A 72,089-nucleotide genomic window follows, 5' to 3' on the forward strand; every position below is an offset into this window, starting at 1 on the left:
CTGAAATTACTGGAGCGTGAGCCACCCAGGCTGGTGGCTCAGCATAGTATTTTATTAACAGAAGGTTTTCTCAAATTCATTTCCTAATGAAGAGTGTAACAGGTATTGGCTGCTTGTTTTAATTTTGACATATTTGTCTTTATTTAGGATATACAGGGGTGAACACAACTGGTACCTTAATTCTTTGGCTTACTGTAGTGGTTTCAGAATTGGTAATTGTTGGATGTTTGACTTACCTTTCTGTGTTTACACTTAGTTGCTTCTCCTAATGTCGTTCAGCTTTCCCATTTATTGTCTCTTTATTTGCTATGTTTCAATTCTAATAAGAAGTGATGGGATTTTGGAAATGCAGAGCAGAATTTCAAATATTCATCGCCCGTTGTGCCTAATATAAATTTTACACGACCAGTTTGGATTAAAAACTAGTCTGATATAAGCACTTGTACAAGAAAATAAGTCCGCAAAATTTCCGCTCTAGCTGTTTTCAATGCATATCGTGTTCCTTTGAGTTTTATGTTACTCATCCAGTATCTTGCTTATTCAATATTTATTCAGTTCAGCTCTTGGAATGAGGTGTTCAAACAGAGTTGCGTCTGCTTTACATGGCTGCGTGCATTATTTAAAAAGGATCATACTAATATTGCGGAAGCACTTCAGTCGTGCACCGAGTTAACAGACGAATCTTCTATGACAGGGCGTGTATTGGCAAAGTGTTGTGCGGTCGTGCATTCCACCATTAATTTTATAAACCTATTCCATGCACGAGGTACAAGTCTATAGCTGATTCATGCCAATGAAATTATTCTCTATTTTATCAACGATTTTTATGAAACTGAGACTTTATGAAACGAAATGCACCTTGACAAAAACGACTTATTCAATGCTCTCCCGTAAAGAATGTGCTTTATAACTTCTACTAAATGGTTATGATTAAAAAATGTTTCTAGGCTTTAAATATAGTGCAAACACTTTATGATACTCCACACATTGTTTCTCGAATACATTGGGCATTGACGGCGGAACCGATGGCCAGGGGGGGCGGGGGTGGTGGTAGGGGGGGCTAATGGTCCCCACTTTTTCGACCGGGAGATGGCCCCCACTTTAACCAAACACACAATATGCTGTGTGTCACATGTCTGGATTAGCATAAATAATCAATTCTCTATTCTAGACGCTGAAAGAAAGTGTTAAAATGATTAATATTAAATGGCTTCAATACGCACCTTTAGGGTTTCATTACCGGATGTCGATTTGTACCGAAATTCCTTTCCACAATACCTAATGCGTATTGCATATCAAAGGAGATAGATTAACCTCTAAACTGTATCCATTTAGATACAAATCCACATCCGGTAGAGAAACCCTAAATATGCGTATTGGATCTTCATTTGCACAATTGTCCAACCCCCGGCCTGTGTATGGATAAACGAATTCCCTTTTTGCTTCTTCTGTTGACACTCAACACTATATATGTGTAAAACAATAAACAATAAATAGTGAAATCTTGTCCACGAATGACTTCAATTTGGACCTTTATTTAACAGATTTTTCGATTTGTCAATGGTCCACCAAATGGCTTCAATTTGAAAACATTTTCTGGCATCTCAAGGGGAACATTCCCAGCAGACACCCCCACGTATGCATAAACAAGGCGCCCATTTTATTACTTGTTTGGACACCCGACACGTAACGTTTAAAGCAATAGGTTATGCAATTAATAATAGTGAGAACTAATAATAGTCGGACTTCATTTCGGCCTTATCAAACTAAAATTGTACACAATAATAGTAGTAGTACCAATGGTCCACAAAATGGCTTCCGTTCGGCCTTCATTTTGCAAAGTTCTTCACTTCTAACACCCCATGCGTCGCGCAAGCGCCACGCGAAGGTCGCGAATTGACATTATTTACATTTTCTACATCCGCCAATAACTGCAACATTTCTGTGGGTTGATTAAATGAAATTAAAGTGCGCACTCAGTCTTAATTGTTAGGGCGTTTTAATGGGGGTTTAATAACTGGTGCATACTTTTGTGCACTTCGATAAATATTATTTCAAACTGGTGCATATTTTTGTGTACCTTGATCAATATTATTTTAAACTGGTGCATATTTTCTGTGTACTTAAATAAATATTATTTTAATATCGGGTATAACGTGAGCAAATGTTAAATAAACATAATTAAAACCCGTACAGATCTCCTTAGGTCTCATCGATGAATATTCAATACATATCAATGTGTGCGTACAGCCTTTTAAGCCTCCTGATAAAACAAATATATATTCTATTGTGTTTATTGAAAGCGTGGTAGAAACATAATATGGTTTTGAAAACAAAACCAAATTAATCAATAAGAGAGCTTTTTATATCACATCCCCACATCCACAAAGTAGCTGCCAATAACTGTTTACATTGCAGTTAAAAGCTGTATTCATATGTCTAGTTCGATTTAAATGAAAGTGCAGGTCTTTTCCGAGTCGTTTAACAGGTGAAGCTCGATTAATTTGTTCCACTCCTTCAGGCAGCTTACATGTAAAGACGCTTTTTATCCGTCCTTTGGAAGGACCTCTTACATTTAAGCCTGAAGAATATCACGGCTAAGTAGTGAGCTGTTAGCGCCATACTTGTTTCAAGTGTTTTGCCGATAGTTACTTGTACATTACGAGTGCCATCATAACCAGGCCGCCCGTAATTCTCATGACACACGCCAGGCATTCTAATATGCTAACAGACCCAATTATACCCATTCTGCCATAAAAACAGTCTGATTCATCATAGACCCTAGAAAGGAGGACACCCATCCCTATCATGTATTTCCGTACTCTAATTAAGGGCAAGGTTCCTCATAATTTCTCCCTGACAACTTGAACTGGAACTCCTCATAAGGTTTTCAAGAGTTTGTTCAATCTGTTAAAAACAAAACACATGTTTAATTGTTCACATCTACTGACAACTTCAGCAAACTAAAGATTAATTTGAAAGTCAATTTTAAAAATGGCATACGACCTACATTTTTAAATTCTTACATAACACTATAGGCAGCCGCAAGTGCATTACAGTCATCAGACCTACACCCATTAGGTTTATTTCACTGCTGGCAAATATGAAACAAGGCAACGCACACTTGCACAATCTATAAAATGAAGGAAAGCAAAACCCATGCACACTTTACTTGTATAGGTTTATTAATGGGATTCGTGTAATATGGACTAAACTATATGAGGAGTATTCCGACGGGGCGCATTTTATTGATAAAGCTGAATGGTAGTCAGTCATTTAGGTGATTTAGGATATGAAGAACATATCGAACAACAACGTGATCCGGTCAGCAATAATGAAATGCCAGACAAGCACGAAATTGACTAGCAGAATATTGGTAGTTTACAATGTCTACTATTATATATAGCTGTCTAGAAAGAACCTTAATTAAAAAGGTCGGTTTCTTACAATTCAGTAAACTTCAATTGAAATACTCGTATGTAAAAATTGGTAGCTGCTTAAAAGAACACTGAGTTTGTCATTTGGAAAGTTGACCAAATGTTACTCGCAGACGAGCAATTGATTCATATAATCATCCTTTTTCTGAAATACCTGCGTGTTGTGATATATAAAAGTATGTGTATAACATTCAAAGGCGGCACTAAAAATTAAAAAAATGTTTAGATATTTAAACAACAATTCATGGTATATATACTTTTTTAAGCATTTTAAATCGCCATACTTGTTTCAAGTGTTTTGCCGATAGTTACTTGTACAGGGTGGTCCAAAAAGAACTTTACCCAATTAAAAAGGTTCATATCTCAACATTGAAAAGTCTGCCTTACATTATTTTCACATATTCGTAAAGAACATTGTCTTAAGAGTATTTGGTGAAAAAACTATTCAAAAATGTATTAAATTAAAAACGTGACGCTAATTTTAAATCAAAGGGTCAAAATTTATTTTGTCCACGCGAAGGCCTACTGGCTGTCGCGTCGCATCACTTGCAATAGCGAGTTCGATATTGAATGAGAACCACTCAGTATACGCACACATTTGTTCATGAATTTTATATAACACAGTCAAATAAATTTAAATTTCAAGCTACGATATTTCGTCATGATATGCAGCTTTCATGCTGCAAAATATATATAAAAACAATTCTCTTCAAATATGCGTAAAGCAATTGTAAACTCATTTTTTGTCATTACAAAATGTTATGTACAAGCAAGTTTAAGTGATTGCACTAATTGCGTTCGTGGTATGCTCGGCAAATTGTTGCGTCGAGAACTGACTCTGGGGTTAGCTGCAAGTTCCCTTTGAACCGCTGTAATATTTGCAGATGAACGGCCAGTTCTGGGACGTCCGCTTCGTGCTTTGCATCTATTCAGCACACTTACGAAGTTGTGAAAGTTGTCCATATAGATTTATGGTAGGTTTCGGCGGGACTCTTACGTTCGGGAAACAAATCTGAAATTGACGCTGCACTTCAAAAAAGCTTTCTGTTCTTAAATATACCTCTGCCATAAAAGTCCTCTCTTGTGTTGGGAATTGCCTCATCTTGCTAACCTATTCCGAAATGAGCCACGTAAGTCACAAAATGCACGAAGGCCTATTTACAATTAAAAAAAATTGCTCCAGGTGAAACCTTTGTAATTGTTATGCTAATTGTAGGTCAATGACAGGGTTGAAGTACGAGTACATGACAAGTAAATGGGGATTAGAATCGATTGTATTCCGTTCATGCATGTAAAACAATTATCACTTTTCAAAGACAAGCCAAACGTGATTTTCGATTACCAATTACATGTATGCCCAATGCATGCCTTACTCTTAGCAATTGGACACATCCCATTGAATTACGTGTGGACAAAGTGATTTTTGACCTTCGGACGTAAAACTAGCACCATTTTGTTAATTTAGCTTCTTTTACTTTCATGTCTTCATCAAATACTCTTAGAAAGATATACATTTGGAATATGTAACAATATCATGAATTATAGCTCTACCACAATTCGAGCAACCACCCTCTGAAATTGGGTAAAGTTGTTTTTGGACCACATTGTACATTACGAGTGCCATCATAACCAGGCCGCCCGTAATTCTCATGACACACGCCAGGTTTTCTAATATGCTAACAGACCCAATTATACCCATTCTGCCATAAAACAGTCCGATTCATTGTGAACATTTAGACTCCCGTCCCTATCATGTATTCCACATCTACTGACAACTTCAGCAAACTAAAGATTAATTTGAAAGCCAATTTTTAAAAATGGTATACGACCTACATTTTGAAATTTTTACATAACACTATAGGCAGCCGCAAGTGCATTACAGTCATCAGACCTACACCCATTAGGTTTCTTTTACTGCTAGCAAATATGAAACAAGGCAACGCACACTTGAACAATCTATAAAATGAAGGAAAGCAAAACCCATGCACACTTTACTTGTATAGGTATATTATATGGGATTCGTGTAATATAGACTAAACTAAAGTCTGCACAAAAAGAAACTCAGCTGTTATAAATACGCCTATAGATTCAGAACTAAAAATTGTTTTCACAATATTTCAACATAGAGAGAAGGATGATTTATTTACACGCATTTTGATACCCCATTCGTCAAATGTCGTTCAATATTAACAACACAGTAGTGCTTTTACAGAAAAATACCCGAATTTAAAAGTTGCAGTTTACAGCGATCAATGGTTATACCAGCACTGTAAACACGTAAAGCCCGCCATTATCTTCGCGCTTACTTCAAATCAATACAAATAACTGCAACTTTTAAATTGGGGTATTTTTCTTTCCAAACACTGCTGCATTGTCAATTTTGAACAGAATTGGGCAAATTGGGTATCAAAATGCGCGTAAATAAATCATCCTTCTTTTTATGTTAAAATATTGTGAAAACAATTATTCGTTCTGAATCTATAGGCGTGTTTCTTTTTGTGCAGACTTTAAATGAGGAGTATTACGATAGGAGCGCGTTTTATTGATAAAACTAAATGGTAGTCATTCATTTAAGTGATTTAGAATGCGAAGAACATATCGAACAACAACGTGATCCGGTCAGCAATAATGAATCGTCAGACAAGCACGAAATTGACTAGCAGAATATTGGTAGTTTTAAATGTCTACTATTATATATAGCTGTCTGGAAAGAACCTTAATTAAAATGGTCGGTTTTTTACTGCTGGTTTACAATTTAGTAAACTTCAATTGAAATACTTGTCAAAATTGGTAGCTGTTTAAATGAAAACTGAGTGTGTCATTTGGCATGTTGCTATAGCTAAATAATAATTCTCGATCATGAGAGGATGTACCTTCTGCGTCAGCGTATTTTTCATAGAATAACACGATCGCGCGACCTGCATGACCGAACCTTGACCTTGCCTAGCAACGACCGTGTGATTGGTCAATTCTCAAAAGCTATGTTTGCGCCGTAAGCGCCGGTATTTGCGTAGTACGCTCGGCGCAAATAACTGTGCGTACCCATGTTGGCTCTCATGATCGAGAATTTAATATTTTGGCTATAGCAATTATTGATTCAAATAATCATCCTTTTCTGAAATACTTGTATGTTTTGATATATAAAAGTATATGTATAACATCCAAAGACACTAAAAATAAAAATGTTCAGATATTTAAACAAAAATGTATGGTATATATCTTTTTAAAGCATTTATTACAAAAGCACATCTGTGTTTTACTTTAATCTTATATGTGATTGGACACCACGAATCAGCCGTAAACTCGGCTCCCGGTCAATTTTGTTTTATTTCGTGTTTAGAAAATATATGTCATAAGCTTTAAAATGGTATATCATTTAACTTCAGATGATATCCAGAAGCGGGGTTATGGTTTGTTTAACTCTGTTCCTTCAACAAAATTGTACGTTTTTTCGGTTCTACGTGTGTCTCTTTTTCCACATTTCTGGTAATAAATATCAAACAATCATAATTGGCGGTCATTTCAAATCATCCCCAAGTCATCGAGGTTCAGGAATGTCCTCTCATTGTTAATTGTTGGTTATACATACCTAGACAAAATACAATGCTTTGTTATCCACCACTTGAACAGGATTTAGCCAAAGCAAACAAAGACAAGATCTATTTCGATCGAAATGGGTAGAAGCTTATTATCCTCTTCAGCAATAGGATTATTGATTGGTTTAAACAGTGTTTGATAAGATACTTGTCGCACCAAATTGAGATACCTATGAATACGAACTTCACGTACATTTTACACTGTAACGCAGAATACAATTTGCTGAGTTTACGGCTCATTCGTAGTGTCCAATCACATATACGCCAGAATAATTTTTGAATTTAATGAAAATTAGGACTGAAAAGATGATGAATTGGGTACAGTTTCGTTTTCATGGGAATCTAATCTTTTAAATTTGAAAGAAAGTTTGGTGACTTATATGGATTTTTTATATAAATTGCAAAAACCTAGACCGTCTTATAAGAAAAAATGGTAGGCTTACTAGGCTCCTTACTATACCTTGACAACCAATGAGCACGTGCAGCGAAGTCAAAATTGATAATGTATTGTGAATGTATAGAATTCAACAATAGTACTATTATAATTAAGGTAAATTAGCTAAATATGGTACGTTTTCTGTCTTTGCTTGTGATAATATTGTCAATTCTATACCTGGTATGTTGACGTTATACTTCAAATTTTCAAGATGGCTACTTAAATATCGGTGGGCGAGTGGTCTAGCGCATTGGTACTATACTAACGTTTTAGTTAGATAGCCATGAAAGCGGCAAGGCATGGGTTCGAGGCCCACCTCTTCCAGGGAAATGTGGCTAGGCGTTACCTAGCGGGCACCGATAGCGATATAGGAACAAACTAAACATGATGCCTTATTTCCCTGTTATACTTTCATATTTACACATTATCCAATCACGAGCCTTGATTGTACCCGTTTGTCTGTAATGCGTGTGCGTCACGCTGCTCGGCGGCAAGGGGCATGACATCATGAAACCAGCATAAGTTTTGTTGTAACGCGTAAAATATGCAATGATAGACTCGTATGAGACCTGTAAGTTGACACGTACAGGGTGTATCAAAATGATTGGTACCCATCAGCTTTGTTGTCTAATAAAACGCCTGTTTCTTCCAAATTCAACGTTAGATCCTCTTCAAATGGGTACAGTTTATAGTTTTATGACTGTTTACAACAGAAATCAATAAATAAGGTGGATGTTATGCTGCATTTTGATGTGGCAGTCTTGGTTATGCTCACTGGATATTGATGGGTATCAATCATTTTGATACACCCTGTATAATTAATGCGCATAGTTTGTTACATACAAAATGCTTGATTTACTACAACAAAATATAATTACACAAATCAGAATTTTGCTCTTTTATTTACAATAAAAATACATGAACTGACATCGATAATAAAACAGTCCTTTCACAAATATTCTAAAACACCCAGCATTTTTTTCTTTATTACGTAAAGATTACAATCTACGTATATTTTAATTGTCACATTAATTACATTAAGGATTACATTCCGAAAGGCAATCGAACTCCTCTAGTGAAAAGTTTGTAACATACAGCTGCCCGGCTTGCGTTTAATCAACTGAGTTTGTGGCTCAGTTTTCAATAGTTTTAAGGAGCGATTTCCATCGGGTAAACAAGAGATATTCAACACTTTCAACAACAAATATTGTTGTGTGATTCATACTAGTACCTCGCATTTTCCAGAAAATATGGCTAGTTATATACACATGGGTTTGACGCTCATTACTGCTTCGTAAAAAGCAAAGTATTATATTGCATAATTCCAGGAACTTAATGTATGCCTTGAGCTTACTTCCTGCGTTATAGTAATTGACTGGTACGATGTTATTAATGTAAATTCGTGGTATACATGTTTGTCAAGTTTTAAAAGCATATTAGGTTTGTATAATGGACTTTCAATGTGCTGGGCCGGGATACTAATACTTCAATTAAGTTAGTATGTATAAAAAATGTCATATATTATTCTGGGGGAGCATGAATACTGTAATATTTAAACTGATTTTAAACTGATCAACATTAAAATTTGTGATTTGTACACAAATAATATTAATCGAATTTTCGTACACATAACATGTTTCAACAGTATCTTTAGAACAAAGTAAATAAATCAAAGCTAAACCTGAATTTATGCTACATCGCTGAGCGACAGCAATAAGTCTTTAGCCAATCAGGTAGAGGGCTTTTTGTTGTGATGGGAAAAGCGCGCTACCTCTTTGGTCAAATTCCAATCGCTCTTCATAGAGCGATGAAGTATAAATTCAGCTTAAGACTATAAGGTTTGTATAGCCCTTTAAAGAATAAGGCATACCTAGGCGAAAATGAGTAGTTGAACACTGTGAATATTGAAGATGTTATTGCAGAAAGCTCTAATACAGTAGTTGGGACAGCTTAATCTATCATTTAATTAAATGTATTCGTATGAAATCAGGAAAAATACCAAATCTACTTTATGCCACAATACGGGCATATTTTCGTGTGTTTTATGACCAAACAGGGCAACGCACTTTATTTTACCTTAGTTGATTTGGTAAGCTTTCAAAAGCTATTGAACTAAATCTTATTCGACATTAAGGCGAGTCGAATGGCAACACCCATATTTATCCAGTTGTAAACATTTATCTAAAAAACTGAGGTGTACTTAATATTTCTTCATATGACCAGACTGACAATAAGTCAAGGAATAGAATGATTACATTTATATTTCCACAGATCTTGAGGTTCGTAATGATATCCCTGATATCAAGCCTTGGAATTTCCTAAATATAGCCCATACTATTCTTCTTATGTGTCAGCTTTATTTGACTAAATATTGTTTCAAAACTGCTAGGTCATGCCCCCATCCGGCTCGCCTTAATTTCATATGCTACTGTTGAAACAAATTCGATATGCTGTGTTATTTCCTCATATGTCTATATATATATTTATCTCACACTACTAAAGATATCTTACCTATACAACTGTATTATTGTATTCAAAACCGTTGCTTCAGGCCAAATAATACTTTTGTAATTCCGTTGTCAATTTAAAGTTCTTTCTTCTTGACCTAGATCATCATTGTTGTGGTACGTTTAAATATAATACGAAACTGCATCTCACGACGTCATTGTCACAAAAGGATAAATAATTGCACATTGCAGGCAGAACGTGAATTACATACAACACATTGAATTCAACACGCGGAGGTATGTAATGATATTGGTACATCGTTATTGTTATACGATATTACAGGATGCGTGTGCTCAACACCTTTAGTAATAATGATAATATGCTTTTCAACCACATAAAACTGTATTTTTAATTTAAATATTATATTAGAAATGCTACGGTATGCAATTATCTCTCATACTTAAAATGATCATGTGTTAGTCTCACATTTCCAACGATAATCGTTTAACAACTAAGTATATAATACTCTATTTAGTCTTTAATATCTACATACATTTCAAAGGCACGAAATTAGGAAAAATATATATCTGCTTTACGAGATTCTGTCTCGAAAGTTGTTCTGCAAAGTAATATTCAAATTAGAAAGCAAAGGATATTAAAATTATACATGAAAAAATGCCTTGCTCTATGCAGTTAAGATTCAAAATGGGGCCATTGATACATTTATTTTATTCGCACACAATTGCCATCCATCAACATTATTAAAACTCACATTGATATGGAAACAGTGAAAACCAATAAAGCAGCTGAATTCATGTTAAAGGAGCATACAAAAAATGTATTTTTATGACCGCGTTGTGATATGTTACCCAAGTGATTCGAGCTATCTCCGCAGGGTGTATGCAAACATGATTGTAAAATGAGTTGGAATCGGATGCTCTATTCGAATATACTTACTTCCACTATCCATTTTGTACCATCTATATCAGATACCCCTCTAAAATCTAATCAGGGATGATGATTATCATACCAACCAGTCGGTAGAAAATATAAATTAAAATGATACATCTAATCACATGGTGCCAAGTCGAGATAATGAAAGCTTACGGGTAAATATTCATGCTTAAAGCAAAATATGCAATAAGGCTGACTTAGTTGTACATTTTGAATATATCACTAGGTTAAAATACATCAAGATGCTTAATTATCAGAGAAAAAAATTAAGCTGATTGGTAGGTGATCTCTTTGCAACCAATATGGAATACCACACAGTTCTGTTAATTCAAAAGGTTGTTTTCATAGCACGCTTACATCGACTAATTAAGGCACATGCTTGCTGGCACACAATTTAATATCCGCAAATACAATGCTCATACACCACTGTCAAATTACACAATCACAGCCCTCACACTCCACAAAGATTAATACCACACCACCGTTTGGATATCTCAACTGGTTACGCTCATTAACACAAATACACACGGGAACGCGCAAACACGCGCACCCCACCCCACACATACGTCTTCTCAACAACGTCACTATTAGATTCGCACTCCCATAACAGCTGCCACTCCATTTATTTGATTCACACGCGCAGGTAAATTACACTCATGCACATCCTGACACACCCCTTCCAATTCAACTTTCAGATCCACAACATCCCCTACACCTGCACACATCCACACCCATCACAAACCTCTACAAGCACACACCCATCCACATTCTCCTGCCCTCTCACCCCTTTATCTACATGTACACACCCCTCTACGCACTCACATAGGCTATATTGCATTTTGATTGCGTTAGTTTTTTCCTAACATTAACGAGGCTTTCATATTATTACTAAATACAGTGAATAACTACTTTCGTACTACTAATAGACATATCAAAAGAGCCTTTTGCATACCCTGCACAAATTTACAATGTTTTTGAACAAGTGGACAACGACATTTTGAAACATTTCAGCTTGACATTTTACTAAGAGTAATAATTGGACTCAACAGATGCTGGAGATATCAGTGCAATAACTTTAGGGGGAACTGTAAAGTCAAGTATCTGACCTGTCCTAAAATACTTAACCGGACCGCGCGTGAAATTTTACAAGAGGTAAAGAATATGAACACCGCAAATGTGGTCGCTTTCTGCTCGGTAGTCGATCTGGTCTGCCCTGAAATGCTGCTGGATTTAGTTTGGTAACACATTTGCCAATTTATAGGTGTCAGATATATTAGCCACAGCATACGCCTTATATCCATGCTCTCGATCAAATTATTTCCACACATACAAACAATTTTACTTGAGACTAAAGAATTGTACTCTTGGTCAAAAGTAATACCTCTCTTCTCATCTCTGTTTTGCAGCAAAGTAATTTTCTGTAACTTGCAAAACTTGCTTTAATTCAAAAACAAACATTAACATTATTCTTTATCGAATTATGGAATATTACACACGCAAAAAAACCAACATGCACAGTTGTTCTCTAGTGTGTCTGCGACGAGTTGAGGGATTAACTTTGCCCAGGAGTATAAAACGCATAGTCCTATATCTCTGACTTCGACTTCAAAAGCTGGGGAAAAGCAACATAATAATTAGGAAATTGTAATCGCAGAAATGGTTTGCCCAACAGCAAGTTCACAAAAAAAGAAGCTTTTTTAAAAATAATTTCCACTGTTTATATAAATAAAGTCTCGCCATTACCAAAGGCCAATTTTGGTATGATTCAGTAATATTGCAAAGAAAGTCAATCAGTACATTAACTTATGTTACATTCGTACTGGTGCGTTTTTGCCTTTGGTTACCTTAGGTGGTGCGGTGTACTGAGTTTCCATAGTAGTTTGTGTTTCATTTCCAGATTGCCGTTTTTTCATTTTCTTGCAGGCGTTGAAATATAAAAAAACAAATGGGTTTGTTGCACTATTACAGGTCACAAATACTGAGAACACAGAGTAAGCATACGGGTTGACGCTGGTCCTTCCGGCGTACGCTATGATCAGTTCAGTAACGAAGAAGGGCGTATTACATACTAAGTAGGAGACAATAATAACAAAGGTCATCTTCAAAGTTCTCCATCGAGCGCTTTTCTTCCAACTGCTTTGGAACATTGATTGATCACTGAACAGTTTGAATACAATCAAGAAGTATGTGAAACATATCATGATAAATGGGACAATGAACACTACAATTGTCACGTATGTCATGTATATCTGTTGATGAAATATAGGTTTGGAACGGAAAATGGATCGGCATTTCTCTGTTCCATTTTGTCTGTCGTTGTCAAAAGTACGAAAGACGTAAAGATTAGGAACGGACAGAAGCAGAGCTAGAACCCAGGATATAGTAATAACATGGCGCTCATTTAGAGCTTTCTTCAGTGGAAACATAACGGCGTAAAATCTATCTACAGCGATAGCTACTACTATGTTACTAGAAGCCATTAAAGCTACACTTTCCATTAGCATGCGAAGGCGACAAGCCGCATCGCCCCCGACCCATATGTTATCACGAAAACTCATGACAATGTTGAATAGAAGTGGAAACAAAGCTACAAGTAGATCAGCTGTAGCTAAAGCCCAAACGTAACTATTGATTCGAGCTTTATCCGTACGATGTAACCAAAGATATGCATAGACAAGAAAATTACCGATAATGGTGATTACAAAATAACGGCGAGTGCGATCAGTTGTGTCAACTGGTCTGTCGGTATAGACCCCTTACTTGGATCGTCCCCATCAGGAGTACCCGTTGTACTGTATGAATCGTTTAATGGAAAATCAGACATGGTGTCGTTTTCAATATCGTAGAAGAACTGAACAAATATCGGCTGTAACGTAAGATGACCCTTATTCAACAAACGTCTTCAATTTCTCCACAGTATGCCTATAATAGTGTGTCAGCTTTCTGCTACTCGTATACAATAACGAACGATCAAGATGAATATTCAAGTTTTATGGTTCTATCCTAGTGTCACGACTGGTAAAGTAAACTGTTTAATATACAGGTAATACGATGTCAGAGACTTTCACCAGATGAGAAATGTCAACCGTCTCTGTCAATACCAGTACTGTTTGTGTTTCGATGAACTTACAATATATGTAGTCTGTATATTAACTCGATGGAGCTTCACAATTAGAAGCAATGATAAGTTCGACCGGTTTTAATGGCAACTTGCCTTAACATTGAAATACCTATTGATTGTTGACACCCATGGAATGACACGCAGTTAGCTATTGACGCCAACCGAACAGAGTCATCGAGATATTTACACTATAACGCTGTGGTGAAACCCTTGATGGAACCCCAAACTGGCCATATGGTGCGATCCAACCACGCGATATTGTATCTTCACATTCTTACTTCTTCAGCTAAAGTGTACATCTGTTTGAAAGAGTCTGTAGAAAAATAAAACCAAAGAATAACATTGTTAACAACGGGCCTTTCTGAGGTCTTTAGACTTGCGTAACAATATTTTCAATTTCTTGATTTGTTATTGTAACTGGCATGTTTGGTTGACACTTTCTAAAGTGTGTATGATTTGAGAAACCGATTAGTTTAGACTGATCGGAGTTTTTTTTTTGATTCAATACATCAATAGATATAAACATCTCACTAACCCCCCTTGAATAATGGCCATTATTCCAAAACGGGCTATTATATTACAAATCTGTAAAATGCGTTGGAAGCAGAATTTATTTCTGCGCATTTAGACACCTCATTTGATACGATAGCTCAGAAAACAATAAAACATCTGTCAATTCAATGTAGTGAGGTCCAGATTTCCTTCCATTATACTGAATACAAATCAATAGAAATTTATTTGCAACTTTCAAATATTGGGTTGCATTTCAAGATTTTAATGTACGCTGTGACATTAATATTTAGATAATTGCTACAAATAAGGTGTCAAAATGCGCAAAAATAAATTCTGCTTCCAACGCATTTTACAGATTTGTAATACAATCACCCGTTTTTGAATAATGGCCATTATTATTTTAAGGGGGGTAGTTACTTTTTTAAAGATGTTTGTAAGCAGTACGTAATACAATAGGGATATAATCAATACGTAGAGATAGAGAGATATCGATAGAGATGTCGATACAGTACAAAAATCCAAACAGTTTAATTTACTGAAACATAAAACGGCCCCATGCACGGACAGGTTCGTTTAAGGTTTGACACTATTTTAAAGTTTTGCGATTTGGTAGTTCACAGCATCTTGCGAATGGTAGTCAGCTTTGGCAAAAATCGCATTGCTCATTTCATAGCGAGTGTGTAGAAGAATTCAAATATCACAGATATAGTTTTCTAGGTTATGTTGTAGGAGGGCTGAAACACCTGCAACACTTACATAAACGTACAGAACTCATTAAAAACGATAAATCAAGCAAGGTTTGAAAGTATATGGTTTGTAGAATGAACTTTTGCAAAACATCTAAGTGTTATTTTTCAATAATATATTGATTTACATAATGGAAATCGATATTTTTTGTCTGCTTCGACCAACAGTAACTTGTCTACCCTTAACATCCAAGTATATGAACATCATTTCGTAAGATGTGGTAGTGTTAAATGAGATTGACATTACTTCCTCTATATTATGCTCCTTTAAATCACAGTTTCATCAGCACATTTAGCTAATGTCAACAATGTTGGTATTTGATTTTGCAGCAGTCAGTCCTCTGATAAATGTGGTAAATATTGATGAGGTTTCAAGTTATTACAGCACCAGTCTAATGTATGCGATTGAAACACCATAATAAAGACGTGCATTTTTCCGTGGCTGGCAATTTCATCCGACAATCCAAGTTTTAGGTTGTCAAGCAGGAAAGCCATCATTTATCTTTTTATACTTTGATTGTGTTTTCCACCACTTTCTATATCGTGATTCTGACGATTAATTGATTACATTGGGAAACAGAACTAATAAAAACGTATCTGAAGCTCAGTGGTGTAATTTATTGAAGTGTCAAATGTACATTAAACCCTCAGAAATTAATTTATCAAGATATCGAAGACAATTTCTCAAAGAAACTTGTTGTCTCAGGTAGCGAAGGAATGTCACGAAACGATATTGCTCTATGACAATGTGTTATCCACATATGGATACGTGCATAAAATTATCACCTTAGGGAATCTTTATTCTTTTACATTTTTAAAATTTTCATACCTATGTACTAGTCTTGATACAAAGCCGGTTGGGACTGAGGCCAACGTTTCTGTTGGTCACATGTGGGCGACAAACAAGATATTTAGCGGTCTCTATAATAACACTTTTAATAAAGCCTGGTTTTGATTTTAATACGGAAACCAATAATCCGACAATCAAGAACATAAGGCAAAGATATCTTGTGAAATCTCAATGACTTGATAGAGGGAATAAGCTATAATTAAAAAGACTAGTTTGCGTATGACGTCCTGTCAACTGAACCAAAAATGCCGTACTGCGCAGGTCAGCAACCAATCACGGCGCGCCTTTGCCCTGACGTCAGACGCAAACTAGTCTTTTTTAATTCGGTCTTCAATTATAATAACGTTCCGGTTCTCTTAAATGACCGAACCTGGCAAACGGCCTGATATTACAATATACTAAGTAGTCACCAAGAGTAAGTAAGTAAGACCAAGTAAAAGCCTGTCAAAATTAACAAACATGACCCCCGATTACATGCCCATTTTAAATCTAAACAAGAATCTATATCAGTCTCAGATATTAGGATGATTTTTAACCATTACCATTACTTGTAAAATACTATGACCACTGCAGTTATATTATGATGTGAAGTAGATGAATGAGTACTTATTTTACCACATCCATACTTACGTAAAGAGGTCATATATATTGCATCTATTATATAAGACATATGTGTAATATTTTGTTTGTGTGCAATTTTGTTAAAGGAATATTTACTTTTTGATATTAATGTTATAGGCCGATATAACAACATACAATTATTGTAATATATATGTTATTGTTTCACATTAAGCGAATTAAAGTAGGTAATGGGGATACGCATCCTGCACAAGAACAAATAAGATTGGGGAACGATTGCTCGCTACAAGAGGAAACTGAATATATTAAATAAGAAAGAGTGAACAGTTTACCAACCCAAAGTGTTACAATTAAACATGACAACAAATTAAGCGAATTCTTTGTTTAGTTTTTTTGGTTGTAGTATTCACCTGATTATTCATTGATATGGCGATGTTAGATATCAATGCATTATTAAAGTTATACTATTATTATTGACAAATAGCAAGAAAGGTGACAACACAATTTTGTAGAGCCATTTCCCGTTATGATTATGTACGGTTACATGCATATTCACATGTAATAACATACATTTTCACACGCAAAATCGTTTACCTGAACTACTAAAATACCCCGAGAATAATAACATTTCAATAGTTCCCCTGATCTACGTGTACTTGTAAGGATTTTCAAGACGTAAGCATGTTCAAATGGACCCCGATGGAAATAAGCTTCAATATAGACTTTCTTGGGTTATCCAGGGTTGTCAAAACCTGAGCAAATCAAATCAAAGAAAGAAATTGCAAGTACTTTAACATGCTATCATTAAAAGAACCTTTCTTAATCTTTCTTATGTAAATTGTTCATTGAATTTTTACCTGAAACCGTATGGAATATATTCAAAAAAGTAGTTAGGTAATAATATGTTAAATAAAGGCCCTTTCAGTGATCCCAACGAAAGTGCAAAATAAAATTCAAATTGTTTATAAATTTCCTAAAAGTGAAAGATAAGTCATTAAAATTGTCATTAGGTATTTTTGAAATGGAAAACCTTGGCAAAAAATGAGGAAAACAGCAGTATTGTCAAAGTTGAGGGACCATTCAAAAACATGTAGCTGATGTATATCAGTGTACTTCCGTTATATCTATAATTGCGCTTTTATAAATACGCACGTGACCCATGGGCACGACATACCAAGACCAGCAAGCGTGACCAAATCCTCATGCATTGACCACTATACAGAAAGGGATAGTAACTCTGTAGATAAATATCATCAAATTTAAGTATTAATTGAATTGCAAAATTAATACACATTTTGCATTTCCGAATTTGTAATATGTTATCAACAACAACATTTTGAAAGTATTTGACGACGGAAAAAATATTCAACGACGGAAACGTTTACAATATAATCACAAAGTTGAACAAAATAGAACATTTTGTTACACAGCAGTCTCATGTTGTTCCGCCTTTGCATTCAAATGTATAGAAAGACCACTCGCTATGTATAAGGTCACTTCGAGACTTACTGTCTATAAGCTGTTATGGCAGCGCGGAGGTGGTCACGTGCGTATTTATAGAAGCGCATTTATATAATAACCGAAGTACACTGTATAATATACTGTCAGTATTCATGTTAATGCCTTATTTTGTCTTAAATACACACCTTTCGGCTGAACCACTAGCAGGCTATGTTAGCACATCTATAACAATGACAAAGGTACACAAATCTGAAATTTGATGCTTTTTACGATAGTCCGGATGAGAAAATCACTGAATGAGCCTTTAAATGTACACTAATACTGCAGATTGTTTGTTTGTTTTTCTGGAAAGAACACTATAGCGTAATCACACTGTCAATAGGATTGTCCCTCTTGTACAATGCATTCGCATGGGATGTTCTTGCCACTTCAAATAACGATCAAGTACCAGCCGGGTCAACTAGAGTGTACGTATGTATGTATGTATTTTCTCTTTAACGTTTTTTTGCTGGAATATAATTAGCGGTAACCTTAGAACAGTAGGCAATAATAAGTACGTAACCGTACATAATCCTAACGGTTATGCATGTAACTGGAAATGACTCTACAAAATTGTGCTGCCACCTTTCTTGCTAACCTTAGATAGAGCAGAAAGAGAAAGTCAATGCAAAATTAAAATTATGTTTCTTTGATTTAATATTAAGAACAAATATTTTCCTACACACACTGGCCAAAATTCTTTGATGGCAACATCCTTAAAATAAAATTCCGCACTACAAATAGTTTTTCTAATAGTTGAACATTCATCTAATATAATGTTAATTTCACATTACGAATTAGATTGCAATGTTCTTTGCATGAAATAAATAATGGGGTGGATGGTGTTCACTGCGTTGACATCACACACGTATTCCAGTGCTTACTGGGCTTAATATTCATAATGTGTATGCATCTTGTATGAAGCCTGTCAAACAGAAGGATAATACCAAGTTTATGATGCATACGTTGCCTCTACACACACTGGCCAAAATATTGCAACATCGCTGAAAAAGGAATTCCGCAAACTGTAAGTTGAACATTTATCCAATACCCTGTCGATTTCACATTACATGGCAATGTTCTTTGTACGAAATCCAAGGCTAATCTATGGGTTGGAAGGTGTCCACTGTGTTGACATTATGCTCGCATAATATCAGTGATTACAATGGCTGAAAGACAGAAATCCGTCTGAACGCAGAGACGAAGAATCTTTAGTCCACAAAATGTCAAAATGCCTTTGCAATAGTTGCTAAACCGTTTTATTGGTTTCTGCAAGGTATAAGAAAGATGTTGGTATTAATGGTTCATGAATGTGTCAGGTGGAAGAAATTAACATCCTTAAAAGACAACTGTCTTTCAAGGTCTGGGACACTCTCAAGCCACAAAGGTCAATCGCATGACCTTGAAGCACACTAAAATCATTGTCTTCCGCGTTTATTATGTGTTTAAATGTCATTACGTCCTTTATGCATGACCTTATTAGTGCAATAGAAATTCCTGAGTGGCCCAACTCTTGCAAGATGTCGGCATCTTTAGGTGTTATTTTATCCAAACACTACCTTCGTACAACCTCGTTCCGTAACCATTTCTCCGATACCTTGCAGAAACCAATTGAACCATTTGCATTTGTAGACTAAAGTTTCTTCGCCTCTGCCTTCAAACGGATTTCCGTCTTTTCGCCATTGTAATCACTGATATTATGCTCACATGATGTCGACACAGTGGACACCATGCACCCCGTAGATTAGCCTTTAATTTCGAACAAAGAACATTCCATGTAATGTGAAATCGACATGGTATTGGATAAATGTTCAACTTACAGTTTGCGGATTTTTTTTCAGCGATGTTGTAATATTTTTGGCGAGTGTGTGTAGATGCAATGTATCTTATCCATCATAAACTTGGTATTATCCTTCTGACAGGATTCATACTAGATGCATACACATTATGAATATTAAGCCAAATATATAAATATTAAGCACTGTCGGGTTTTTTTTAATTTTCCTTTTTATCAAATGCTTTTAAAATATCAAAGAACGGACAGAGTTAAATATTTTACATAGTTACGAATGACTGAAGGGTTCCACAAATTGTGGACCCTTCAATAGTCATTAAACAGGCACGGTCTTGTGCAGCAATACTTAACTACATTAATAATACGTTACGAAAAGTCTGATTGATTTAAAATGACACATATTGGTCAAACCCGTGCTAATATTACAAATCCATTAATAAGCAATGCGATGAACTGTATGATGGTTGTGCCTTTATTACACTCGGTTTGCTTCTTGCTTGTTTTATACAAAGTCAATTATCTGACATGTCCCTGAGGTAGAAGATTTATATTGCCAGTTCATTTGTATATTGCACATGGGTAATCATATAATTGGCTATAAATACATTTGATATGTAATCGAATTGACAAAATCAGTTGTAGGCAAATATACAATAAACGGATTAGGGACTTGTAAATTAAAGGATTCAATCATGTTTCACCGTTGTTCATCACCATTTAACAACGATGCGTCCGCCGGACAAGTTCAACAATAAAAACAAGGTAAATATCGTATATCGTATATTCCGTGGGAAATGTTAGTTAATCATTGAAACTCAGCCTTACAAAAAAAATCGGCGATTTCTCTGTCAGCAATAAAAGTTCAGAATAACACGGAAATGTTTAGCCGCTATCTCCAAAATATTGAATTCAAAACTTATTGTAAGCGTGTTGATTTATTTTCTTTGGTACTTAACCCTGGTGTTACCAATAATCGTCGTAATCTTAAGGGGGTACTACATCCCTGGCCAATTTTTTTCATATTTTTGCATTTTTCTCAAAAATTATACAACATTGGTGACAAGTAAGATATGTATATTATAGGGGCAAGGACTACAACTACTGCATTGAAAATTCAGCAACTCAAGGCAAGTAGTTATTGATTTATTGATCAAATATTGGTTTTCCCTCATTTTTGACTGTAACTCCACAACTGTTGTATGTGCTGAAATAAAATTTCCAGTGCAGTAGTTGTAGTCCTTGCCCCTATAATATACATATCTTACTTGTCACCAATGCGCCAAATTTTTGAGAAAAATGCAAAAATAGGCACAAAATTAGGCAGGGGTGTAGTACCCCCTTAAAGACCAAAAATTGTAATATACTCCTCTACTTCATGTACTAGAAATCATTAAGAAATGCAAAAGTTTGGATTTTTTTTTAAAACTGTCAACATCTAATTTGATTAATTTTGGTGTAAAAATGCATCAAGTAAAATTTCTTAAAATTTAGATAAACTTTGGAAGGTCCCCCCTAAATTGATGAGTCCAATTATTACTCTTAGTACAATGTCAAACTGAAATGCTTTAAAATGTCGTTATTAAATTTTTTAAGGAAATTTTTTGTGCAGGGTGTGTAAAAGCTGTTTTGATATAATCAATACGTGTAGCACGAAAATAATTACATATTTAGTAATCATATAAAGCCTCGTTAATGTTAAGAAAAAACTAATGCAATCCAAATGCAATATAGCCTATGTGAGTGTTTAAAAGGGTGTATAATTATTTGTAGGTGGGGGTGTGTGGGTAGGGGTGTGTGTGTGTGTGCTTTTAGATGTCCGTTTGGGTGATTGCGTGTTGATGGGTGTGGCTTGTTAGAGCTGGTAACTAAACAATACAGTCATGAGCTATCTTCGGATACCAAATCTTGATCTTGATGGGGTAAATTGAGCGAATGGGGTCAACGGGCCAAGCACCTTGAATAGATCAATCTCACGACTCACTGACCTTTCAAAAGAAGGTGAGAAAGAGAGTTTTGATATACAATTATGACGTTTTTAGTGTTGATCTAATTTTTCTGTCACCATTACGAAATACTAACAGGTGCCGATATTGTACTGTCAGGATTGCACTGTCAATAATGTAGACCTACGGGTGCTATATTACATGATTCTTAGTGATCAAGTGATGCTTTTTGATTCTATGACTCCGTTAGATCAGATCACATAGTGACACGAGAAAGCAGATGCCTGACTTAATATGAGACAGTGTTGGTAACACACAGGCGAAGTAGTCTAGTATTCGCTCCTTTATGATTGTATAAATATGACTTTAGTATCAGATCTCGTCAAATTGTGTTATTCAGCCCAGGGCACGAGTAAGCGATACTACAGAGTACGGCTACTTCCTATAAATACGACATGTGACGCGAATTACTTTTTAGATGCATCTTACAATGCATCTACATTTTTAAACAAACCAAGTAGGCGAAGGCGGTTTCGGTACCCGCAGTTTAATTGCTTGAATGGTTAATTCTGGTATGTAGACAATTAATGCAAATTATGTAGACGACAATACAATAATCGCATATACTTGCAACCCACATCAATATCAAAAATCACATTAAAAGTTAAATATCAGTGTCGCAGATATTGATTGATCAAAATTAGAGCTTAGACCTTCAGGCGGGTCGGAAGGGAGCTTGACTCTCACTCATTCAGACAAATAAAGTTGATACATAAAAGGAGATCTCAAGGTTTGATATAATGGGTATTATTGCCGCTCTCTCTGCATACGTCTCCTCGGGAAGGGAAAACACTAAACATTTTCTTTATGTTATATATTGGCCTTAAGAAGCACAAGACATATTATGGAAATATAAATGCAATTATTGGCCTCTTGACTTATTTCCTATAAGATAAATGTAAGAAGTACACCGCAGTATTTTAGTTCGCTAAACGTAATGTAAATAAGTTGTTTTCTGCCCGATTTGGTTTTCAAAGGTATGGTAGAGCTGATATATCAATTATCAGCGTTCAGTAATTTATTACTAACCCATAAAAATACAAGATCCAGATTTATTGACCAAAATTCAATCATTCATTGAAAGCAATACTACCACCATGATCACTGATGAATTGAAGTACATAGCCTACATATGCAAGTTCAGTCAATATGTTCAATAGAAGACTTGGTACTTGTAGTGACTGAGCTAATATACTTTGCAAATGCCATGCAGGTTCATGCACTTAGTAATTATTCATCTAAAGCCTTGTCCAATTTTCCTCCTTGTATAATCAGTAAATTAATGCATTTATAGAGTAAGACATCATTAGAGGCGATCTTATGAGTGGGTGAGCTAGATAGGTTGGGAGGTACCACGGGGTGGGGACAAAGCTGTACTTCCACATAGTGTTGTAAACAAAATACAAAAGAGCAAAGGGCAATTTCTTATAATCACTCAAAACCGATACATCCGAAATTGGTCAAACTATTTATTTTCTGAATCTTTATGACGAGGGAAATAAATTGGTATGGTTTTAACAGTTTGATTTCAATTGCGATTATGTTGTGTACCCGCGGATATCAATGCGGCTTTTGCCTATCCTAAGTGGTACCAACCACTACCGCCCCTTTTGAGGGGATGCAGTTCACCAACTAAGAGTCACCAGCGATGTAGAATACTATTTGAGCGTGAATTTAGAGATGTTACAAACGACTTTCCTACCAAAAGGGTTTAAATGAAACGAAGGTGCGATCAATTACGCCATATTCAAATCATACTTTCAGAAATCTTTATAAATTGTGCTAAATTTAACTAATGTATGTGATTATGCACATCAAATAAAGACATGCTTATTCTACCCAGAAAATGACTCTGAATTTGAAGAACCATCACCCTTAGAAAATTGAAAACCCCTATAAGGTCGCCAGAAATACTATTTACTTTCACGTATTTATACAGGCGAGATTAAACACACGCTGGATTTTGCAAACAATTCAACAAACAAATCCTTCAGGCAATTTAGCTACTTCATTACTGGCAGCGTTTAAAGAGCGCTAAACGTCATCCATCTATTTCAAAAAAATAAACCTTTTAGGGATGTAAGAGTCGCCGCCACATATTCGTTTCCCTGCCTACCAGTTACTTAACTGAGCAGTATATTCCCATCAAATCAGTTGTTCTATTTTCTACTTCTTGAACAAATGCATTTCATCTGATTAAATATAAGTAGAATAAGAGTTGTACTATCTAGATCCTTATCGTGTTGATATTAAACACCTACATACTACCTGGCATCTAATGCTTATAATTTGCTACTTTGCATGAAACAGTATGCTTTGACTATATTTATAAATACGTATTTATAAATACGCACTTGATCACCTCCGCGATGCCATAACAGCTTGTAGATAGGAAGTCTGGAAGTCACCTCCGACACAGCGGGTGGTCTTCCCGTACATTTGAATGCAAAAGCGGTAAACAACACCAGACTGTGCAGCAAAATCGTCTATTGTGTTTAATTTTGTGATATTATTGTAAACCTTTCCGTCCATGAATATTTTTTCCGTAGGCAAACACTTTCAAAATGTTGTTTTTGATAACATTATTACAATTCGGAATCCCCCATGTGTAATAATTTTACAAGTCAATTAATACCTAAATTTGATGATATTTATCTAAAGAGTTCCTATACATATCAATGGCATGAGGATTTGGTCACTCTTGCTGGTCTTGGTATGTCGTGTCCATGGGTCACGTGCGTATTTATAAATATAGTCAAAAGAGGAAATCATCAGTTCAATAGTTGCTGGACATTATAGTCTTCAACATTTGTTCACTAATAAGATTTAATACTATATATTTATTACTACTTTAGTTAAATACCATTATGTGTACTATTTTCAATATGTTTTCATTGAAAATGATAAACCAACGTCCAAATAATTTGTATTTTGTGTAACAAATGGAAATACCAAAATTGAAATACAAAAAAACAACGTAATGCCAACACGCACACATTAACTTGGATCTAAGAAAGTACGTTCTATAATTACATTTTGAGCTTGAATTGACTATATACGGTCAGAAGTTGTTTTGCATGACTTATCTGAATATTAGACTTGCTGGGTTTATTTTTCCATCCTTGGGTTCAGCTCAGTTACATTGTTGGAGTCATTCGTTTGTAAAGTACACCTGCCACTTACAACATTAGGCGATGTACAGGGTGCACAGGCAAACTTGAATTTTTGGGTATTTTAGTACCCAGACCACATATGACCGAATAATTATACTTCTAGAAATTTTGAACATTGACCATTTTACGAGCATTAATTAATCCATTCAATGGATGCAAATAGCAATTAACGATCTGCATTTTTTGAGTACAAGCATATTAAACATGAGGTATGTATTGTTCATAAAAAGGTTTTGTTTTAACTCATTGGAATGGATTAATGTGATTTTCAAATGTTTCTATTAAAAGTATGTAATAGCTGTTTTATATCTGGTTGGATCAAGCATGTCACATTTCAAGGTCACACTGCATTACTAACAATACTATAATTGTTGTTAAAGTAATCTAAAGTACACTATAAAAAACTTTCTCATTTTTTTATATTAAATTTCACTCATGTTTTGCTCTTTAAGACTCAATGCTTACAACCGAAATAACATATCACATTAAGTCATTCCTATTTGTGCTACTTTACTGATCATGCGCTGAAGTCCCTCTACTGGAGTGAATTTGCTTGTGGGGACACACCAACATTACGCTTCTCATTGAAATAAGTGAAAAAAAAGCCTCTCAGAAATCACTTGTAATTAATTCCCTGCAATAGTTAGAGCAATGAGACTGCGCATTATTGCTTTATTGTTTCTTCTATTATCCCAGCAAACACAAAACGTTTTCGACATCATTCGCAAAAGGTTATAAAAGGTTGTCAGAAAACGTTTAAATGTCGGGTTATATAAAGGGTATATTAAGAGTATAAAACGTTTACATAACCTTAAAAAACATTTTTTGATCATCTACTGCTCAGCAAATAAGAATGTTTTACAGAAAACGTTTAAATGTCGGGTTATATAAAGGGTACAAAAACGTTTTAATAACATTCCAAAAACATTCTTGAAAACTTGATACAAAACATTCTAAACAAAATGTTATTTTGGGGTTGAAAAAATATTTTTCGAAAAATGTTTGCCCAAAATATTTTCAATAACGTTTTAAAAACGTTTTCATGACCTTTATATAACCCGACATTTAAATGTTATTAAAAGGTTTTGAAAGAAACATATTAAGAACATTTCTGTGTTTACTGGGTTCAAATATTTTAACATAATGTTATTTAAGTATTGACACAATATTTGGCACAAATGTTTGCAAAAATAGTTTACAATAACATTTTTGAAAACATTTAAAAATATTGTTGTAGTGTGTTTTCATACAAAACGTTTTAAAACGTTATCATGACCTTTATATAACCCGACATTTTAATGTTATAACTTATTTAAAACGTTTTTAAAACGTTTTTGTGTTTACTAGGATGATTATATGGGGGGGGTCAGTGGAATGCATTATCCTGACTATCATGGCTAAATGATTTTCCGATTCTATACGAAACTTTCAAATAATAATGTCAACAAAGAGATACATCTTTGGCCTTTAATATCTAAACTTTCTTTCAATTCATATAATTTAGCGAGAGAATGTTTTCCCTGTCAACTTATGTAAACATCTCAATATTGATAGCGGAAATAGATGGAAGGATGCAAGACTATACGAATCGGACCGTCCTCATTTAATGAAAGAAGCATACGTTGCGAACGATGGAAGGTAACCTCTACTCAACCAAACGTATATATCGTTGATTGAATGGCCGGTCGAGGTAAAATCACACTTTGATGGCGTGGCGTCGTTACAATAATTAATTTAGAGGAGTATTTGATAAACGAGAAGGCAGTACATGGAAAAAATTCTTCACAAGCTAACCGTATTATGATAATTCCGCATTTTCTCCTTTCTTAAATCTTGTCGTGGTTCTGCTAAAGAGATTAAAACCAAATACATATCTTATTTGCGCAACGAGGTTTTTTGGAGTGATTTTTAACCAATTAACATTTGAGTCCAAACCAATTCTGATTAAACAACATTGTGTATCTGCCGATTTGTAAATAAGTTTTATGTATAAAAAACGTTAAGACTTAATGCTGAACCATATTCATAAACTCTTATCATAAAATATAAAAAAACCAATCTTATATTAAATTCACCTATTTGCCCCAATATAATACAACAAAAGCTAAGGAAACATCGTAAGGTTAGGACTTCCTTTGCCGAACAAATGACAAAATAATTAGTGCTCCGCAATTACTCGAAGTAGTAGCAGTGTTTGTATAGTATTAGAAAATTAGCGATTGACCAGACAGACGTTATCTTGTAAACATACCTGGTAATTATTTCTTTTTGCCCACCGCATCTCACCGAAGTGCGTGATCTTTTAAGGAAGTCATCAGTTGGTTCACATATTGTTCTTGTGGAAAGATCGGAAATCAGTATTCACTCGCGGCACTATGGAGGATGCGGCTTACACAATAATCTGAAACCAGGGGCCTATGGCATCATGCGATCAAAATTGGCTAATTCTACGCTACGGGCTAAGAAAACTCACGTGCAAGTCGCGCAATGTTTATTATGGCCATGAACATGTATTGTATTATACGAAGGATGGTCGCTCTTTTCATTACTTTTGGTTCAAGGGGAATCTGAAAATATTTTCCTTACATTTGAAGGTCACGTTTGGAGCTACAGCTACATCGTGCTAAATGCAGACATTTCAAGCCGAGGCATGGAAATTGCCATTTTTAATAATGAATATCATTCTTGAATAGATGGATGAATATAAAGTACAGTATTATCATTTCACACCTGGAAAGAATATTTCAAGGTGTGAAAAGATAAGGAACATTCCATTAAGAATTTAATTCCTTATCATTAATCAAATATCACATCTCTTCTAGATCACAAAAGATGCATGGCCATAGTAGATGCCATAACCTTTTAACTGGTCGGGCCTCTCCATAGGGACGCAAATAGACCATTACCTGTGCAAAGTGCTTGCGGAGTTATCACTTATAACGGTTAAGCGGTCATAACCTCGTTTCAGCAGCACATGTAAACATACATTTTTTCATTTTCCTAGCTGCCCTGCATATTAATATCTTTTAACTTGATCGATTTCTTGAGTGTAATATTATGCTCTAGATGACACTTGTAGGTGATAATACAAAATATGTAAAAACAAGTTTGGGCCTCACTCTTGAGTCTTGACCTGACATTTAAATCGGCAAGGATAATGCACACAGCCGTAAGCTACAATGTTTTCATCTGAAATTTACATTTTGAAGTCAACAGTTTCTTAAAGGCCATTTGAAATTTAATGTTTAATAAATTAGCTAAGGTATCAAACACTCACCACAAACCTTACTCAAAACAATCACATAACCCATGTTTATTTGCGTGATAGTAAATAAATATCGGTTTTCAGATACAATCGAACCAATGATGAGTTATATTCCTGTTATAGCTTTAGAGAGAAGACTTGCGTGTAAAACATTAGTTGCAAATGCCAAGGGGAGGAGTATAACAGCTTTAGTCAGTAACAAAAAACTTGCAAATGGACTACTGGAATTGACCTATATGTAAAGTTGTTTATTGGGACCATGTGGGCCCGCAGTTATTACCTCCGCAATAGCTACGACCAAGAAACAATCATTAGGGACTGTGCGATAATTATGAGCCCTGGGGAGGGTAAAATTGGGGGGGGCAATACATTTTAGGCCAACCGAGAGGGGGGGGCAAGCGATTTTTGGCACACATTCATGGGGCGCCTTTTAAATAAAACGCTCTAAAAAGGCTTAGGAAAACAGTACGGAAACGCTTTAATATGCAAAGTTTTCCTGTTCGCTACGCTCGCAACATAATTATATCTAGACCATTTAAGGTTTTAAAATTGGGATCCCAAAATTTTGGCATGTTTAAGGGGGGCAAAGATTTTATGGCGGGCCGAGAGGAAGGGGGCAAGCGATTTTTGGCAGGCCGAGAGGGGGTGGGCAAGCGATTTTTGGCGGGCCGCTCGAAATGTTACCCCGGGGAAATAATTATTGCACAGCCCCTTACTAGATAGTCGAATAACATGCAGAACATCAGAAACATGTTTGTCATACAGGTGCGCAAAAGTACATGCCTAAGGTTGGACGACATAAAATACGAGAGCAATCCAATAATTGCAACACAGATTTAAAGTTTTATTTGTACAAGTTTTATAATTTTACTTAATACCCAAACAAGGCCTTTGTATTCTAAATTTCTTCCGTTCGTCCAATTACCTCGTTAGAATCATGTTACAAGCTGTTAACACTAACATTTACATTTCTAAATATATTTGGTGGGCCTCACTCTCTACTCATAAATACTCTCTCGCAACTTTGCGTTACAAAACGACCCTTGGTTCCTACTTTGGCATCTTAACAAGACCCATTACGATGCTTGAATTCCTATTCGGTCAGTACATAGCAATACAACACCTTGTCTATGCTAAATTGATGTAATACTAGATGGCTTTACTTACAACCACAATATAAAGTGTACCATGATGTAACTACAACGTCGAAGGTTGTTTTTAAAACAATGGGTCATTTGAGACAAAGGCGAAAGGGGTAGGATAGGTAAGAACAAAAATTTGTAAATGGACTACCGAAATTAACCTATGTAAAACTATTACTTGTTGAGTACAATGTGGGAGTTTTAACCTCATCCACTAGCTAGGATCAAAACAGGCGATAAAACCAATCACTACCCGAAATTATCGCAGCTTAAACATATCCCATGTGGATTTGAGTCGGAGCAAAAAGTATCGGTTTTCAGATGTAATCAAGCTAATCATTTCTTTTATAGACCCAATCGATTAAACTCAACGGTGTAAGAATAGAAACGATAGACATTCTATGTTCTAAATGACAGCGGAACATGCAGGTCTCTAGTTCAATTCCTCAACCATTCATACATATCACCTGCTTTATTGTGTTATCATGCGAATTTGGCCCGTGGTACCTTACGGAGGGCAGAATCTTATGAGGGCGAGTGACGTACAACTGTATTCGATAGGGTCTATTAATGTTATTGCTTTAGATTTTCAAGAAGAAGACTCGCGTGTAAAAGATGGGTCATCAGTTGCAAACGACTTTAGCAATCACAAAAACTTGGACTACTTGAATCGACCTCTAGGTTTTTAATGCCGCAGTTCTTACCTCCGCAATAACTACGATCAAAAACCAATCACTACAGTAGACATGGTAGATGAATAATACCAGTACGTATGGGGCTTCAACATCAGAAACTACGCCTTTTGTTACACATGTGCGCAGGAGTAAAAATTATGTAATGCCTGCCTAAGGTTGTACGACATACAGTAAAATGCGAGATCAATCTGATAAACAGAATTAAAAATTTAGCTGTAGTCGCAGTTTCTTTTTGTACAAGTTTGACAACTTTCATAGTACCTAAAAAGGGCTTTGTATTATTTCTTCTGTTGGTCCTAGTACTAAGTTAGAATCATGTTTCAAGCTATTACTCAAGCTTATGCATTTCTAAATCTATTAATTTGGTGGGCCGCACTATCTCCTATCATAAACACACTTGCAACTTTGCGTTACAAAACAACCCTTGGTTCCTACATTGGCATCTTAACTAGACCCATTACGATGCTTGAATTCCTATTCGGTCAGAAGCATCGTAATGGGTCTTGTACATAGCAATACAACACCTTGTCTATGCCATCTCGATGTAATACTAGATGCATCTACTTACAAACATAACATAATGTACACTGTGATTAACATGTTCCGTATGTTCAGCTTGGATGCAAATACCGTAGACCTATTTCCAAATGTATATGAGTCATTTGACTCCGCCGACAACATGTATTTTGTAGCAGACATTGAACCACAGGCACTTGAAGTACAAATACTAATATCTTGCACTTAAAATATTTGATCAAAATATTGGACGTATACTGAGCTTAATGTACTGACTTACATCCGTACCCAATACGCATTATTTATGTTTATTTGAAAATATTTATTATGTCTGTGCACCTGCAACCGAACAAAATACCACCACATACCGTATTTCGTTTTCATCAACATATTGCCGTTCTTAATTGAAAAGTAGGTCATCCAATCAACCTTACAAATAAAACCACGATAGAAATATAAATACGACGACAACTTTTATTTTATCCTGATTAAAGGCACTGCAGATGATAAGAACGACCTTGAGGAAAATTAATCCTCTAGACACCGTTAATTAACAAACAACAACAAAAATCATTTTATAACCAACAAAGGTTAAGACATGTTTGTTATTTTTGTGTGTGGAATGCAATGGACATAATTATTAGAAATGCTATTAATTATAATAATAGATTTTATGGACAAATTGTCCTTAGAAGAAAAATTTATATTTGTGCATATAAAGAACAGCAGGAGAAACTATTCACGGATTGATTAACGCCATTCCACTGGCGCAGTTTTGCTATGAAAATGTCACTATCGTGACTCCCGTGACTAGGTTTTTATTGCAGAGTGGTAGACATGTTTTATGGGAATTGGTCATCCGAGAAAATGGTTATTGAAATCAAACAAAATGCAATCTCAAAATAAATCAGATGCAGGTTAATTGCTAAGACGAACTTATCCCGGGAAAAAATCACGCCTTTAAACATATCAGTTTTATGATACAATATTTCTGCAAACACTGCTCTATGTCACGATGTAATTTTTTCACGATTAATTTCTGACAAACACGGTCCATTTACGAGAATTTTGTTCAATTTTCGTGAACTGATTTTATAGATTTTAAACGTTTAATTACACCAAGGGAACGCATATATTTTGAAGTCCACGTTTTAAATTTCTCTGAAAAGGCTTATGTAGAGAAATTCTAGTGAATTAAAACCGTTCGGTTCTGTGTTGATTTTCATTTTGTTTCACGTGCTCAATTCATCACATTGTCTGCTCATTTACTTAACGGTATTAAGAGTATTCTAATATTTATCATCAAAATACATTACATTTCTTTCGGCTTGATTGGATTTCAACAATCGGTAATTATTGAGTGCATCTGAGAAATATAACACCGTCACATCAGGCGCAAGTATGAATTATATGTGTAATCCTACAGTGTACCATCTCGACCTTAAGTGTTATTTTATATTATATTCCATATGGTGATAATACCATTACATGGACATTACTCGTATCGTTTACATCAATGCTAAAGCAATCTGTAGTCACATTATTCCAGACTCTGTAAGCTATAGGCATCAAATTTATATGATGCCGCTGATTGAGTATCAACCATCTGTGTAAATAGGTCTCCACTGTCCATAAACATAATTAAAAGTACCTCGCTAAAAAGTTTTTGAGGACGATGTAGTAGTCCGACGACCAGGACCTTTTTTCTTAGTTACCAACTATGCTTAGCTCATGCTATGATCAGTATCTCACGTGGTGCAAGAAAGACAAATCGCGACCGCACCGCCCGATCGGGGTGCGGCGGTTAGTGGACTTTCGCAGTTAATCTCTCTTGAGCGATCAGAGTCTAGGGCGTAGTCCAACCTTCATGTAGAAAGAACAGGTCCTAGTCGTCGAACTAAGGTGTAGATGGTGATGTGCCGCACGTGGCAACAAATAACATTGTCATTCCTCTGCTCCGCTTATTAACCGGATTACATTTGACCTTCAATATGATTAGGATTAGGACAGCAGGGTTAGCATTAAGGCTGTAGGTTTAAGGGCAGCAGGGTTAGGATTATGGCAGCAGAGTTAGGATTAGGGCTGCGGGGTTAGGATTACGGCAGCAGGGATGGGATTAGGACGACAGGGTTATGATTAGGGCAGCAGGTTTATTATTAGGGCAGCAGGGTTAGGATTAGAGCTGCAGGGTTAGGATTAGGGCAGAAGGGTCTGGATTAGGTCAGAAGGGTTAGGATTAGGGGGACATGGTTAGGATTTGGGTGGCAGGGTTAGGATTAGGGCAGCAGGGTTAGGATTAGGGCTGCGGGCTAGGATTAAGGCAACAGGATTGGGATTAGGGTAGCAGGGTTAGGATTAGGGCGGCAGGGTTAAGATTAGGGCGGCAGGGTTAGGATTAGGGCGGCAGGGTTAGGATTAGGGCAGTAGGGTTAGGATTAAGGAACAAGGGTTAGGGTTAGGGTGGCAGGGTTATGATTAGGGCAGCAGAGTTAGGACTAGGGAACAAGGGTTAGGATTAGGGCAGTAGGGTTAGGATTAAGGAACAAGGGTTAGGGTTAGGGTGGCAGAGTTATGATTAGGGCAGCAGGGTTAGGACTAGGGAACAAGGGTTAGGATTAAAGGATGACTCCGGCAATCACAACATTATGCCTTATATGATAGAAAACAATTATCAAGCACGAATCACGTGCTTTGATTTGAAACAAACTTATAATGACCATAAAAACGAATAAACACAGCCGGCTCTGAACATGCGATATTCAAATTTCCCGGGCGCCGAAATTATCGAGTGCAATGACGTCCCAGTAATACAATGAAGACTGATGACAATTGAACACAAATAACCATTATGTCATTGCACTTAGACAATTTCGGCGCTTGAATTTTGAATATCGTGTGTTGGGAGCCGACTGTTTTTATGGTCAATATGAGTTTGTTTTAAATAAATCCATGTGATTTGTGGTTGGTAATTATTTTACTAACATATAAGGCATAATGTTATGATTGTCGGAGACCCCCTTTAAGGCAGCAGGGTTATGACAGCAGGATTGGAATTATGGTTAGGATTAGGGTTAGGGTATACCTTGTCGAACAAACGGAGGACTACCAGAAACTAAGAAACAAAACTAATGCCGTAGCCTTCATACGCAAATAATATGCCAGAGACAATACAAATGTAAACAATGGGTGTAAAGGATAAGGCAGTAAAACTAACATTTGTTTCTGTTCTTTTACAGCAAAATAGTGCGAGATATAGATAAAATGTCACTTTGTTTCCTAAATACTATCTGTTCTTTATATCAAGGTTCTTTACATCCATAGTCCAAGTGAATACCGAACAAAATATTAGCGTAACCTCGTGTAAATGCTCTGCGTAAAATTTGCATGCGTTACTGGTTGCAGATACAATCAGGGCATATTGTTTCAAATATAATAGGAAGCTTACATGCCGCGTTTGGACAAGCAGTGCGTGGTTTTGAATAAGGAATAAGGTGTCGATGTTTCACAGCAATTCATCACGTAATTCAACGAACCAATCAGAACTCTCCTTTTTTGCTGCTTACTGCAGCCGCCATCGTGCGTTCACAGTCATGAAGTCCTTAAAATCAAAATACTAACGCAGAATAATCAAGTTATCTTTATCTTGATTGATATTTTCAAGAAGCAATCTAAACATCAATTATATTCCTCCGAGAGAACAAGATACAATTTTCCGCGATGCTGAGTTGCAACTTCAGCATAATGAAGCATCACGCCGCTCAGCGTCAAGCGGCAAAAAGTATGAAACCAGCATTAGATTAATCTCATCCCGTACCTTTAACCATTACCCCGTATCCGTAACCCATCCATACCTTTTTGTCCTCAATTTCCGTGTGAATTTGACGACATTTGGATCAAAACTGATGAAGCCTTTCAATGTACATAAATACCCACATATACAATATTTCGCTATTTACAGTAAGACGATGTTGATGTAATATTTTAGTGCCTACCCCTAGCTCGGTGGCCCCGGTACCCCCTGATCATGTCCTGAACGTATCATCTATTAGTTTTGTTTTGGCTATGTGAAAGTTGGACGAACTAGCCTACCCTTGGTAAGGTGGTTGCTGGATCAACTAAAATGAGCACAAAAGATGGTCGGACAATACATTGAGCCGTTTGGCGATTTGTTTGAACGTTGGCGGCAGCAAAAACATCCAGCTGGGATCTACCTCGTCCGTTAGACGAGGGTTAAAGTAAACGTGTAAGTTCATATCGTGTTTTTAGGTGGTACTACACCCTTGATAAATTTGTGACTATTTTGCATTTTTCTCAAAAATAATAACACACTGGTAACAAAGTTATGTATATTATAGGGCTAGGAATCCACTTACTAAACTGGAACTTTCAGTGACAAGACAAGCATTACGTTATTTATGATAAGAAAAGAGGTACCACTAGAATGTACCTCATTTCTTAACATATATAATGAACCACTTGTTTTGAATCGCTGAAATTTCAGAGAAGTAATTGGATTCCTTTCCCCTATAATATGAATAACTTTTGTTACCAGTGTGTAGTTATTTTTTGAGAAAAATGCAAAATTAATCACAAAATTTATCAGGGGGTGTAGTACCACCTTAATGTCATAAAAATATCCCTCAGGTAGGTCTTATGTTCGTCTGCACCTATTTATTAAAATATAAACATCTCATTTGTATACAAGAAAATGATCCTAACCGATGATCCTAGTATTATGTTAAGAAACGAAGGGTTAGCTTCACAAAAGATGTCAGGGTATTTCGTTTCTATTTGTACATATGTTCCCGTGTATGATGAATTAATCTCATTCCACCTCTATATATTACGTGATCAATTTTTTCTATTGACGAAATTCTTTTGGCGCTTCCTTAGTATTTGCTCTTCACATTTGCCTGAAATTTATTGTTTGGTAAGCAATGTTGTTTATATTAAACGTGTTAAGGCATGCGGCATCTGGATCTTCTTATCTTATATATAAAAGGCAACCAATACATCTTGCCGTTTCACGAATAATTGATATCGTGCATGTGAAACCAGATTCAATATTATGGCAGAGCTGAATATACATATTTCATATGGGTCTGACACATTACGCTTACTCAAGCATTTAAAGTGAGCTGACAGATGTAGTATTCTTCCGATAACGTTAAACTAATACTGTCCTTCCAAATCAATCGAGTTACATTAGTCTGACAGATATTTACTGACAGATACAAAATATGTAAATACAAGGACAAGTTTTAAAGAGCTTTAATAACTGAAAGTACATGTGTAAACCATTTTGATTTTGATATAAGATTGATTTTGATTGAGTACTACTGTTTAGCATAAAGATAAATCGAAGGCACGAATTTAAAAGCGTCTCTTTGAAAGCTAATAGAGACGTTATAAAACAGGTTTTTTTTATTTCTCTTGCATGGCATGCAAACGCTTCTTCGTTCTGTGTTGGAAGGTCGGGTTTTTTATTAACAGTCGTGATGGATGAGATAATCTGGCATTGTAATGCTTGCTTCACAGAGCCAGTACGATGCCACGTGAATCGTAACATCTACATAGTTCTGAGAATATTACGTAATATATATATTTTTTCGGAGGAAAGGTCTACACCCACGAAAGGTTGTTATTACCACCGATCACACCCACATTGTCTTAACACAACCAAATGCTTGCTATGATTTCGACACAATAAAGACGCAGTATGCAAATTAAGTAAGCACAACGAACACGGCAATGTAGGCAAATTAAAATGATTCAATAATACAATTACGATTTATTGCTTTCTCAAATGCATTGCTGAGTCTCAGCATAATGTTAAAAGCAAAGCAAATATCTGAAAACCCTATCTTTCTCCTATACACTCTGTTACGCTTATAACGCTATGTACTCTGAAACACAAAAAGCACCTATATTTAAACACGAACCCTGCAGACAAACAGGGACGGCACTTTAGGCGACTTTTAACTATAACAGCCTTTTTACCAATATCCGGGCATATAATTAGAACAGTATCGGTTTTTATGTAAAAGCGGTATATCTTTCTGAGAACCCACGCTAGGACAAAAAAAATGGTGAGATGCGTTTTCCTGGTATCTTATAAGAACGGTAAGTAAAGAACTCAAAATGCATTTTTGGAATTTCTTAGAATGAACACATGGTTCTACTAAAATAACTGTGTATTAATTTTCACACGGATTATGCGTATTAAAAACTAAAAGTAATTACGAGTTGGCGCTCCACGTTAACATATCGTCAGTATCTGTTCCAGGCATTATTGCATTATAAAGATCATCTGATAATTAGAAAGCATGTTTCGCTTCAATTACTTAAAAGATCTTTTTATATTACATTAATGATATGAGCTACGTAAAAACCCTGACCTCTTTCTTAACTTTCATATTGTGTATTCATTTCAATCATGTATATCAGATATAGATTGGTAGGATTATTACAGCAAGGCAGTGAAAATAAGAGCAAGTATATAGGATTAGTCGCTACATCTATAAATGTGACTCGGTATAGAATATTTCAGTTCAAGATGACTGCATGTAATTTATTAATTACTTTGTTGCTACGGGTTTTCTAGTATTGACTCAAAATTGTGACCTTGCTATTAAATTGTTTAAGAAGAACCACCGTTTTATGTTAATATTCTAGATAAGTGCTTATGTTGATTCAGTTTTCAGCTATTACTTATGTGTGTTGTGGCTGTCTACTATGCTTAATTCTTTAACTAATTAAAATTAAAATATAATATAAACAACCCTAAATTTGCCTATATGTAGGAGATCTGCACATTTAAGTTGCATTTTGAGGAAATGTTTACGAATTCATAATATTGTCATAAAAGACACACATGCTTAACTTCGAGCTAAAGATTTCTGCTGGTAGAGTATACCTAATGTTGTTCTGATATACTTAAAATTCCCATTTCAAATTACATGATCAAAAGTGTTTATCAAATGTAAATTTTATAGTTCCGCGATCAGTGCACCTGGCTGGATTCATTGAAATTATGCCATAAAATACCACCATATACTTCGGATAAAAACAGTTAACTAGAGTGAGCATAATATTGCAATACATAAAAATACAAAAAAAATATAAAAAGTTATTTTTATGTTATTCACTGCGAAAGTGCAGACGTTAATTTTACACAACAAACTCAAATGTAGATTTCAATAACAAAAATAATGTTCGTTTCAAATAGTCTTACAGAATTTTTCAAACGCCGCTTTAAATACAACCGTAATGATAGTGGATGCTTCAACATGTCATGAATATCTATTGGTATAGTATCTATATCACAACTCTAATTGAGTGTTGAGAAAGATATACGTCTTTACATGAAAGGCAAGACTATAGCTTTATATATCCATAGATGTTAGCCTTCACTTACGAAAGTACTTAGTAAGTGACGATGCAAAGTTAGCTTTATCATCTTATGTGATAAAACGTTAGTGAACCACAAACATGTTAACTGTCTAACCATTCCTTTTTAGCAAAACCAATTCTGATACAGAATCTTCTCGGTACAAAAGGTTAGACCAATTTTCAAAACTCCAATTGTTTGTGCTATTTATTTCTTGAGAAATATTTTGTTTCAATTATTTTTTACAATAAAACTGTCATAATAATATCGCTATATATTTTGCGTGCATGTAGATTTCTTAAGTATCATGAGGACGTCTTGGTAGCAACATACAAATTGTGTTACCAAAGTTACATCAAATTTACCGTGATATGTTATTTTCTACATGGCCTACTTTGTGTTTTGAGTTGATTTTACTCAATATATGCGCAATTAACATTTTAGATCGGGTTAGAAGCATTTTACTCAGCACATTAGAATTCTCACCAGTTCAAACGTAGCTTTCAATAACAAAATATGTCTGTTGCAAATAGCCTGACAGCCTACAAGATTTTAGAAACGCCGTTCTAAATAAAACCGTAATGATAGTGGATGCATCAAGATGTCATGAATATCTATTGGTATAGTATCTATATCACAATTCTAATTGAGTGTTAAGAAAGATTTACGTCTTTACATGAAAGGCAAGTCTATCGCTCTATCCATACAAGTTAACATTCGCCTACGACGGTGCAAAATTAGCTTTATCATCGAGTGTGATAAAACATTAATGAACCACGAACGTTAAATCATTCCTTTTTACACATTTTAGCAAAACCAAGTTTGATGTAGCATCTTCGCGGTCCCTACGGTGAGACCGATCAACAAAACGATTACTTGTGCTATTTATTTCCATTAAATCTTTCCTTTAAATTATTTTTACAATAAGAATGCCACAATTATTGTTCTCGTTATATATTTTTCTTACATGTACATGTTAAATTTCTTAAGTGTCGTGACGTTCTTGGTGGCAACGTACAAAGTGTGTCACAAACGTTGCGGCAAATTTACCGTAGTATATCATTTTCTGCATGGCCCACTTTGTGTGCTATGAGTTGATTCTACTCAATAGATGCGCAATACATATCAATTTGAGTATGAGGCATTGCGTAAATGTTGATATTTTATATGTCGTAACACTAAGAAGTATTGTGAAAGTTGTCCTGTTTAAAAACAGTTCCTTTCGACTGAATCATTTTTGGGACACATTGTAAGACGTTTGCTGTTACTTACGTTGGTATCACTGAATAGAGGATATCCATGACCTTAACAGAGTTCAAAAGGTATTGGACAAATTAGAGTATTACAAATTGCCTCAGTTAGACCGTGGGATGATTATTCTGGTGTATTGTACAGGTAAGAAAATGAATTAGTAGCGTTGAAGTTGTTATACATTTCCCGGAAGGTTTGGAGAGATGTCCAGCCAGATAAACCAATTACGTCGTCAGGAGCCTCCTGCCCGGAGGCTTCTTTTTTCTCTTTTGGAAGTCATCCTTAAAGGAAGTGATATTTAATATAATCGCTCAGAAGGCTAATTTAATGAGTCCGTGCATTTACAATTTTTTTAATCGGGAAAACACCTTGTGTCTAATGTCAGTAAATGAAACGGTATAGATTATAGTGGTAAATATTTAAAGTGTAATACGGTTTCAACGTTATGTTTGCTTTTATCAATTTACAACACTGTAGATTCTGTAATATGGTTTAGCACTATCTCTAAAGGGATCTGGAATGAGCGTTTTGAGCATTTCAACAGTAGTTTTTGTGGGACATGAGAGCACATCAGACATATCGAATTGCATTCTGAATACGGAGAATATCTTTCCGATATCAAATTATTTTCATTTTTTGAAATTCACGATATAATACAAATTTTATGACAAATTATTAAAATTTGATATTTTTCACATTTTGATATATAACAGTCCTCGAAGTAAATTTTATAAATCTAATGATATATTCTTAAAGTGTATGTAGCTGGGGTGAAAAGCCGACGACCAATTGAAAATTTTGAACTTTCATAATTGAAGATATGGATTTTTTTCCCAAAAAGACCTAATTTTTTTGGTGTTTTGGGGAAAATCCATATCTTCAATACGAAAGGTCAAAATTTTCAATTGATCGTCGGCTTTTCATCCCACACTTTAAGAACATATCATTAGATTCATAAAGTTTACTTCGAGTACTGTTAAATATCAAAAATATCAATTTTTACTCATTTGCCATAAAATGTGTATTACATTGCGAAATTATTTGATATCAGAAGGACATTCTTCGTATTCAGAATGCAATTCAATATGTCTGATGTGCTCTAATGTCCCACACTAAATACTGTCCAAACGTCCATACCCCACCCCTTAAAGAAAGAGAAAGGCATAAAAGAAATAGTAAATTGCCAGAACATTATGAACATGCATGAATAATTTATATTGGCTGTGGGTTTGCAGCATGATATAACATGTTGAAATTAAAAAGAGGGACTAGGTTAAAAACCTCCTACAGTATGTGAAAATGTACTAATATGATTATATATGAGCGCGTGTTAACGTTTGGGTTCGGAGAACGATTTTAATAAAACCTCGGTAAGTCAAGTTTAATGGTGTTATTCCCCTTTAGCGGTAGGTTGTGCAAGTGATGCGTGAGTAATGTGGTTAACACTATAGAGTCGATATACAAACATACAGAACAACCTTGTGTTAATATGTCTCAAATGGGCCATTTCCCCTTCACCATTGATACAATAAATACAATATTTTCAATATTATTGTTATATGGAAATTTTCGCAATATTTTATATCACAATTTTTATTGCCTTTTTAATACAGAGTCAACCTAACTATTTCATAAATTGCGTATATGATATTATGTGAACTGTCTTCAATATTGACTGTTAATATTATTTTTTTGCGAATCATTGCTAATTTAATGTAACGTTTCAAATCCATACAAGGCTTTTAAGGATAGCTAATATCAAGTAAAAGGTTTGATACAATAAAATGGATACTTTTTTGCTCTCGTAAGATTTACTCGTTTCCTTTGTCAAATTGAAGAGGACAAAATTTGAAACAAAACAAAACAGCAACAACATTTTCAAACAAATATCTACTTAATATATTGGTAGCTTTTGTCGCTCAGAAAATAAATGAAAAAGGTCACAACGATGTCTGAAAATAATTTTATCATTTAATAAACACTTTCAAGTCATGACATAATTTGATTTTATTCAACCTTGCAAGGACAAACTAAATAATATAACAATATCGTCCAGGTAGATAATATTGAATAAAATCACACCGAGCTTTATAACACGTCAAAAATTGTCTTAACCTTTAACGAATCAATTTCTCACAAATGCATCTGATTTTAAATGCAATGCCAAGTAATGTATACATTTTACTTTGCAATGACAATATTTACAGGAGCGTATAGACACTCGGTTAGAACGTTTTCTTCTTAGAGTCGGTATTGATGTCATAATTGAAGATATGGATTTTTTCCCAAAAAGACCTAATTTTTTTGGTGTTTTGGGGAAAATCCATATCTTCAATACGAAAGGTCAAAATTTTCAATTGATCGTCGGCTTTTCATCCCACACTTTAAGAACATATCATTAGATTCATAAAGTTTACTTCGAGTACTGTTAAATATCAAAAATATCAATTTTACTCATTTGCCATAAAATGTGTATTACATTGCGAAATTATTTGATATCAGAAGGACATTCTTCGTATTCAGAATGCAATTCAATATGTCTGATGTGCTCTAATGTCCCACACTAAATACTGTCCAAACGTCCATACCCCACCCCTTAAAGAAAGAGAAAGGCATAAAAGAAATAGTAAATTGCCAGAACATTATGAACATGCATGAATAATTTATATTGGCTGTGGGTTTGCAGCATGATATAACATGTTGAAATTAAAAAGAGGGACTAGGTTAAAAACCTCCTACAGTATGTGAAAATGTACTAATATGATTATATATGAGCGCGTGTTAACGTTTGGGTTCGGAGAACGATTTTAATAAAACCTCGGTAAGTCAAGTTTAATGGTGTTATTCCCCTTTAGCGGTAGGTTGTGCAAGTGATGCGTGAGTAATGTGGTTAACACTATAGAGTCGATATACAAACATACAGAACAACCTTGTGTTAATATGTCTCAAATGGGCCATTTCCCCTTCACCATTGATACAATAAATACAATATTTTCAATATTATTGTTATATGGAAATTTTCGCAATATTTTATATCACAATTTTATTGCCTTTTAATACAGAGTCAACCTAACTATTTCATAAATTGCGTATATGATATTATGTGAACTGTCTTCAATATTGACTGTTAATATTATTTTTTTGCGAATCATTGCTAATTTAATGTAACGTTACAAATCCATACAAGGCTTTTAAGGATAGCTAATATCAAGTAAAAGGTTTGATACAATAAAATGGATACTTTTTTGCTCTCGTAAGATTTACTCGTTTCCTTTGTCAAATTGAAGAGGACAAAATTTGAAACAAAACAAAACAGCAACAACATTTTCAAACAAATATCTACTTAATATATTGGTAGCTTTTGTCGCTCAGAAAATAAATGAAAAAGGTCACAACGATGTCTGAAAATAATTTTATCATTTAATAAACACTTTCAAGTCATGACATAATTTGATTTTATTCAACCTTGCAAGGACAAACTAAATAATATAACAATATCGTCCAGGTAGATAATATTGAATAAAATCACACCGAGCTTTATAACACGTCAAAAATTGTCTTAACCTTTAACGAATCAATTTCTCACAAATGCATCTGATTTTAAATGCAATGCCAAGTAATGTATACATTTTACTTTGCAATGACAATATTTACAGGAGCGTATAGACACTCGGTTAGAACGTTTTCTTCTTAGAGTCGGTATTGATGGAATTAAAATACTTCTGATCTGCTCGAGTGTTTTCATTTTGGATATAATATGGTAATAAAACTTATCTTATCTACAGCTTGCTGATACTCAAATAACAAAGTTGAAGGTTTCCATTACATTGTCTAAGATGATGTTCAAAATTTTACATTAAACAATGACGGTTGTATTGCGTTACGATACTGAATCCTTTTGTTTTTACATACCCTTTGAGACGCATTTTACGTTCTGCATGTCCAGGGCAAAATAAATAATACTCTTTATGACAGTTATTGTAATTGAGCCGTCAGTCAAACATACTCATTTCAATATTTAATTCGAATAAATCTAAATGAATTGTTCCCTGAAACGGCATCATAGTTTTAAGGTCAATAGCTTATATCGGCTGGATCAACCTGTTAGTTTTAATTTTATGGGCCTTTTTAAACGTTCTATTAACTTATATTTCAAAAAGCATATAATTTCATATATTTTCAAAAGTATATAATTGAATAATAGATACATTTGTTACGTGAAGTGAATTCTTATGGTTCTATAAAGAAATCTTTGTTGTTAGAGTTTCTGGATATACCACTCTGTCCACTTTTTATGCTCTAAAGTTACTTGACACTGCAATTTTTAATCCAATCCTATAGTGAACTAAGTCGGACAGCACGAAGACATCAGTAATTCCCGATTAAATTGTCATTAAGTTACGAATTTATCTTCTCAATTGCACTATTTTTCGGATGCACCACCTTTACTGGCATCATATATTCCTTGAGCTTGTTTATTGTATTTCCATTTTTGAAGCCCATTGAGAGACTTAATATCGCTGTGGTTTATGCTCTAACTGGTAACATTTTGATATAAAATTGGATCGGTTGAGCCCATATTTATTGGTCGAGCTATGAGTTTTAAAATATTGGACGAGACGTAGTCGAGTCCAATATTTTAAAACTCATAGCGAGACCAATAAATATTGGGCGTAAAGCATCCAATTTTATCATTATTATGTTTTGGATCCAATATTATCACAACTTGGATCCATCAAAACATAATAATGTTTTAAATTGATATAATATGATGGTGCTAATTACCACTTCCAATGCTTTAATGTTGCAAAGAGTCCTATTTTCACCTGTTCTGTATGTAATATGATGTATTGTGTACGTTTACTGTCCGGGGTTTACTTTTTACTGAATTCAATTATTATGATAGATTGATGTAAATTTCGTTTTGAAATAGTACTTATTATGGATATCGTGTACATTTGCAGTAGCAATCAAGATTAGTTGTCAAATTGGATGTCTTGAACACTTTGACTGTACCAATGATGATATACTAAGATATCTATTATGATCACGATACCATGACGACGACACTGATCGACGACGAAAATGACGACGATGATAAAAGATAATGATGTGATGAAAAATTGATGTTATTTTTTATTGACGAGAAAGCGATAATAATGCGATGAAGATGTTGTGCGTTAACAACGACACAACGTTGAGATATTACCGCGTGTATATTCTATTTGGTTTTCTTAAAACACGTACAAGTTGGTGCTACCAGCAACCTATAGCTGATTATGTAACTTTTGAAATAGAATCCTACCTTTTTCTGGAAAAAATATTCCGCAAGAGATCTCGAAGACAGTTTAATAGATATGAACCAGTGATATAATCCTTTATTGCTATCTATGCCATATTCAATAAGACCATACACAAAAGGTACTGCTCGTCTTGCTTCTTATATAGGTATATCATAGCCGAGTACCGGTGTTAGCATATTTCTGCGGGAAGTCCAAAGGCAGCCTATCTCAGCGATTCCTACGTTTATATTCAGACCACTGATCGAATCATTACTTCCAGTGAGCTCGACTGGTAACAACCACGCCATCAATGTTAATACGCTTTGATTGACACTTGTAGTCACGCAGTATTGATGCATTGAGCATGCGTCGACAAAAGTGAAATGTGAAGTGTGGATACTCGGAATACGCCACATGCGGCTAGTCGGTGAAATTTACATAACCATGTAAAACATTTCTCCTTTGGAAGACAATTTTTGTATCGTTCACAAATTGTTTAGTATTCCCTTTGCACGATCATCATTAGACTTTACTTTTTGATTTCTCGTTGTATTGTGATTTGCAGTCATATCATGACTTCCCATCCATATACCATTTTATATATTGAGGAAATTCATAGATTGAATGAGTACAAGTCACTTACTAGTAATAACCTGTCAATTATAAAGCATGTTTTATTGTGATATTTTCGGTAAATACTGCTTTTTAGAAAAATTAACTTTCAATTACTCCAGAATCAGCTGAGTCGGATAATAATTGTTAGTTGACTAGTAATGATCTCATATTTCTGATTTTACGAAGTATGGTTTCAATGATGAGATTACTAATAACGAATTACAGGTTAGCCAATGACGAATAAAGATCATCATAAAAAAATTGTTTGCTATTAAGCTACACGAGCATATGGTGCGGAACGTGAGGTCCAATGTGGTCACTCAATCACCCCTTCTTGATGTTAACTTGCCCATTTTGAAACATGATATCTGCCTGACACGTAACAATTGGAAGAAACTGTTATAATATTCAAGGCATCATTTGTCGTTATTATGATAGATAGTTCAATTGTAATGATAGTTAAAAAGCAAGGGAAATTTAATCCTGTGCAGTCTTGGCTGAAAAAGTATTGTTTGTCTTTTCTGAGATGTATGATTCTCGAGTTATAAGCAAAATGGATAAAGGTCGAAATGTGGTCTTCCCTGATTGGTGGGAAAGAAGGGAGATATCGGGGTGAGGATGATGTTTAGACGTGACACTAAAGAAAGCGCCATTTCATGACTTCAACAATAACGAAAATATGACCATTACAAGGTGCTCATCGTCTTTGTGTGTTTGGCCCCTGAACATATTTCAAGCAAAACCTCCTATTTAACCTGTTGGCAGTTTTGCTTTAAACATGTTCATGGGCCAAAGACACATAGGAGGTTTTTCCTGCAAAATGACGACATTCAATTTTTTTTATTCCACTAATTTTGTTCAGCATTGTAGATGGTATAAAGTATTCTCAATTTTAATTGCTTTTGCAAGACAAACAATTTGAGACCATTTTGGCTAAAATCGGAGCATTTTTAGGTTTGACCCCAGTGTAGCAAGAAATTAAACCTTTTTATCTTTTTGCTCGAGAACCGTCGCATGTAAACTAAACTTTCTGAATTGTTGACCAAATGACTACTTGGTGTGGTTTTGAACTAAGTCTGATCAATTTTAAAATTTAACCCCTCTATGACTTTGAGAGAACCATACTGGGATCAAGAAAATCCCTAGATGGAAAATCAACTGGCAGCACCAAGACTGGAGATACATCCAGCGTCGATTGTCAGTAGCAATCACTCATCATCAAGTGTTTCAAGTATTGGCAAAGGCAACAGTGTTTGCAGAAACGTACACAAGTAAGTGTATTTCTTGGATCAGATACAACGAACATTGGAGCAAGGTACATTTTTCTGGCATTTCAAGGTTTTTCAAGGTCATTTCAAGAGTTTTAACCTGGATCCTAGCCTTAGTTACAACCAAATACACGGACTTGGAAAATCATATACTAACACATATTGTACATTGTTTTGGGGTTTTTCTGGCCTTTTATTGATGCCACCAGCAGCAAACATGGACTGATCTTTGAACAGCTAGCCAAAATGCTGACTGTGCTTCCTCGCCTTTCTGCAGCTTATACGATTAATGGGTTACCTAAAATTACTGAAATTTAATGAATGTATAAATATAAAATCTAATTAAACTCATACAATTTGTGGTTGTTGTTTTTTTGCTATCATTTCTGTTCAGAAAATATTTAGCATCTTTACCATGTTTAGTACCATGTTTTCATACCTGATGTGCATTTCAGCAATTTAATCATGTGCCGCTTTTGTTTTCAATACCTGTGTTGCCTTGTACAGTAAATGAAAAAAAAAACCGTTTTCTGATTTCCAAAATTAGGGTCGGTCGATTGAGGGCAAGCAAACGTCTTCTTTTTTTTTGGCCTTACCTTGGGATATGGTTGCCGGTTGTTTTTTATTGATTGTAAATTTCACATCAATTTAGCTTTTAGCTGCGACTGTGTCTTTTAATAAACCATAAATGAATATTCATGTGCTGATGATAAATCAACACTCTGAATAATACATTAATGATTACGCAAGTTGGCTCATTATGGTTCTTACGTGCAATACATCACATGTTCCCCAGGATGATGACACCATTACACGCATAGGTTATACAATTACATATGGAGACAATACCACTTTTGATAATTCCCATATAACACCTACTGCATCTTAGTGGCTTAGCGGTAGACATTACATGTTTTGCCCCAATCGTTTAAAAGGCCAGGGAACATTTCAACTACTAGTATTAGGTTTAGGTCTCTGCATATTGCATTACGGTAAAAAAGTCGAAATAGCAAATGTGTTTAAGCACGCACATGTTTCCCAGAAAAAGCTACTAAGTGATTCTAGTTTTAGTACATAAGATACAACCTGTTTCATGATATTTAATTTGCTTTGCCACTTTTTCCTAAAGCAACCTTGACTAAAGTTCTTCTAAAACAAATCAAGAGCCAATTAATCATTCGATTCTGCCAACGTTGCCTAGTTAGTGTACAAATATCCCTAACAATCAACAGTTCGATTTACAGCGACACTTTATGGTACAACGTAACCAATGAGAATGCAATTAACATGTGTTAAAAGCCTCTCACTTAACAGAGGATTCCGATTCCATTACGTTTTTCCATTAACTTTAAAGTATGCAGACATTTGTGTTACATGTTTTACAAAGGTCATCTGGGCGACCCATTTTATTTGTTATGAAAAAGGTTTTCACATTCTTAAGAGCAGATTTGTCTAAGGTAAATTCAATGATTGAAACTAGCTAGAATGCTAGAATGAATAATAAACACTTCATATGATTCCTTTCTTGCTTAATAGTGATGCTATTGCAGGTAAAATGTTAATAAGATTGAAATGAAAGGGGAAAATGAAGTCATGTACAAACACATCATTCCTAATGTATTTTGAAAAAGAAAAATGTTTAACTTAATTTCATCATCATCATCATCATCATCATCATCATCATCATCATCATCATCATCATCATCATCATCATCATCATCATCATCATCATCATCATCATCATCATCATCATCATCATCATCATCATCATCATCTGTTTATGTTACTTTACAATCCACAGAGACCTAAAGTCTCTCAAGGTGTTACAAAATATAACATAGCTAATATATATATCACATCATTTATTGAGCGCTATATCAAAAATTACCACAGCGCTGTACAATAGCAAATAACATGGTTAAAAACACAATAATATAAAATTATACAGCAAAAAAAAACAACTTACATGTACAACAATAATTATTAAAAAGCAACACGATAAATCATCAATAGACCCTATTAACATGATTAAGATACAAGAAGTACAATTTTAAAAACCCCAAAGCAAATATAATGATAAAATAAATGTAGGCAAATACCAAGGATGCATATAAGGAACAAAACATTATTGAGATGGAAAAAGGTGAGTTTTAACAATTTCTTGAAAATATTGACTGAGGGTGAAAGGCGGATATGGAGGGGAGCAAGTTCCAAAGGCGTGGGGCAGCAACATTGAAGGCGTGGTCCCCTATTGACAGTCGAGTACGAGAAACTTGAAGTTGAAAATTACTACTGGAGCGCAAATTTTCCCTGCTTGGTTTGTACTGAATGAGTAATGAGGACTGGTAACCAGGTGTGAGATTGTTGATACCTTTGAAGGTCAAAAGCAGCACTTTGAAGATAACCCTCTCATTAACAGGCAACCAATGTAATTCTCTCCGCAGGGGTGCTGAGGACTGAAGTCTATTGCATCTAAAAATGACTCGAGCTGCCCTGTTTTGCAGTACTTGCAGCTTTTTTCTGTCCTTAGCTGAAATTCCAAACAACAGCGAGTTCGCATAATCTAGGCGGGATAGGATAAGCGAACGAACCAGGTGGTGGCAGCTTTCAACCGTAATATATCTCCTGATTCTATAGATGTTCCTCAAATGAAAGTTAACTGTTTTAACAACAGATTTCACATGGTCCTTCATTGACATAGTTTGGTCAAATACTACACCCAAATTTTTGATTGTAGAAGATGGGGTGATATTTATATCATCAATTTTGAGAGAGACATCTTGCAGCTTTTTCAAGTTATGTGAGGATGCCGCAACAAAAAACTCAGTCTTAGAATTGTTGAGCTTGAGCATATTTATTGTCATCCACTCATAAATGTCCTTAATACATGTCGACAATTTGGCTAATGCTAATTCGGCAGCTCCATCAGTTTTTGGATCAAATGCCAGATAAAGCTGAATGTCATCAGCATAAAATGTGATAGGCAATGCCATGCTGACGAATGATTGCGCCAATATAGTTGGTATATAACACAAAAAACAGCGGTCCGAGAACCGATCCTTGAGGTACTCCAACTTCCAGAGTATACTTGCCCGATGCTGTGCATGCAGCATCACCGGATTCCTCAGCCTCCTCCGACACGGAGAGATCGCCACCGATGGAAACACGAAAACTACGCCCCTGGAGGTAAGATTTAATCCACCTCAGCGCCATACCAGTTATGTTAAAAGTGGTTGATAAACGATCGAGCAGGATTTGGTGATCCACCGTGTCGAAGGCTGCTGAAAGATCCAGTAGCACCACAAACACCGCATTGCCACGATCCATATCCGTCATGATGTCAGTTTTTACACGGAGCAATGCTGTTTGCGTGCTATGTTGCGCCCTCCTGAAGACCATGTGAGTGAAGGTGATCCTGTAATTGAACTGAGGCAATCTTCTCAATGATTTTTGAGTAGTACCTTATGTTGGAAACAGAGCGATAATTGTTCAAGACACTTTTGTCAAGGGTGGACTTCTTTAAAACAGGGCATACCACTGCTTCGCGAAGCTTAGAAGAGAATTCACCACTACAAACAAGATTTGTTAACAACTACCTCCAGAGCTTGACACATAATCTTGATATTATCTTTACACAACCACATCGGTAGTGTGTCTAACACACATGACTTATTAGAAGAAGCAAGAACTGTCTTTTCAATGTCTTCTGCACTCACAGGTTTGAAAGTATCAAATTGTTCAACATCAATAACTACATTGGAGTCAATAACACAATTATCATGATTTCTATCAGCAACCTTGTTGATGAAAAACTGAGCAAAGGAGTTGCTCAGTTCAGACATTGAATCACAACTGGGTAAAGATTTGACATTTTTGTTCAACAGTTTGTTCATTATACCAAACATATTCTTACAGTCAGCAAATTCAAGTTCATCATTGTAATATACCTCTTTCGCAGTTTGAATGAGTTTGTTAACAATATTGCACTGGTCGACATAAGCAACGTGATTATCATTGGTTTTATTTTTGCGCCATTTACGTTCTAGTTTACGACGCTTACACCTTGCATCATTAATTTCCTCATTGTACCAAGGAAAGCGTGGTCTCAAGCTTCGAGAACGTGTCTGAGGAGGTGCATGAGCATCAAGAACACAAGTAATCGACGATTCAAGCTGCTCAAGCATCTCATCAACAGTACCTCGAAAGTCAATACCACCAACTGCTAAAGTTAAGTTAAGCTAAGGCGATAATGATAAAAATAAATCATAGAAATATGCAATTATTGGACTTAATATGAATGGAAATTACTATTATTATCTAGTACCCAGTTTTAATCAATGGGCCTTAGAAACATTTTATAAGAGCGACACAACACCTCTCGGAACGATAAGTGGTAGGTTATTTCTTACTTGCTAGAATGAGTGCCCCGGATGGGCCCATAATTGACCCAGGACGTTTGGCGGTAAATGTTGGCGTTTATAATGACAGAGATAAAAAGACTAGTGCGCATCTAAAATTCTGACAACTAAGCAGAAAATGTCGTACTGCGCAGGTCGGTAACCAGTCACGGCGCGCCTTTGCCCTGACGTCAGACGCAATTTAGTCTTTTTCTCTGTCTTTCATTATAGCATGCCTGAAAAATATCTGATGTGGTTTGGTAACGTCGATAAACGGTGGTTAATATATTCTTAAAAGTAACTGACTGAACAGCCACTTTCCAGTGAAATACTGATAATGACATAGCTGCATTCCTTCTGCAATGATTTGGATTTTTTTCATAATTGAAGACATTCTTGAAGTTGACAATGATTTAATACCAATAATTTTACAGAGGAAAAAAAGTATGCTGCAGTCAATTTGAAAAAATAAGAGAGCAAATACGATATCTCACCTAAAAGTCCCTTTGAATGAGAGTGATGGCATTCTAGAAGGGGTATTTTTTAACTAAAATTTACAAAAAAAATCTAAACGCTGTTTTTCTCTTTATAACTTTAATAGATAGACTATTGTTGACAAAATATTTCTTAAGTAGTGTAGTAGTTAGGAATTCACGGAAGGCAAGTACATTTGAGTTCAATACTTACGTGGTGAGAAGAATGCATATAAGCATGGCAAATGTTTAGAGTGATTATAACTTATGCTGTTTTGTTGAGTAAGGTTAAGGTATGTTCGAATTTCAAGCAACCTAATATTGGGAGAAAAGTGCCGGATCGGACTATTTTTCTGATGAGATGAATGTCAATTATGAATTATGAATAATGTGAATTGTACTCCCTTCTACCAAATGAGGGCAAATTAAGTGACATTTTGAAATTATTAGAACGCCACAGCACGGGTATTTTAGAAATCTTTGTTCGGCCTCTGCTAATCCGTTGGTTTATGAGTACTACGGTGGTATTGTCGTATCGTATAATAACCGTATAACAAGAGTCTTGATGACATAATTTGTGGAATCAAATTGGAAACTTTACGCACCCGAAACTTAATACAATGCGAAGACGTAATTATTAAATTTTGAACAATTTGCACCGCCAGGAACAAAATGCCGCTTCGCCACTCTTTTACCATTGGTAATCCTGAGGTTTTGATTAATCGTAGTATCCGAAATGTTGACATTTGTTATGATCACTTTCATGTATGTAGGAACCAACAGTTATTTACAGTACTGATCATTTATATGATGTAAAATTGGATCGATTGAGCTCATATTGATTGAGTTATGAGTTTTAAAATATTGGACGAGACGCAATTTTATCATTGTCATGTTTTGGATCCAATATTTTCATCCAAACATAGTAATGATATAAAATTGGATGCTTTACGCCCAATATTTTCCACACTTGGATTCATCAAAACATAATAATTAGAGAATAAAGATATTGTTTTTAGCCGCTGGAGTGCATCTATCGTCTCATGTAACACGGGCGACATCATTATTTTAAGTAAAACAACATTCTTAAACATTTCAATGAAAATTAATATATTAAGTATACCAAATTTTAATCAAATTAAATCCTACATTTGACAAGGAATTACCTAGGGTTTAGAATCGATCAGTCCTGTTGTTGCTATGGACATTCCGATTGGTTCAAGTAGCGCGTACGAGTATCGCGTCGACACGTATGCGCTAAGGTGTGTGACATCGTGTTATATCACACGGGTAAGAACCAATAAGATTGCAAGAACGTTGTTAAGTGTTTAAGAATGTGTAATATTGGCGCTGCTCTCTGTACTCCTCCTATGCGTTTTTCCATCACTAGTTATATTGAACAGAATATTCCGAAAAATATTTTTAAAAATAAAGGAAGAAAGTTCATGAATTTGCTGCAACTGAACGCCAAGTAAGGATTGATTATTTGACCCAGTTTGCGACTTTCTGTTGCTCTCTAAGGTATATGAAATTTAGCAAAGAAACATTAGTAAAACACGCAACTGGAAGCCTCTTTTCAACATGGTTTAACTGGTTACCATGGTAACGAAATTCATTTACCAAACGTTCTGACATACATAACTACCAAACGTTCTGACATACATAACTACAAGACACGATATGTAAATGACCTAAATCTAACCAAAAATAAGAAAGTCTTTTCTGATCATGCTATACGTACAAGAGGTCCCATTCTTTGGAATTCTTTAGATAAAAATCTGAAAGCTTCAAAATCTGTTAAACATTTCCGTAATCAATTCAAAACAAAACTGATCTCTAAATATAATTAATCTTTTCCGTGAGCACCCCCCCCCCTTCCCTTGTCTTTTGGTTATGTTATGTAATGTTGATTTATTTTGTTAATTTCATTTGATTTCAGGGAAAGGCTAACTTTCAGACCTTTTTGGTCTTCCAGCCTTTTCCTCCATATGTACCGTGTTTTTATATATTTTTTTGTAATGTCTTTGATTTTTATAGAAATAAAATATGAATGAATGAATGAATGAATGAATGAATTTTGGGAAAACTCTGACATACCCACAACTGGATCTAGCACTGAATTAGGCAGCATTATGTGCAATTCAACGATAGAGAATCCCGTAAGGGAATACTGAAACAGGTCATGAACAATACGTGAAATTTGTTTTATACAGAACAAATCATTTCTGCTATCAAATTTCTTCAGGGGCAGGAGGAAGTCCTGCGGTACAAATGTATAGTTTTGCAATTTTTGAATATCACAAATACATGCGTTTGATCATGCCCTTTGTCATTTTGAGTATAACAATACACAATAACTAATATTAGTTGTTAATAATTGCCTATCACTGACACACTCCTCCTTAAAGGACTGATTTCTGGTAATGCATTCTATTTTTTTGAAAACACATTTTTTATATAAATATCTTTTATAAGCAATTATCAAAATTAACATAAAATATTTAATTTTTGAACAAACTCATAGCTTATAGGGCCTACTACAAATTTTTAATGCTTAGACTTGTGCCAACCCTGTGCCAAAGCTGCTGAATAGCTGACAATGTTGACAATGATTTAATACCAACGATTTTGCAGAGGGAAAAAAGTCAGTTTGAAAAAATAAGAGAGCAAATACGATCTCTCACCTAAAAGTCCCTTTGAATGAGAGTGATGGCATTCTAGAAGGGGTATTTTTTAACTAAAATTTACAAAAAAAATCTAAACGCTGTTTTTCTCTTTATAACTTTAATAGATAGTCTATTGTTGACAAAACATTTCTTGTACTGATCATTCATATGATGTAAAATTGGATCGATTGAGCTCATATTTATTGAGTTATGAGTTTTAAAATATTGGACGAGACGCAATTTCATCATTATCATGTTTTGGATCTAATATTTACATCCAAACATAGTAATGATATAAAATGGGATGCTTTACGCGCAATATTTTCCACACTTGGATTCATCAAAACATAATAATGTGTAATATTGGCGCTGCTCTCTGTACTCCTCCTATGCGTTTTTCCATCACTAGTTAAGGCTTTTAATTGAACAGAATACTGTACTATTCCGAAAAATATTTTAAAAAATAAAGGAAGAAAGTTCATGAATTTGCTGCAACTGAACGCCAAGTAAGGATTGATTATTTGACCCAGTTTACGACTTTCTGTTGCTCTCTAAGGTATGTGAAATTTAGCAAAGGAACATTAGTAAAACACACAACTGTAAGCCTCTTTTCAACATGGTTTAACTGGTTACCATGGTAACGAAATTCATTTTGGGAAAACTCTGACATACCCACAACTGGATCTAGCACTGAATTAGGCAGCATTATGTGCAATTCAACGATAGAGAATCCCATAAGGGAATACCATGTAGGTCGCTTATCGGGATATACTTCCCTGATAAAATGTGGAAGACAATAAAACTTTGAAACAGGTCATGAACAATACGTGAAATTTGTTTTTTACTGAACAAATCATTTCTGCTATCAAATTTCTTCAGGGGCAGGAGGAAGTCCTGCGGTACAAATGTATAGTTTTGCAATTTTTGAATATCACAAATACATGCGTTTGATCATGCCCTTTGTCATTTTGAGTATAACAATACACAATAACTAATATTAGTTGTTAATAATTGCCTATCACTGACACACTCCTCCTTAAAGGAACTCTGATCATGTTAATGCAAAACATTAGCTTACCCAGTTGATAGTCGCCATTCCAGAAAAATACAGCATAAATTATTTTGGATTACAAATATATTACCCTGTTTTGTCAAATGGAACATATATAAATCCTTATCCTTTCTAGTTCTAACTGTTAATGAAAGTCAAATTTTAAAATGTGGCCAATTATTGGAAATAAGGGCCAAAAACATGCATTTTTAGAGTGTTTTTCGTATGTTGTGAGAATCAATCCCAAAGATTTGTACCAAGACTAATATCTGGTAATACATTCTATTTTTTTGAAAACACATTTTTTATTTAATTATCTTTTATAAGCAATTATCAAAATTAACGTAAAATATTTAATTTTTGAGCAAACTCATAGCCTATAGGGCCTACTACAAGTTTTGAATGCTTAGACTTGTGCCAACCCTTGGAATTTTGTGACTGATATTGTCAAAAATCATTTTCCATGGAATTGCAAAACTATTCAAATTTTATTGTCAGTTAGAACTAACTAAAGGATCTTAAAGACTTAGCTATATTTCATTGGGCAAAACAGGATAACAGATTTTTAATCTAACAAAATTAGTGCTGTACTTTTCTGGAATTGGAAGTAAGTGCTGCAATTAATGATTTGAAATTTTTCTACAATGTAAAGGGTTAATTAAAATTGATCTTCTTGCTTCTAAATTTAATAACTAATCTTAAGTATGTGTACATATTAACCGTATTCTTTCTGCTACATTGATTCCAATCCGAAGATTCATGTTGTAAATAGTGTTACCTGTCCCCCGGATATGTTTGCTCCAGCTAGCACTGATGATGACCTAGTATCCTGAATGAGCAATCTAGAAGTAGAAAAACACCATTGAACACAAAGACTATTTGGGCAAATTACAACTGTGGTTAAGCCAAAAGCCCCGTATTAAAGACAAAAAATAAGAAATTTTACATGAATCTATAATTTCTCCACTTGAGTGGACAAATTAACTACATGATTTTAACTTTGTCAACACTGCTGTTTTCCTTGTTTTTTGCCAAATTTTTCACTTAAAAAATAACAATGTTTATGAATCATCCTTCATTTTTCGCTTTTAGACTATTTATAAACGATTTAATTTTTTACACATTGGCTGAGTTCACTGAATATGCCTTTGACTGGTTTATTTTTGAGCTTTAAAATATTCATTCTTTCTCTAAAATTCTAGAAGTGATGCGTGTTAGTTAGCTGGCTTTCAAATCATCGGTCGAAGGATTTGATTGATTATAAATATTTTGTGCATCGTGAATAATGTACTTCCATGTGGAACGCAGCGCAACGGTAATGGAATTTTGTTTATTTACTCACCGGTAGTGTTAAAACTAAATTTTATTTCATAAGGTGAAAATGACCTTAACCTTTCATTCACGTTGCACATGTATGACTTGTACAAATACAAGTCGGGAAAATAAAATAAGGGAAAGGGAATGATAAACTATGATCTTCATTGCCATGAATAACCATACAACAGATAGCGACACAGAATACAGAACTAAGATAACTCAATAATATCCCGATGATTCAGTATAATGCATAGTACCATTTGATGGAGATGTGAAGAGAACGGACCGTGGTTTGGATTCCAGACACAGCCATCAGAAAATGACTAACTGAGATCGCGCGTCAAATAAACTTACTGCAGTATATAGGCATATATGGGAATCGAACCCGGTACCTCTCAGTTCTGAAGCACGGGATGCACTAAAACCTGTGATATTAATCCTTGATAATGCTTAAAAGATAGAAAGAAATACTAATGTACGATGTCAATCAAATAAAAATCCCACAACTAAAGTAGCAATCGTTCAATCATCATTCAATCATCACGTCATTTAAATACTCAATCGAAAAATAAATAAATAAATACATAAATAAAACAAATAAATAAATAAATAAATAAATAAATAAATAAATAAATAAATAAATAAGTAAATAAATAAGAAATATAAATCAGTTTCTATACGCTTTAACAATAAAGCAGCATAAGAAAAAAGATGAAATAATAACAAGGTTTCGAACCAGCGACCCGGATCAGCGACGATCAGAGCAGCATCAAATAAATTAATTACACCACCTTAGACCGCTCGACTGGGTGTCAAACAAATATGTTCACCTGTGGCGTTACGTAATATTGGCATATGTCTGTGGGTAAAGATCCTAAGAATAGAAAAGTACGGAAGATGCATAAAATGGTCTATACATGAAGTCATACTTACAGAGGTCATTGACATGTAATTAATTCTTTGTATACTTTGGTTGTAAAAAACATAGTCGACACACTTTTTGAGATTTCTGAAAGCAGCCTTGAACCCTGAATTCAGAGATAAATTTTGGGTTGTTACATGGATTTCAAAGTAATTATATCATGAAAAGAGCCACTGAGAGGAATAGATAGTTATTCAGAGCATTCTGTTATTTGCAAAAGCCGACGATCAGACAGAAATGATAAAAGGAGCATGACCAGATATCACCGTTAATTCCACGGTAAGCTTAAAACGCATTGAAAACGTCAAAATGCAGTCACAAAATGTATAATATTACTAAATCACCAAAACGAATTGTAACGTAGGTATGGAGAAAAGAGTTGTATTAACAATAACAAAGTATATGCCAAAAGATTTGTCTTTGGCATGTCGCTTTCTTGAAATATCACCAAAATATCAAATTTCGGGAAAAAACGCCCCAAAATTTAAAACAAACATGAATCTTCTAAAATAAATGCACATTTGCACTCGGTGGCCCGGTCATTACCTGGCGCTGTGATTTGGGATTCCTCGTTGCTTCTACTCTCCGCTTACCTCAATTTGCCCGTACCACAGCTCTTAATCGAGATAAAATGAACAATACATTTAAGTTTGTTTTGTAAAACTCTGATGCATTTATCTGGTAAACTAAATATTACAGCTGAAATCTACGTAACAACTATATTTTCAAAGTGTACAAATGCTTCTCTGGTAACTAAAACATCACAGACGATAAGCAACAGAGCATTTCAACTGCTGCTTTTTTGTTCATGGTGAATAAATTACATTTTCATTGTATATTCAAGTATAAATATTAGAAAAATTGTAAACGATCAACAACTAAATTCAAACACCTGTTTGATAATGTTTCAAAATATCATGCTAACCTACTGCACTATTTAGTACTACCGATTACAGTGATTTCATTATGACACAAATTAGATTTAATAAAAATCGATTTCACACCTTTCTAAAATTGTGATTCGTGACATTTGAATTTCACCGGTGTATCGCACAAGAAAGAAATACAGTTGAAATCCCAGGGCAGTTGATGGAGTTGGGAATTGAATGCAGTCAACTAAACGGAATTAAGTAAACAGGCAATGTAAAGCAGGTCTCTGCCCCTTACTTAATTTATAATAAATTAACCTTGCTTACTGTACGCAAATTGTAATTTTGTTCTGAAGCATCAAGTAGAACAAATAAAATGTTTACCCTGTCATTTTGCAAGGTGAGGTCAGTGAAATTCGATTCACTAAACACCGTTCAATGGACATAGAGTAATGGTTACCTTAGCGTGTTTAATAATCAAATCTGTGACGTGCATTTGTCAATATCTCGGCGACATTACAACACCTTGGTAAGTCTGTGATGAAACAAAGCTGAAATTCATTTATTTGTACATTTTAACAGTTTTTCACAAATTTGATTTATTTCATTATTATTTTACATTTAGTTGTTTCATGTCGAATGGTAAAAACACTGAGAAAAAAAATCAACTACCATGCCAATGTTTTATAAGATAGAGTGTGCAAGTTCTAGTCTGTTAGAGGCTATAAGCTTATCGGGATTCTCAGGTATGTTACGATTCCTTAAACGACAATATCCGTTCCTGCATATAACAATTTTGACCAATATGTTTGAAACTAACGGCGACGAAAGTTCTATAAACAGAAATATGGTACATTTAAATCTAACTGCTTTGATTTTCACTTAAGCTAACAAAATGTACAAGATGCATCAATGTATAATGTGCTAGTAAAAGGGGAATGCTATCAATTTATTGACTATATCAGTAGCATTATTAGCATACTTTATAGTAGCACTATTTGAACAATAACGCGACAGATTCACCAAAAATATTTGAAATTTGAAAAAACGGCTTAGATATTTTTATCTAATTTTTAAAAATTAATAAAAAACAAATTTGGCCCACGATTTTTTTTGTTACGTTTAACGAAAAAAGTGGGCCAAAAAACTGTTTTTTATATTTTAAGTTAAGACCAACCTTAACGTACAACTGAGTTTCTTTTTGCACAAACTCAGGGAAGTTGTAGCTTAAATAATATACAATTTATTATTGCTTCAATCATTAGTTAATAATTTTTTTACTATTAGTGTTATTTGATTTGTATTATATATTTTACCAAACAAAAGTAGGTATAATGGAATATAAACCATGTCTTTCCCTCTTATAGACAAGGATTCTATTATAGAGACATGAGTAGGAACAACCTGGAAAAACTGGGCATTCCGTTCATAGCAAAAAACCACACTTTGTTTGGTCACTCTAGAACATCACCAGAGAGGGAGTTGTCTCAAATTGGTTAATATTATGTGTTGCTAAATACAGGCATGTAGTTAATATTGAGGGTATCTGAGTGTTAATGGGTAGGAATAGCAGTATAGAGCATTTCCCCTGTTTAACCAAGCTAACAACGTTGGTCTTGTTGCATAGATTTGAACTGCAACATTACCAAAAATAAATGATTTCATACATCCATATCTTCACGAGAGATCAAAAGTTCGCGTGGCCTTGAAAATAATTCATTTATAAATCACGTGACTAAATGGCTAAAACGTGACAAACTGACCACCAGAAAGTGGATGTCTTGTATAACCAATAGTCGGCACTGATGTTTTTGACACCTTCCATCCCATTGAATAGCCTGTAGCCTAATCTTACATACATTATGAAATAATAAACACGTTGCAAAGCCTGGGCTCAAAATACTGTCTTCACCATTCTTTTACTCTGTTCAGATGTGTGTATTTGATTAATTGTGGTATCCGAAATGCTGACGTCTTGGCAGGAAAATAATTCGTCAATTGCGACTTCTGGCAATATTTTGTGTGAACACTGTCCTGTATGTAGGAGTCGACAGTTATTCACAGCACTGACAATAGAATCAACATGTATCCAACATTAGTAGAGTGAAAATAACAAATGTGTGATATTGGTGCTGCTCTCCGTACTCTATGGATGGCGGATACCTTCAAAATACGCGTAAGATAATACGCCTAACCTTACACGCCTAAGATGCAATCTTAGACGTCTAAGATGCAATCTTATACGTCTAAGAATTTCGCGGCAGACTGAAATCGACTAATCACAGAGCCAGAAATCACAAACAGCCAATCATCTTAAGCGCATTCAATTACTGGCCAATTAAATCTTAGATGCCTCAGACGCTTAAGATTTTACACGTCTAAGATTTCATCTTTGGCGTGTAAGGCTAGGCGTATTATCTTACGCGTATTTGGAAGATATCCCCCATTCATAGTACTCCTACTCCGACGCCTTTCCTTTCCACCACCAGTCAATATCTTTAATAATTGAACTTCAAATACCGAAAAACGTTTTTTTAAAGTGTACAGAAGTTAGTTATTTGACCCAGTGTACTAGTTTTCGTTGCACTATATGGTATAAGACAGTTAAACAAGGGAAACATGACCGTAGAGCACGCAAATTGAAATATGTTGTTTGACATGGTTTAACTGGTAATCGCATTCGGGGTAAAGGTAGAAATACCCACAACCAAGACAAACACTGAATTATCAGCATTAATCAGAAGAATCCCACAGTGAATTGCCATGATTTTAAGTCTTACATCTCACTGACTTCCCCGACTAAATGTGGAAGACATTAAAACTTTGAAACAAGTCATGAACAATACACGAAATTATATTTGTATGTTCTTTACTATACAAATCATTCCTAGAATCTGGGATCAAAATACTAAGAGGGTAGGCAGCCTTACCGTACCAAAGTTCTTCAAACAAAAAATCAAGAATTCACATATCACGTGTTTATCATAGAATTTGTGATTTGAGTATACCAATAAGCAACAGCTAATACCAGTTGTCAATAAATGCCTTTCATTGATATACTTCCCCACAAGGGAATTCTAAACACGTGACTTAGCTAATATTAATGCATAAAACTAGCTCACCCAGTTACTAAGTGCTGCTATTCACGATGAAATTTTTGCTCAATTTCAAGGGTTAATTATATTGAACTACTTTCTACTGAATGTTTAAAAAATATAGAAGAATGATATTATTTTAGATATAAAAGACATTAAAATATTGACAGCTCAAAGGCTGAATGGAAATGAAATTTACAATTTAAAAATACTTAAATTCCAAAACAGAATTCATGCATACTAAAATTACAAATGTTATGAGTCAGCTTTCACCTACTGAATAACTATTGCATATACATCATCATCATCATATACCGTCATTGATCAGAGTAAAGACACTTCTTTATAACTATGTTGTTTCATATCCACGGGTTCTTATCCCTCCAATATTTTGTCCCAGCTATCACAGAGTATGACTTGGTTCTGAATGAAAGTAGGAAAACACCAGCATAGTTACCTATTTGGGCAATTTTCAAAATGAACTTGTCAAAATAACTGCAGTAGTTTGTTTTTATATTGCATTAGAACATAAATTGCTGATATATTTATTTGTGGTAATATGTGGTTTATATAAAAAAAATCATACGTTGTCATACATTCTGATACATATTTGCTTGTAAATTATGGGTTGATGGATTTGATTGATTCTAAATATTTTCTGCATCGTGATGATGTACTTCCATGTGGAACGCAGCGCAATGGTAATGGAATTTTGTTTATTTACTCACTAGTAGTGTCAAAACTAAATTGGGTTTTATTAAGCGAAAATTGGCTTTAACCTTTCATTCCCGTTGTACATGTATGACTTATACCTACACCACACGGGAAAGGAAGGGAAGGATGAAATATGATAATGTCTTCATTTCCATGGATAATTAAATGAAAGCAACACAAATATCAGAATTAAGATAATTATAAAGTAAAATAATTGTGACCTTCCAGATAATATCCAGATACAGAAATGATTCCGTTATATAAGAGATAAATTTTAAAGATGAAACCTAACTAACAACAATAGTTGTTCAAATGGATAATGTCACTCATGTCTTTGGTATGTAAAACATCATAGATGATAAACAAGTACCCGATCATTTCTACTGCTGCGTTTTTGTTTATCGTGAAGAGATTAACATCTTCATTATAGATACAAGTATAAATATCAGAAATATTGCAAAAGCGCGTCAACTAAATCAAAACACATGATAATGTTACAAATTATCATAATTTAATCTTGACTTTCATTGTCATACAAAAGCAGTTTAGTGTTGGAATAGTCATCAATTATTAAGTTTCAATAAGTGCAGTTCCGAGAGTGACATCACACTTATTAAATAAAGTGTTTAAAAAACCACACTTGCTGACCTACAATCTAGCACTACCTACTACAGTGGAATACATTACCGTGATTTCATTAGTTTATGACACAAATTTGATTTCACACCTTTCACAACTTGTGATTATTGACGTTTGAATTGCACCTGTGTATCGCACAAGAAAGAAATACAGTTGAAATCCCAGGGCAGTTGACGGAGTTGGGAATTGAACGCAATCAACTAAACAGAATTGAGTAAACAGCCAATGTAATACAGGGCTCTGCCCCTTACTTTGATATAATTTACAAAACCTTGCGTGCCATGCAGTCACGCTTTACACACAAATGGTAATTTTGTTCAGAAGCATCAAGTAGAACAAATAAAATGTTTACCCTGTCCTTTTACAAAGTAAGGTCAGTGAAATTCGATTCACTAAACACCGTTCACTGGATATAGCGTAATGGTTACTTCGGGTTGTAATTGAAATGTAATCTGTGACGTGCATATGCCAATATCCCAGTCAATACAACACTTTGCTAACTCTGCGATGAAGCAAATTTAAAAGGGATATTCATTGATTTGTAAACAGTTTTCCACAAATTTGATTTAGCAAATCATTATTGTACATATTTAGTAGTATTATCCCGGGGGACATTCCCAGTTGGAGGTGACGCGTATGTATATTTTTTTACAAACACATGCTCTGTCACCCGAAGACCCCCTATTTTTCAATTTGATCTGTCACCCAAAGACCCTTATTTTTCAATTTGAACAGCAACTTTCATTTATCACTGATTTTGTTACTTATTTTGAAAAAAAAAAGAAGAAATTTGAAGCCATTTAGAACTAGAAATTTGAGGTTTGAGGTTTCTGTGGCGCTGTTTCGGCTCTCACCCAAAGGTTCCATTAAAAAAAAGGTCACGTTCTCACCCAATATTTTTTGCATTTTGCTCTCATATCTGCTCGAATATCAAAAATAATGCTCTCACCCATTGACCCCATATTTTTTACATTTTGCTCTCACCAAATGCACCTTACTGCGAAAGTGCCAGCCCTACACCTATATCCATTTTATATTGAAGTGCCCCCCCCCCCGGAGTATTATCTGGAGCCAGCAAACCTTTGTTTGTTGTGATCAAATTGTCCAATTAATAATTTAGTGTGATTAGGGTAACTAATCAGCAGGGAAACCAGTTTGGAAAAAATCATCTATTTTGTAAACTTGGAGTATAAATAAAAAATAACAGTTGTTAAAGTTAGAGAGCAAGTTTTGGCCAAACGGCGTATATTCTTTTCATGCTACCGTTAAATGTAACAGTTTTGATTTTCCCTGAAGCCATCAACATTTGGTGAACATGGTGAAATAATTACTGTATTTTCAGAATTGTAAACAATGCATTGATGTGTAATGTGATGGTAAGAGGAAAGTATCGACTATGCAAGTAACACATAGAGTAGCCACTGAGGTGGTAGTATAGTACCTTTCGGTAACACTAAAGAAAACCAGAACAATAGTACGACACAATAACGTATCTCTATGCTTCTTTTATACATAAGACCATTATTATTAAAAGTTCAAATAATTCAATACCTGCTGCATCACGTAATGATCAGCAAGAATGTGTATCATTCGAACGTGTATCATTCGTAGCAAACAATATCAACGACACAGTTTATGTTAAATTACGTCTAGGCTCTCATCTACACATGTTTTTACATCATTATTTTTGGCGAAATGAAAGCGCTTTAGGATATGGGACAAAACATTAATGTTGTGCGCTATACAAAAGGCGGCATGTAGATCCACCTGTTTACGTATTACATATTCGCTGTCTGTGAGGTGTTCAACGTTGCATGTATAATCTCATCTGCTTTAGTATATAGTGTACTTCTTTAATAAAAAAAAAAAGAAGCTTGTGGGCATTTTCATTTTACTGTTAGTTTAACTTACTTTTCCTTATTTTACTAAATTAGATGTAGGTCTAATGGAATATGAACTCTATCTTTTATAGACAAAGGGTTTATAACATCAATATATGGAGATATAGCTGAAAGCCGTCATGGGGACTTAAATTAATTATATACGTCAAATTTAATTGCCAAACTTATTAAAAACAGTGTGAACAAAACAACTATTTGCAAAAAATTAAATTGGTATGTTATGATATGTAGTGCTGTTATCGTTCATATCATGCCTCAAATTTCATGCATATTTATCTAAGTTTGTATGAGTAAATAAAATACAGTTAACGACTGAGTGGCTAGAAGGATAGTTTTGTTTAATATTTCAAACGATAAAACCTACAAAATAACAATAATTTATACGGATGGCCATGAACAGTTTGAGTGCTAAATTTAATTGGGTAATCAACTGAAAAGATGTTTATTGGATGTTAACTTAATTGAAATTTTTTCGAGAGGCTCGTTGCAGTATCCTGGTATAAGTTTTCTTTCTAAGCGATTATGTGTCTCAGCACAGAGCACGTGCACGTGCACGAAAACAAAATCGAGTATGTATTGTGTATGTATCATTCATAGGCCCCTCGTATTGTCTGGGTCTGTATGCGCTTGAGAATTCAACAATATTACTTAGTAATAACACCTAATAGTGGTAGCTCTATTAGAATTAATATTAATGTTTTTAAGGTGAATTCCGCAAATATGGTACGTTTTCTGTCTTTATATTGTTAATTCTAACCCGATATGTTGAAGTTATTTACATAGATTCATATTTCAAAAATGCTCAAGTGTAATTTTTTGAAAATTTTATTTTAGGGAAATGCGGCTTGGCGAACTTGTGTATGGCGTAGGGAGGAGTGTTAATGGGTAAGAGTAGCATTATGGAGCATTTCCCCTGTTTGATCAAGTTTAACAATGTTGGTCTTGTTGCATAGAATTGAACTGCAATATTACCAAAAATCCAACAATAATTCATCCATATCTTCAGGAGAGATCAAAAGTTCACATAGCCTTGAATATCACAGTCATGGATAAATCACGTGACTAAATGATTAAAACGTGACAAACTGACCACCAGAAAGTGGATGTCTTGTATAACAAATAGTCGGCACTGATGTTTTTGACACCTTCCATCCCACTGAATAGCCTGTAGCCTAATATTACATACATTATGAAATAATAAACACGTTGCAAACCCTGGGCTCAAAATGCTGTCTTCACCATTCTTTTACTGTGTTCAGATGTGTGTATTTGATTAATTGTGGTATCCGAAATGCTGACGTCTTGGCAGGAAAATAATTCGTCAATTGCGACTTCTGGCAATAATTTGTGTGAACACTGTCCTGTATGTAGGAGTCGACAGTTATTTACAACACTGACAATAGAATCAACATGTATCCAACATTACTAGAGTGAAAATAACAAATGTGTGATATAGACCTTTTCAAATCAAGACCGAAAAAGATCGGAAAACCGCAGTATTTATTCAGTAAGCTAGGCGGTCAAATAATCAAGCGGAATCACGTACCCTTTTGAGTGAAAATACAACGTATTTAGCCAAAATCGAAATGAGTCATCACAGAGAAATATTTTTAAAGGTATTGCACTAATACTTCCACTATTCGGCAATTCACAATGTGACAGCAACAGAAAGAAAAATGCAAATGTTTGTCGACTGCGGCACATTTGATTTGGTCTTCGTGTGGTCTTCGCAATATAAATTTCAATCTCATGCAGAAGCCATACCCAACGCTTGACCGCGTCTTTCACGCAGATTTGTGTTCAGACGTAATATTTGCGTTTGCGTTAGCGCCGATGACCCGGAATTGTAAACGGGGGCATCCATAACAAACTTCGGAAAACTTCGATTTGAAAAGGTCTATTGGTGCGGTTACGGTTCGCTATCTCTAAGGTTCGCTATCTCTAAGGTTCGCTATCTCTAAGGTTCGTTATCACTAATTACGAAAAAGGTCCGCTATACCTAAGGTTCGATATCACTAATTTTGAAAAAGGTTCGGTATTTCTAAGGTTCGATATCACTAATTTTAAATAAGGTTCGCTATCTCTAATTTTAAATAAGGTCCGCTATCACTAATTTATTGAAGGTTCGCTATCTCTAAGGTTCGCTATCACTAATTTAAAATAAGGTCCGCTATCTCTAATTTTAACAATCCCGGTATCCCTAAGGTTCGCTATCTCTAATTTCAAATAAGGTCCGCTATCTCTAAGGTTCGCTATCTCTAAGGTTCGCTATCACTAATTTCAAATAAGGTTCGCTATCTCTAATTTTAAATAAGGTTCGCTATCTCTAATTTCAAATAAGCGCTATCTCTAATTTCAAATAAGGTTCGCTATAGCGGTCCTTATTTTAAATTAGAGATAGCGGACCTTATTTGAAATTAGAGATAGCGGACCTTATTTTAAATTAGAGATAGCGGACCTTATTTGAAATTAGAGATAGCGGACCTTATTTAAAATTAGAGATAGTGGACCTTATTTCAGATTAGTGATAACGAACCTTAGGTATAGCGAACCTTAATTAATTAGGGATAGCGAACCTTAAACAAAATTAGTGATAGCGAACCTTAGGTATAGCGGTCCTTTACTGGAATTAGTGATAACGAACCTTAGAGATAGCGAACCTTCAATAAATTAGTGATAGCGGACCTCATTCAAAATTAGTGATAGCGAACCTTATTTTAAATTAGTGATAGCGAACCTTATTTAAAATTAGTGATATCGAACCTTAGAACTAGCGAACCTTATTCTAAATTAGTGATATCGAACCTTAGAAGTAGCGGACCTTTATTTAGGTATAGCGAACCCTTTTCTCTATTAGAGATAGCGGGATTCTGATCTCCATAGACTTTACACGTTAGTGATAGCGAACCTTAGAGATAGCGGACCTTAGAGATAGCGGGATGTCACCATTGGTGCTGCTCTCAGTACTCCTACTCCGACGCCTTTCCTTTTCACCACCAGTCAATATTTTTAATTGAATTTCAAATGCCGAAAACGGTTTTAAAGAAAATTCATATTTTCAATTTGATTGAAAAGGTGTAGAGAAATTAGTTGGAAGGTTATGACCCAGCGTACTAGTTTTCTCTATGCTTTTAGACAATTAAACAAGGGAAACATGACCGCAGAACACGCAAATTGAAACTTTTGTTCAACATGGTTTTAACTGGTAATCGCATTCGGAGTAAAGGTAGAAAACCCCACAACCAGTACAAATACTGAATTATCAGCATTAACAGCATTATCTGAAATTCTGCGATGGAAAAATCTACAATGCAATGCCATGACTTCCCCGAATAAATGTGGAAGACATTAAAACCTTGAAAAAGTCATGAACAATACACGAAATTATATTTGTATGTTCTTTACTATACAAATCATTCCTAGAATCTGGGATCAACATACTAAGGGTAGGCAGCCTTACTGTACCAAAGTTCTTCAAACAAAAATCAAGAATTCACGTGTTTATCGAATTTGTGATTTGAGTATACCAATAAGCAACAGCTAATACCAGTTGTCAATAAATGCCTTTCACTGATATACTTCTCCACAAGGGAATTCTAAACACGTGACTTAGCTAATATTAATACATAAAACTAGCTCACCCAGTTACTAAGTGCTGCTATTCATGATGTGGAATTTTTGTTCAATTTCAAGGGTTAATTAAATTGAACTACTTTCTACTCAAATTCAAATGTTATGAGTTAGCTTTCATCTACTGAATAACTATTGCATAATACATCATCATAATACGGTCATTGCTCATAGTAAAGACACTTCTTTATAACTATGCTGTTCCTTATCCCCGGGTTCTTATCCCTCCAGTATTTTGTCCCAGCTATCAGTGAGGATGACTTGATACTCTGAATGAGCAATTTAGAAAACACCAACATAGTTACCTATTTGGGCAATTTACAAAATGCACTTGTCAAGATAACTGCAGTAGTTTGTTTTTAAATTGCATTAGAACATAAATTGGTGATATATTTATTTGTGGTAATATGTGGTTTATATATATATATATATATATATATATATAAAGTCATACGTTGTCATACATTGTGATACATGTTTGCTTGTAAATTATCGGTTGATGGATTTGATTGATTATAAATATTTTCTGCATCGTGATGATGTACTTCCATGTGGAACGCAGCGCAATGGTAATGGAATTTTGTTTATTTACTCACTAGTATTGTCAAAACTAAATTGAGTTTTATTAAGCGAAAATTGGCTTTAACCTTTCATTCCCGTTGTACATCTTGTAAACTTGGAGCATAAATAAAACAACAGTTGTTTTTCTAAGATAGAGAGCAAGTTTTGGCCTGTTAGGTACTATCTGCAAGCTTACCGATTCTGGGATTCTCTGTTTGCTTACGATTTTTTAAATGGCAGTTTCCTTTCATGGTGAACATGGTGAAGTAAATACTGTATTTTCAGAAGTTGCACAACAATCTAGTAGCATAGTAGCCACTGGGATGGTAGCAAACCTTTCGGTAACACTAAAGAAAACCTGAAAAATAATATGACACAATAACGTACATCTTTGCTTTCTTTATGATATAAGACATAAATTATTAAAAGTTCAAATATTTCAATACCTGCTGCATCACGTAATGATCAGCAGGCAATGTGTATCATTTGTATAAAATAATATCAACGATATAATTTATGTTAAGGCTACATGCTCTTTTTGGTTAACATTTTTGGCGGGATTATCTTTTCCCACAACTAAATATCATAGTCAGGAAATTAATGATGCATCTGGTAGCTTAGATCATAACTTTCATTATACTTAGTTGCAATTATCCCAGATAATTCTTGATTTGTTTTTACAGAGTCTTGAATTGTCGATGTTTTTGATCAAAAAACATCACTCGGTGTATTTTGAAACTCGAGGCATTAACTCTTCTCAAATTGGCCCCAAATCATAATTTATTACTATGCACGTGTAGCAAACACCAATGGGAATAATTGGACGTTGTTTGCGGAACCTAAATTTGGTTTGATTTTATTTCACAATAATTCTAAGGTGAGAATTTTGACCTGACATTTCCTTTTTGGATTTCCAATTTAAATTCATTGATATGTGATATTTTGAATAAATAAAGAGTACGCTTACCTTTCTGCAACACTTCCCGGTATCATTGAGCATCAGCGGATAGCCAACATTTTAGCTGAAAACAGTCCTTCCTATCATTTTTGAACAAAATATGGTTCAAAAGTGCGTACACTACGCGTATATACTGGCACATCGAGGTAATGAAGAGGGCTATTTACGGTGGGGTATCTATTGTAAGCTATTAGGGTATAGGCCTATAGTATATCTTCCCGCAAGTGACAAGATGTGTCAAGCAGGTGCATACACAAAGGCGGTATATTCAAACGGTATTGTCTGGATCATTGAGTATCGATTGCGCACGTACACGGATGTGTGTGGTCACTCCACAGGTTTTGACATGAATTACAAATGACGTCGGTATTAATGACCCAGCGTTTTCATTTTATTATTACAAAATTAATCGTCGTTTATCACGAGTCCTAAGAGTCGTACCAGTTCAATTCATCAAAATTAATTTGTATTAAATGAAAAACAAACAGACAAGTAAAGTCATATGTCTTTCTATGACTGTATTCCTACCAAAATCTGATTTTCAATACACTAGAAACGTGTTGATATGTATATCTTTGAAAATCACCGAATGTTAACCACAGTCACCGTGGCACGGTAGGCACCTTTAGCATTCATAGTGCCTTGGTGGCAGTGGTTCGAACCCTGGTGAAAATTTTAGTATTTTTTATTATTTTTACTAATGCGCTGTGCCGTTTTTCAAACACGCCCCAGAATGAAATTGATGGGCAAGTACCCTTAAATTACGTCTGTGTTCTCATCTACACATATATCATTAAAAAGCCACTCAGGCGTTAACTGTATTTTATTTACTCATACAAACTTAGATATATCTGCATAGCGCGACATATCATAGCATACCGATTTTTTCAAATAGTTGTTTTGTTCACACTGTTTTTAATAAGTTTGGCAATTAAATTTGAGGTTTATTATTCTTGTAAGTTCAACCTACTTTCCCCCATGACGGCTTTCAGGCTCAGCTATACCTACATAAATTTATATTAATGTTATGAACCCTTTGTCTATAAAAGAAATAGATAGAGTTCATATTCCATTAGACCTACATCTGCGAATTTAGTAAAATAAGGAAAAGTAAGTTAAACTAACAGTAAAATGAAAATGCCCACAAGCCTCTTTTTTATTAAAGAAGTACACTATATACTAAAGCAGATGAGATTATACATGCAACGTTGAACACCTCACAGACAGCGAATACGTAACACGTAAACAGGTGGATCTATATGCCGCCTTTTGTATGATGCACAACATTAATGTTTTGTCCCATATCCTAAAGCGCTTTCATTTGGCAAAAAATAATGATGTAAAAACATGTGTAGATGAGAGCATAGACGTAATTTAACATAAACTGTGTCGTTGATATTGTTTGCTACGAATGATACACGTTCGAATGATACACTTTCTAGCTGATCATTACGTGATGCAGCAGGTATTGAATTATTTGAACTTTTAATTATACAGGACTGAGGTCTTATATTAAAAGAAGCATAGACATACGTTATTGTGTCGTATTATTGTTCAAGTTTTCTTTAGTGTTACCGAAAGGTATGCTACCAACCCAGTGGCTACTATGCTACGTGCATAGTCGATAATTGGTAGCCTTTTCCTCTTACCAGCACATTACACATCAATGCATTGTTGTACAATTCTGAAAATACAGTAATTATTTCACCATATTCACCAAATGTTGATGGCTTCAGGGAAAATCAAAACTATTACATTTAACGGTACCATATGTAAAAAAAACGCCGTTTGTTACAAAAATATTGGCCACAATTGTAAAATTCTTAAATAACTCTGGTCTTTGTTTGCTTTGGTTAAATCATGTTCAAGTGATGGGTTACAAAGCATTGTATTTTGTCTGGGTATGTATAACCAACAATTAACAATGAGGGGACATTCCTGAATCTCGTTGACTTGGGGATAATTTTAAATGACCGTCAATTATTACTGTTTGGAATTTATTACCAGTAATGTGGAAAAAGAGACGTATGTAGAACCAAAAAAGTACCATTTGTTGAAGGAGCAAAGTTCAACAAACCATTACCCCGCTTCTGGATACCTTTTGAAGAAATAAAACTAAATTAACCGGGGCCAAATTTACAGCCCATTCGTGGTGTACGGCCACAAATGAGGTTTGGTGGCTTTACATAATACTACTAAATGTGTACAATAATGATGTGCTAAATCAAATTTGTGAACACTGTTTACAAATCAATGAATATCCCTTTTAAATTTGCTTCATCGCAGAGTTACCAAAGTGTTGTATCGACCGGAAATGTCAC

At 34.8% G+C, this 72,089-nt stretch overlaps 1 protein-coding gene across 1 annotated transcript; it reads right to left on the minus strand.

Annotated features, from left to right (window-relative positions):
• Positions 1 to 8,352: 8,352 nt before the first annotated feature.
• On the minus strand, positions 8,353 to 49,911 carry LOC140159506 (vasopressin V1a receptor-like). Its single transcript, XM_072182994.1, has 2 exons — positions 49,664 to 49,911; positions 8,353 to 13,610 (listed from the first exon to the last, which is right to left on the minus strand). Exons 1-2 carry the CDS (start codon positions 49,909 to 49,911, stop codon positions 12,680 to 12,682), a joined length of 1,179 nt encoding a protein of 392 aa, XP_072039095.1. The 3' UTR covers positions 8,353 to 12,679.
• Between the last annotated feature and the right edge of the window lie 22,178 nt (positions 49,912 to 72,089).

This window comes from Amphiura filiformis, chromosome 8 (assembly GCF_039555335.1).
Source record: "Amphiura filiformis chromosome 8, Afil_fr2py, whole genome shotgun sequence".
Lineage (NCBI taxonomy): Eukaryota > Metazoa > Echinodermata > Ophiuroidea > Amphilepidida > Amphiuridae > Amphiura > Amphiura filiformis.

Excerpts from the sequence above, each read along its gene's own strand:
- LOC140159506 (XM_072182994.1), bottom strand. The coding sequence starts at position 49,911 with ATGACGGATATGGATCGTGGCAATGCGGTGTTTGTGGTGCTACTGGAT. Across the intron at positions 13,611-49,663 it reads GCATGCACAGCATCGGGCAA|ACCAGTTGACACAACTGATC; the intron begins GTATACTCTGGA and ends CTATACCGACAG.